The 72,089-nt window shown below is 43.6% G+C and overlaps 1 long non-coding RNA gene across 1 annotated transcript; it reads left to right on the top strand.

Annotated features, from left to right (window-relative positions):
• The first annotated feature begins 45,370 nt into the window (after window positions 1–45,370).
• Window positions 45,371–70,907, top strand: LOC120998303. Its single transcript, XR_005778331.1, has 4 exons — window positions 45,371–45,486; window positions 51,409–51,413; window positions 58,095–58,099; window positions 70,894–70,907. It is a non-coding gene; the product is annotated as an uncharacterized LOC120998303 (long non-coding RNA).
• Window positions 70,908–72,089: the final 1,182 nt, after the last annotated feature.

Here is a 72,089-nt window from a genome sequence, read left to right as displayed (position 1 = left end):
GGAGGAGAGGGGATCAGGGTCACTAGTGGGGTGACAGGAGGAGGGGGAAGCAGGGTCACTAGTGGGGTGACAGGAGGAGAGGGGATCAGAGTCACTAGTGGGGTGACAGGAGGAGAGGGGATCAGGGTCACTAGTGGGGTGACAGGAGGAGAGGGGATCAGGGTCACTAGTGGGGTGACAGGAGGAGGGGGAAGCAGGGTCACTAGTGGGGTGACAGGAGGAGATGGGATCAGGGTCACTAGTGGGGTGACAGGAGGAGAGGGGATCAGGGTCACTAGTGGGGTGACAGGAGGAGAGGGGATCAGGATCACTAGTGGGGTGACAGGAGGAGGGGGAAGCAGGGTAACTAGTGGGGTGACAGGAGGAGAGGGGATCAGGGTCACTAGTGGGGTGACAGGAGGAGAGAGGATCAGAGTCACTAGTGGGGTGACAGGAGGAGAGGGGATCAGGGTCACTAGTGGGGTGACAGGAGGAGGGGGAAGCAGGGTAACTAGTGGGGTGACAGGAGGAGAGGGGATCAGGGTCACTAGTGGGGTGACAGGAGGAGAGGGGATCAGGGTCACTAGTGGGGTGACAGGAGGAGAGGGGATCAGGGTCACTAGTGGGGTGACAGGAGGAGAGGGGATCAGGGTCACTAGTGGGGTGACAGGAGGAGAGGGGATCAGGGTAACTAGTGGGGTGACAGGAGGAGGGGGGAGCAGGATCACTAGTGCGGTGACAGGAGGAGGGGGAAACAGGGTCACTAGTGGGGTGACAGGAGGAGGGGGGATCAGGGTCACTAGTGCGGTGACAGGAGGAGGGGGAAGCAGGGTCACTAGTGGGGTGACAGGAGGAGAGGGGATCAGGGTCACTAGTGGGGTGACAGGAGGAGAGGGGATCAGGGTCACTAGTGGGGTGACAGGAGGAAGGGGGAAGCAGGGTCACTAGTGGGGTGACAGGAGGAGGGGGGAGCAGGATTACTAGTGGGGTGACAGGAGGAGGGGGGAGCAGGGTCACTAGTGGGGTGACATGAGGAAGGGGGAAGCAGGGTCACTAGTGGGATGACAGGAGGAAGGGGGATCAGGGTCACTAGTGGGGTGACAGGAGGAAGGGGGAAGCAAAGTCACTAGTGGTGTGACAGGAGGAGGGGGAGCAGGGTCACTAGTGAGGTGACAGGAGGAGGGGGAAGCAGGGTCACTAGTGGTGTGACAGGAGGAGGGGGGAGCAGGGTCACTAGTGAGGTGAAAGGAGGAGGGGAGCAGGATCACTAGTGGGGTGACAGGAGGAGGGGAAGCAGGGTCACTAGTGGGGTGACAGGCAGAGGGGGAGCAGGGTCACTAGTGGGGTGACAGGAGAAGAGGGAAGCAGGGTCACTAGTGAGGTGAAAGGAGGAGGGGAGCAGGATCACTAGTGGGGTGACAGGAGGAGGGGGGGCAGGGTCACTAGTGGGGTGACAGGAGGAGAGGGAAGCAGGGTCACTAGTAGGGTGACAGGAGGAGAGGGAAGAAGGGTCACTAGTGAGGTGACAGGAGGAAGGGGGAGCAGGATCACTAGTGGGGTGACAGGAGGAGGGGAAGCAGGGTCACTAGTGGGGTGACAGGCAGAGGGGAAGCAGGGTCACTAGTGGGGTGACAGGAGGAAGGGGGAAGCAGGGTCACTAGTGAGGTGAAAGGAGGAGGGGAGCAGGATCACTAGTGGGGTGACAGGAGGAGGGGAAGCAGGGTCACTAGTGGGGTGACAGGAGGAAGGGGGAAGCAGGGTCACTAGTGAGGTGAAAGGAGGAGGGGAGCAGGATCACTAGTGGGGTGACAGGAGGAGGGGAAGCAGGGTCACTAGTGTGGTGACAGGAGGAGGGGGAGCAGGGTCACCAGTGGGGTGACAGGAGAAGAGGTAAGCAGGGTCACTAATAGGGTGACAGGAGGAGAGGGAAGCAGGGTCACTAGTGAGGTGACAGGAGGAAGGGGGAGCAGGGTCACTAGTGGGGTGACAGGAGAAAGGGGGAGCAAGGTCACTAGTGGGGTGACAGGAGAAAGGGGGAGCAGGGTCACTAGTGGGTGACAGGAGGAGGGGGGAGCAGGGTCACTAGTGAGGTGACAGGATGAGGGGGGAGAAGGGTCACTAGTGGGGTGACAGGAGGAGGGGGGAAGCAGGGTCACTAGTGGTGTGACAGGAGAAGAGGGAAGCAGGGTCACTAGTGAGGTGAAAGGAGGAGGGGAGCAGGATCACTAGTGGTGTGACAGGAGGAGGGGGAGCAGGGTCACTAGTGGGGTGACAGGAGGAGAGGGAAGCAGGGTCACTAGTGAGGTGACAGGAGGAAGGGGGAGCAGGATCACTAGTGGGGTGACAGGGGGAGGGGAAGCAGGGTCACTAGTGGGGTGACAGGCAGAGGGGAAGCAGGGTCACTAGTGGGGTGACAGGAGGAAGGGGGAAGCAGGGTCACTAGTGAGGTGAAAGGAGGAGGGGAGCAGGATCACTAGTGGGGTGACAGGAGGAGGGGAAGCAGGGTCACTAGTGAGGTGAAAGGAGGAGGGGAGCAGGATCACTAGTGGGGTGACAGGAGGAGGGGAAGCAGGGTCACTAGTGAGGTGACAGGAGGAAGGGGGAGCAGGGTCACTAGTGGGGTGACAGGAGAAAGGGGGAGCAAGGTCACTAGTGGGGTGACAGGAGAAAGGGGGAGCAGGGTCACTAGTGGGTGACAGGAGGAGGGGGGAGCAGGGTCACTAGTGAGGTGACAGGATGAGGGGGGAGAAGGGTCACTAGTGGGGTGACAGGAGAAAGGGGGAGCAAGGTCACTAGTGGGGTGACAGGAGAAAGGGGGAGCAGGGTCACTAGTGGGTGACAGGAGGAGGGGGGAGCAGGGTCACTAGTGAGGTGACAGGATGAGGGGGGAGAAGGGTCACTAGTGGGGTGACAGGAGGAGGGGGGAAGCAGGGTCACTAGTGGTGTGACAGGAGAAGAGGGAAGCAGGGTCACTAGTGAGGTGAAAGGAGGAGGGGAGCAGGATCACTAGTGGTGTGACAGGAGGAGGGGGAGCAGGGTCACTAGTGGGGTGACAGGAGGAGAGGGAAGCAGGGTCACTAGTGAGGTGACAGGAGGAAGGGGGAGCAGGATCACTAGTGGGGTGACAGGGGGAGGGGAAGCAGGGTCACTAGTGGGGTGACAGGCAGAGGGGAAGCAGGGTCACTAGTGGGGTGACAGGAGGAAGGGGGAAGCAGGGTCACTAGTGAGGTGAAAGGAGGAGGGGAGCAGGATCACTAGTGGGGTGACAGGAGGAGGGGAAGCAGGGTCACTAGTGGGGTGACAGGAGGAAGGGGGAAGCAGGGTCACTAGTGAGGTGAAACGAGGAGGGGAGCAGGATCACTAGTGAGGTGACACAAGGAGGGGAAGCAGGGTCACTAGTGTGGTGACAGGAGGAGGGGGAGCAGGGTCACTAGTGGGGTGACAGGAGAAGAGGGAAGCAGGGTCACTAGTAGGGTGACAGGAGGAGAGGGAAGCAGGGTCACTAGTGAGGTGACAGGAGGAAGGGGGAGCAGGATCAATAGTGGGGTGACAGGAGGAGGGGAAGCAGGGTCACTAGTGGGGTGACAGGCAGAGGGGAAGCAGGGTCACTAGTGGGGTGACAGGAGGAAGGAAGAAGCAGGGTCACTAGTGAGGTGAAAGGAGGAGGGGAGCAGGATCACTAGTGGGGTGACAGGAGGAGGGGAAGCAGGGTCACTAGTGGGGTGACAGGAGGAAGGGGGAAGCAGGGTCACTAGTGAGGTGAAAGGAGGAGGGGAGCAGGATCACTAGTGGGGTGACAGGAGGAGGGGAAGCAGGGTCACTAGTGTGGTGACAGGGGGAGGGGGAGCAGGGTCACTAGTGGGGTGACAGGAGAAGAGGTAAGCAGGGTCACTAGTAGGGTGACAGGAGGAGAGGGAAGCAGGGTCACTAGTGGGGTGACAGGAGAAAGGGGGAGCAGGGTCACTAGTGGGGTGACAGGAGAAAGGGGGAGCAAGGTCACTAGTGGGGTGACAGGAGAAAGGGGGAGCAGGGTCACTAGTGGGTGACAGGAGGAGGGGGGAGCAGGGTCACTAGTGAGGTGACAGGATGAGGGGGGAGAAGGGTCACTAGTGGGGTGACAGGAGGAAGGGGGAAGCAAAGTCACTAGTGGTGTGACAGGAGGAGGGGGGAAGCAGGGTCACTAGTGGTGTGACAGGAGGAGGGGGGAGCAGGGTCACTAGTGAGGTGAAAGGAGGAGGGGAGCAGGATCACTAGTGGGGTGACAGGAGCAGGGGAAGCAGGGTCACTAGTGGGGTGACAGGCAGAGGGGGAGCAGGGTCACTAGTGGGGTGACAGGAGAAGAGGGAAGCAGGGTCACTAGTGAGGTGAAAGGAGGAGGGGAGCAGGATCACTAGTGGTGTGACAGGAGGAGGGGGAGCAGGGTCACTAGTGGGGTGACAGGAGGAGAGGGAAGCAGGGTCACTAGTGAGGTGACAGGAGGAAGGGGGAGCAGGATCACTAGTGGGGTGACAGGGGGAGGGGAAGCAGGGTCACTAGTGGGGTGACAGGCAGAGGGGAAGCAGGGTCACTAGTGGGGTGACAGGAGGAAGGGGGAAGCAGGGTCACTAGTGAGGTGAAAGGAGGAGGGGAGCAGGATCACTAGTGGGGTGACAGGAGGAGGGGAAGCAGGGTCACTAGTGGGGTGACAGGAGGAAGGGGGAAGCAGGGTCACTAGTGAGGTGAAACGAGGAGGGGAGCAGGATCACTAGTGAGGTGACACAAGGAGGGGAAGCAGGGTCACTAGTGTGGTGACAGGAGGAGGGGGAGCAGGGTCACTAGTGGGGTGACAGGAGAAGAGGGAAGCAGGGTCACTAGTAGGGTGACAGGAGGAGAGGGAAGCAGGGTCACTAGTGAGGTGACAGGAGGAAGGGGGAGCAGGATCACTAGTGGGGTGACAGGAGGAGGGGAAGCAGGGTCACTAGTGGGGTGACAGGCAGAGGGGAAGCAGGGTCACTAGTGGGGTGACAGGAGGAAGTAAGAAGCAGGGTCACTAGTGAGGTGAAAGGAGGAGGGGAGCAGGATCACTAGTGGGGTGACAGGAGGAGGGGAAGCAGGGTCACTAGTGGGGTGACAGGAGGAAGGGGGAAGCAGGGTCACTAGTGAGGTGAAAGGAGGAGGGGAGCAGGATCACTAGTGGGGTGACAGGAGGAGGGGAAGCAGGGTCACTAGTGTGGTGACAGGAGGAGGGGGAGCAGGGTCACTAGTGGGGTGACAGGAGAAGAGGTAAGCAGGGTCACTAGTAGGGTGACAGGAGGAGAGGGAAGCAGGGTCACTAGTGGGGTGACAGGAGAAAGGGGGAGCAGGGTCACTAGTGGGGTGACAGGAGAAAGGGGGAGCAAGGTCACTAGTGGGGTGACAGGAGAAAGGGGGAGCAGGGTCACTAGTGGGTGACAGGAGGAGGGGGGAGCAGGGTCACTAGTGAGGTGACAGGATGAGGGGGGAGAAGGGTCACTAGTGGGGTGACAGGAGGAAGGGGGAAGCAAAGTCACTAGTGGTGTGACAGGAGGAGGGGGGAAGCAGGATCACTAGTGGTGTGACAGGAGGAGGGGGGAGCAGGGTCACTAGTGAGGAGAAAGGAGGAGGGGAGCAGGATCACTAGTGGGGTGACAGGAGCAGGGGAAGCAGGGTCACTAGTGGGGTGACAGGCAGAGGGGGAGCAGGGTCACTAGTGGGGTGACAGGAGAAGAGGGAAGCAGGGTCACTAGTGAGGTGAAAGGAGGAGGGGAGCAGGATCACTAGTGGTGTGACAGGAGGAGGGGGAGCAGGGTCACTAGTGGGGTGACAGGAGGAGAGGGAAGCAGGGTCACTAGTGAGGTGACAGGAGGAAGGGGGAGCAGGATCACTAGTGGGGTGACAGGGGGAGGGGAAGCAGGGTCACTAGTGGGGTGACAGGCAGAGGGGAAGCAGGGTCACTAGTGGGGTGACAGGAGGAAGGGGGAAGCAGGGTCACTAGTGAGGTGAAAGGAGGAGGGGAGCAGGATCACTAGTGGGGTGACAGGAGGAGGGGAAGCAGGGTCACTAGTGGGGTGACAGGAGGAAGGGGGAAGCAGGGTCACTAGTGAGGTGAAACGAGGAGGGGAGCAGGATCACTAGTGAGGTGACACAAGGAGGGGAAGCAGGGTCACTAGTGTGGTGACAGGAGGAGGGGGAGCAGGGTCACTAGTGGGGTGACAGGAGAAGAGGGAAGCAGGGTCACTAGTAGGGTGACAGGAGGAGAGGGAAGCAGGGTCACTAGTGAGGTGACAGGAGGAAGGGGGAGCAGGATCACTAGTGGGGTGACAGGAGGAGGGGAAGCAAGGTCACTAGTGGGGTGACAGGCAGAGGGGAAGCAGGGTCACTAGTGGGGTGACAGGAGGAAGTAAGAAGCAGGGTCACTAGTGAGGTGAAAGGAGGAGGGGAGCAGGATCACTAGTGGGGTGACAGGAGGAGGGGAAGCAGGGTCACTAGTGGGGTGACAGGAGGAAGGGGGAAGCAGGGTCACTAGTGAGGTGAAAGGAGGAGGGGAGCAGGATCACTAGTGGGGTGACAGGAGGAGGGGAAGCAGGGTCACTAGTGTGGTGACAGGAGGAGGGGGAGCAGGGTCACTAGTGGGGTGACAGGAGAAGAGGTAAGCAGGGTCACTAGTAGGGTGACAGGAGGAGAGGGAAGCAGGGTCACTAGTGGGGTGACAGGAGAAAGGGGGAGCAGGGTCACTAGTGGGGTGACAGGAGAAAGGGGGAGCAAGGTCACTAGTGGGGTGACAGGAGAAAGGGGGAGCAGGGTCACTAGTGGGTGACAGGAGGAGGGGGGAGCAGGTTCACTAGTGAGGTGACAGGATGAGGGGGGAGAAGGGTCACTAGTGGGGTGACAGGAGGAAGGGGGAAGCAAAGTCACTAGTGGTGTGACAGGAGGAGGGGGGAAGCAGGGTCACTAGTGGTGTGACAGGAGGAGGGGGGAGCAGGGTCACTAGTGAGGTGAAAGGAGGAGGGGAGCAGGATCACTAGTGGGGTGACAGGAGCAGGGGAAGCAGGGTCACTAGTGGGGTGACAGGCAGAGGGGGAGCAGGGTCACTAGTGGGGTGACAGGAGAAGAGGGAAGCAGGGTCACTAGTGAGGTGAAAGGAGGAGGGGAGCAGGATCACTAGTGGTGTGACAGGAGGAGGGGGAGCAGGGTCACTAGTGGGGTGACAGGAGGAGAGGGAAGCAGGGTCACTAGTGAGGTGACAGGAGGAAGGGGGAGCAGGATCACTAGTGGGGTGACAGGGGGAGGGGAAGCAGGGTCACTAGTGGGGTGACAGGCAGAGGGGAAGCAGGGTCACTAGTGGGGTGACAGGTGGAAGGGGGAAGCAGGGTCACTAGTGAGGTGAAAGGAGGAGGGGAGCAGGATCACTAGTGGGGTGACAGGAGGAGGGGAAGCAGGGTCACTAGTGGGGTGACAGGAGGAAGGGGGAAGCAGGGTCACTAGTGAGGTGAAACGAGGAGGGGAGCAGGATCACTAGTGAGGTGACACAAGGAGGGGAAGCAGGGTCACTAGTGTGGTGACAGGAGGAGGGGGAGCAGGGTCACTAGTGGGGTGACAGGAGAAGAGGGAAGCAGGGTCACTAGTAGGGTGACAGGAGGAGAGGGAAGCAGGGTCACTAGTGAGGTGACAGGAGGAAGGGGGGGCAGGATCACTAGTGGGGTGACAGGAGGAGGGGAAGCAGGGTTACTAGTGAGGTGACAGGAGGAAGGGGGAGCAGGGTCACTAGTGGGGTGACAGGAGGAGGGGGAAGCAGGGTCACTAGTTAGGTGACAGGAGGAGGGGTATAACAAAACAATAACAAATACAGGTGCACTCTGCACTAAACTAAACCCTCAAACTGATTTTAAAATTGAGAGATTAGTCAACATGTCCTACGGTGTAGAACATGTCTAAGCCCGGACATCACGCCAAGGTTTCTCAAGTAGCCCGGGACCTAACACTCTCCTACCTGAGCCGTATGGGCGATACCAGGAGCCAGTGGGCAAATTATAGGAGCATAAGGCCGACTCACAAACAGCTCACCAGTTACCTCCAACATGTAGCCAATGCTTGCAATGGGAGGAGGGAGGAGTCTGCGAGTCCCACTCAAGACTGGCTGATATGTCCCAGGCCTCACAGGTGCACCTAAATGTGGCCTGTAGATGGAAAACAGGCACATTTAAATTGGAGTTTATACACCTCCAGAAATCTATATATACAAACTAAGAAGACAGGTTGGCATTAGCAGGAGGTGCTCAAACCCACATGCAGTTGTGCATATATATAGGGGAGCAAATCCTGCACTTGTGGCCCGTTGCTAATGGCAATCCCCAGTAAAATGCATACAGTGGAGGATGCCCGCGGCGAACCACAAGTACCACAATAGACATCCTACACAAGGTAACAAGTGCGGATGTCATAATTAATATAACAATATAACAAAACAATAACAAATACAGGTGCACTCTGCACTAAACTAAACCCTCAAACTGATTTTAAAATTGAGAGATTAGTCAACATGTCCTACGGTGTAGAACATGTCTAAGCCCGGACACCACGCCAAGATTTCTCAAGTAGCCCAGGACCTAACACTCTCCTACCTGAGCCGTATGGGCGATACCAGGAGCCAGTGGGCAAATTACAGGAGCATAAGGCCGACTCACAAACAGCTCACCAGTTACCTCCAACATGTAGATGTTTTCCATCTACAGGCCACATTTAGGTGCACCTGTGAGGCCTGGGACATATCAGCCAGTCTTGAGTGGGACTCGCAGACTCCTCCCTCCTCCCATTGCAAGCATTGGCTACATGTTGGAGGTAACTGGTGAGCTGTTTGTGAGTCGGCCTTATGCTCCTGTAATTTGCCCACTGGCTCGTGGTATCGCCCATACGGCTCAGGTAGGAGAGTGTTAGGTCCCGGGCTACTTGAGAAACCTTGGCGTGGTGTCCGGGCTTAGACATGTTCTACACCGTAGGACATGTTGACTAATCTCTCAATTTTAAAATCAGTTTGAGGGTATAGTTTAGTGCAGAGTGCACCTGTATTTGTTATTGTTTTGTTATATTGTTATATTAATTATGACATCCGCACTTGTTACCTTGTGTAGGATGTCTATTGTGGTACTTGTGGTTCGCCGCGGGCATCCTCCACTGTATGCATTTTGCTGGGGATTGCCATTAGCAACGGGCCACAAGTGCAGGATTTGCTCCCCTATATATATGCACAATTACATGTGGGTTTGAGCACCTCCTGCAAATGCCAACCTGTCTTCTTAGTTTGTATAGACAGGAGGAGGGGGAAGCAGGGTCACTAGTGGGGTGACAGGAGAAGGGGGGAGCAGGGTCACTAGTGAGGTGACAGGAGGAGGGGGGAAGCAGGGTCACTAGTGGGGTGACAGGAGGAGGGGGGAGCAGGGTCACTAGTGAGGTGAAAGGAGGAGGGGAGCAGGATCACTAGTGGGGTGACAGGAGAAGAGGGGATCAGGGTCACTAGTGAGGTGAAAGGAGGAGGGGAGCAGGATCACTAGTGGGGTGACAGGAGGAGGGGGAGCAGGGTCACTAGTGGGGTGACAGGAGGAGAGGAAAGCAGGGTCACTAGTAGGGTGACAGGAGGAGAGGGAAGCAGGGTCACTAGTGAGGTGACAGGAGGAAGGGGGAGCAGGATCACTAGTGGGGTGACAGGAGGAGGGGAAGCAGGGTCACTAGTGGGGTGACAGGAGGAGGGGAAGCAGGGTCACTAGTGGGGTGAGAGGAGGAAGGGGGAAGCAGGGTCACTAGTGAGGTGAAAGGAGGAGGGGAGCAGGATCACTAGTGGGGTGACAGGAGGAGGGGAAGCAGGGTCACTAGTGGGGTGACAGGAGGAAGGGGGAAGCAGGGTCACTAGTGAGGTGAAAGGAGGAGGGGAGCAGGATCACTAGTGGGGTGACAGGAGGAGGGGAAGCAGGGTCACTAGTGTGGTGACAGGAGGAGGGGGAGCAGGGTCACTAGTGGGGTGACAGGAGAAGAGGGAAGCAGAGTCACTAGTAGGGTGACAGGAGGAGAGGGAAGCAGGGTCACTATTGAGGTGACAGGAGGAAGGGGGAGCAGGATCACTAGTGGGGTGACAGGAGGAGGGGAAGCAGGGTCACTAGTGAGGTGACAGGAGGAAGGGGGAGCAGGATCACTAGTGGGGTGACAGGAGGAGGGGGAAGCAGGGTCACTAGTGAGGTGACAGTAGGAAGGGGAGCAGGGTCACTAGTGGGGTGACAGGAGGAGGGGGAAGCAGGGTCACTAGTGAGGTGACAGGAGGAGAGAAAAGCAGGGTTACTAGTGGGGTGACAGGAGGAGGGGGAAGCAGGGTCACTAGTGGGGTGACAGGAGGAGAGGGGATCAGGGTCACTAGTGGGGTGACAGGAGGAGGGGGGATCAGGGTCACTAGTGAGGTGACAGGAGGAGGGGGAAGCAGGGTCACTAGTGGGGTGACAGGAGGAGGGGGAGCAGGGTCACTAGTGGTGTGACAGAAGGAGGGGGAAGCAGGGTCACTAGTGGGGTGACAGGAGGAGGGGAAAGCATGGTCACTAGTAGGGTGACAGGAGGAGGGGGGAGCAGGGTCACTAGTGGGGTGATAGTAGGAGAGGGGAGGTCACCGGGGACCAGTCACATGAGTCCACGCTCCTTACCTCTCCAGCGGCCATGTCATGTTGCCCAAGGTCCTTGGGCAGCGTGCTCCGCTCTCCTTACTACAGCCACCACGGGAGCCGGCCCCTCCTCCTTCCAGCTCCCGCCGGCTTCCCCTGCCTGACCTGACTTGTATTGCTCTGGTGCCCTCATACCAACCAATAACAAAGCTCCTTGCTGTAAGGAGCTTTGTATTTGGTTATTTCAGGCCCAGCCAGCATTGCTGCGCTGCCTATGATGTCCACAGCGCTCACTGCACTGATGACTTTTTCCAGGGAGTCGCACGGGCCGCATGACACAGCAGTAGGTTGAGATTGAGGCACTCAGACCATTCAGTTTTGTATTTAAGAAAGGATTTTTTTATTCTGACATTAGTTTCATAATCCAGTTGCCCAATTTTCACATCAAAATTAAAGAAAAAATTAAAGAAAAATGACCGGACGTTTCAGTGTCATTAGACCTTCCTCAGCGGTCAGATTTTATCTGTAGAGCATGTGTGATGGCTGGCAGGGTGTTGGATGTGCGCATTGAGACCGAAACGTCCGGTCATTTTTCTTAAATTTTTCTTTCATTTTGATGTGAAAATTGGGAAACTGATGTCTGAATAAAAAAATCCTTTCTTAAATGCAAAACTGAATGGTCTGAGTGCCTTAATCTCTACTATATGTAACGTGGCTATTTCAGCCCTTGTTGGCACCAGAAAACCCTCAGAGCGCGGTTCTCCATCCCTCCACTACACCCGTAGGTTGGGCATCACTGATATAGAGCTAGCAAGCAAGAAATCAGAGCCAGAAAAACTCTAAAGTACAGAGAATGAGTCTAGAGCCAGAACAAATCAGGAATCACAATGCATTGAAAGACATACAGTAGTCAACAAAGTGAGACATGATGGGAGATGGTGAGTCCTTGCCTACAACAGATATACCAAGAACTTATGTTGCGTGATTAAATGCAGGAATTCTTTAGACAGAAAGGAGACACTAAGATTTTACCAACATAACTGAGTACTTCTTTAACCCCTTAGTACCATTTTCATTTTTGCATTTTCATTTTATTCCTCCCCATGTTCCAGTAGCCATTACTTTTTACTTTTTTCATTCACATAGCCATATGTGAGCTTACTTTTTTTTTTTTTTAATCCACAATTCCAACAAGGTTTTGGGGAATTAATATTATGGTGTTCATTGCACACTAAAAATGACATGACATCCTTATTCTACAGCTCAATATAATTGCAGCAATACTAAATGTGTAAAGTTTTTTTCTTTGTTTTATTACATTTAAAAAACCTTTGAAAAAAAATCGAAATTGTCTTTGTATTGCGATTTTCTAATAAGCATGACTTTTTTATACTTTCATCCACAGAGCTGTATGAGGGCTTGTTTTTTGCAAGACAAACTTTCATTTTTATTAGTACATTTTTTATAACATTTTGTTATTCACTTTCATTCAATTTGTTTGGGGGTGACCAAAAAATGGCAAATCACATTTTTTTTCTTTACGGTGTACACTAAGCAGGAAAAATATTTTTATATTTAAATAGTTGAGACATTTTTGGTTGTGGCAATCTCTTATGTCTATTTTTTATTGTTTATATATTTTTATATGTAAAATTGGGAAAGGGGTGAATTAAACTATTAATTTAGTTTTTTTTCCCCGTTTTTATTAAACCTTTTTTACAAAAACTTTTAGGCCCCTCAGTGAGCTAGAACCTGGAATCTTTTGATTCTTTGTCCCATTCACCCTAATAGAGACCTATTAGGGTGAATGTGATTCCAAAGCATTCCCTGCTGAGGTGTGCCTGGTTTCAGCAGCTCCCAGGCTGTCATGGTAACCAGTCGCAGTCCAGCGATTTCACTGCGGGGGCTCAGACCGGAAGGCAGAGGGAGCCGCATCGCTCTGCCTAACCTCACAGATGCTGCGATCGCTGTTGAATGTGGCATCTGAGCGGTTAAATGATGGGGTTCGGTGTGATCGCTGTTCCCTGTCATTGTGGCTCAGTGCCTGATGTATCATACAGCCAGCATGTGCCGTGTATGGAGTGGGCTCACCACAGCAGCCCGCTCCATAGAAGCCCTCAGCCACTGTGACGTATGGGTACGTCACAATAGGTGAAGGGGTAAAAGTACATTTAAGTAAATTTATCCACATAATTTTGTCCATAAAAATGTGTAAAAACAAAAACAAACACAATGCTACATACTCGGCAAACACAAATAATAAAGAAAATACAATAGTGCCCTACTCAGACCCTGCATATTCAAAGTCACAGATCCCTTGATAAAGGTCGATACTGACCGAAACGTTGGGGTTGTACTGCTTAACTAACTATATTGCTCAAATAATTGCTCTGGATGGAACAAAAAATTGATGTAAAAACTACTATGAATTAAAAACGATTAATTGATGAAATGCATTTGGTGTGCCGTGGATTTCTCATGTGAATCTACTGACGTCTGTCCTCTACGAGCACCCACCATCTAGGGTGTGCAGATCTCATATATTTCTAGAGTCACAGAAAGAGTCACAGAATGCTATCAATCACTGATAATAGCCAAATGGACCATCTTGAGCATAGAAAAAGGAGAAATTTAGATGTATAAATTACAAGTTTTAATGAAACTTTTCCACAAAACTATATGGCAATCTGCTCAACTTCCGTTGCTCTATAACCCACTGCCTGAAAATTGTACTACATTTCATGACGACAGGTTCTTTTTAAATGTAATTTTAAAACAAATCTGAAAGCATAAACAAGTGGACAAAATTGTCAATACCCTTCTGTTAAAGAAAGAAAAACCCACAATCGTTATTGAAATAAATTGAAACTGACAAAACTAATAATAAATAAAAATGTACTAAAAATCAGCTAAAGAAAATCAGACATTGCTTTTGAATTGTGGTTCAACAGAATAATAATAAAAAAATAAATAATGAGACCTACCTGAAAATGATTTTACCCCTAGAAAAAATTTAATCATAGGGATGTCTTCAAATTCAGTCATTCTGCCTGAATAAAGAGTGAAAAAGTAGTCACAGCGCTTTTTGGTATAGTGGTGTGTACAACAGTGAACATGCACCAAAGAAAGCTAAAGAGAATGATGTCAAAGGAGATTAGAAAGAAAATTATAGACAACAGCTTGATATTCCTGTTACTACAGTTGCATATATTATTCAGAAGTTTAAGGTTTACAGGACTGTAGCCAACCTCCCTGGACGTGGCCGCAAGAGGAAAACTGATGACAAATAGAAAAGACTGATAATACAAATGGTAACCAAGGAGCCCAGAACAACTTCCAAAGAGATTAGAGGTGAACTCCAAGGTCAAGTTATATCAGTGTAAGATTGCGCCATCTATCACTGTCTTAGCCAAAGTGGGCTTAATGGAAGATGACCTAGAAAGAAACCACTGTTAAAAGCAAATCATAAAAAAGCAAGACTGAAATTTGCCTAAATCCATATTGACACAGATGCAAAAATGAAGCATACAAAGAAACAAACATTGTACCTACTGTGAAACATGGTGGAGGTTCGGTTATGTTTTGGAGCTGCTTTTCTCCATATGGCACAGTGTGTCTTGAATCTGTGCAGGGTACATTTAAATCTCAAAACTATCAGGGCATGCTGGAGCAAAATGTGCTGTCCAGTTTCAGAAAGCTTGGTCTCAGTTATAGGTCATGGGTCCTTCAACAGGATGATGATCCAAAACACACGACTAAAAACATACAAGAATGGCTACAAGCAAAGCATTGGACTATTCTGAAGTGGCTTTTTTATAAGCCCTGAACTAAATCTTATTGAACATTTGTGAAAGGAGCTGAAACATGCAATCTTGAGAAGGCACCCTTCAAACCTGAGACTTCTGGAGCAGTTTGCTCATGAGGAGTGGGCCAATATAGGTGCAGAAGTCTCGTTGAGAGTTACAGACACTGATTGCAGTGATTGCCTCAAAATGTTGTGCAATAAAATGTTAAGGGTACCATGATTTTTGGCAAGGCTAATTTCAGTAGTTTGTTTTATAAATTATTCTGTTGAACCGCAATTCAAAAGCAATGTCTGATTTTCATTAGTTGGTTTTCAGTAAATGTTTTTCAGAATTACTTCTGTCAGTTTCCAGTTATTTCAGTGACCATTGTGGGTTTTCCTTTCTTTAAAGGGAGGGTACCAACAATTGTGTCCATGTGTGTATACAGTACATGAGTACATGTTCCAACCCCATAACTTGCTTATTTAAAGGGGCTATCCCAAGAATTTAAAACTGATCGTTACTCATATCTGGAGGACTTGCTTGCCTTTCTGTGAGTGGGCAGTTGTCATGCCCTGCTCGGACAGTGTGCAGAGGTCTGTCAGATTGGCAGCACGTGTCTAACCTTTTGTTTGTTTTGGAATCATGCTGGATCCGCCTTCCTTCAAGTGCTCTGGGTGGGGTCATTGGCTTAAATTGCCTTCAATCCCAGAGGGCCGTGTGGGTTATAGAATTCAGTCTGGCCTTGGATTCAAGGAAGGAAGGATTGTCTGTTCCAGCTCAGATAAGTTTGGTTTCTGTTTGTGTTGTTTGCGGTCTAGGCTATTTGTATGTCTTCTGCCCCTTCTCCCCTTTCACCATCTCAGGGATTCTAGGGTGTTTGCAGTCCAGGCACGAGGACACATAATTCCTACCATCAAGTCTGAATGTGGGCTTAGCAGCATAGGGAGAGAAGTCAGGGATGTGCTAGGAGGTGACCTTTCCCCTGCATCTAGCCTAGACACTTGTGTATTTGGTTGTCTGTGTATCTGAGATCCTGTCCGCCGTGACATTATAACCCGCCATACTGTGACTGCCATTACTCAGCGGTTTTGTGATGGCGTCAATTGATGCACTGGTTGACCGCATGCAGGGATTATCCCTAGAGGTTACGGATCTGCCGAGTTCCTCGGGGAAAACAGTAATTTTGGTGGTAGTTGATCGTTTTAGCAAGATGACTCATTTTATATTGTTAACTAGTCTGCCTAATGCCAAGACTCTTGCGCAAATTTTTGTTGACAATATCGTGAGATTGCATGATATTCCTTCAGATGTGGTTTCTGATAGGGGCACGCAGTTTGTCTCCAGGTTCTGGAGGGCGTTCTGCTCTCGGCTTGGCATTCAACTTTCGTTCTCTTCGGCTTTCCATCCGCAGTCGAATGGACAGACGGAGCGCACTAATCAGAACCTGGAGACCTACTTGAGGTGCTTTGTGGCGGAGAATCAGGAGGACTGGTCCTCATTCCTGCCCTTAGCGGAGTTTGCTTTGAATAACCGTAGACAGGAATCCACGGGTAAGTAGCCATTTTTTGGCGCATATGGTTATCATCCTCAGTTTGGTACCTTTTCTGGGACTAGTTCCTCTGGGATGCCAGAGGAGGAAAGGTTTTCTTCTACCTTATCCTCTATCTGGCGGAGGATACAAGTGAATTTGGAGACGATGGGTGAGAGATATAAGCGAATGGCTGACAGGAGACGTGTGACTGGTCCGGACCTGTGTGTGGGTAATCTGGTGTGGTTGTCCACTAAAAATATTAAATTGAGAGTGCCATCTTGGAAACTGGGTCCAAAATTTATCGGCCCGTACAAAATATCTGCGCTGATCAATCCAGTAGCGTTTCGACTGGATCTTCCGCAGACTTGGAGGATCCATGATGTGTTCCATAGATCTTTATTGAAAAAATATGTGAGACCAGTGGAACCATTGCCATTGCCCCCTCCTCCTGTTCTGGTCAATGGGAATTTAGAGTTCGAGATCTCCAGGATTCTTGACTCTAGAGTTCTTCGGGGTTCCCTTCAGTACCTGGTACACTGGAGGGGATACGGCCCCGAGGAGAGGATGTGGGTTCCGGCACTGGAGGTCAATGCCAGCCGACTGGTTTATGGCTTTTCACAGAGCCCATCCGGATAAGGTTGGTCCGGGGTGCCCGGAGGTCACCCGTAGAAGGGGGGGGTACTGTCATGCCCTGCTCGGACGGTGTGCGGAGGTCTGTCAGATTGGCAGCACGTGTCTAACCTTTTGTTTGTTTTGGAATCATGCTGGATCCGCCTTCCTTCAGGTGCTCTGGGTGGGGTCATTGGCTTAAATTTTCTTCAATCCCAGAGGGCCGTGTGGGTTATAGAATTCAGTCTGGCCTTGGATTCAAGGAAGGAAGGATTGTCTGTTCCAGCTCAAATAAGTTTGGTTTCTGTTTGTGTTGTTTGCGGTCTAGGCTATTTGTGTGTCTTCTGCCCCTTCTCCCCTTTCACCATCTCAGGGATTCTAGGGTGTTTGCAGTCCAGGCACGAGGACACATAATTCCTACCATCAAGGTCTGAATGTGGGCTTAGCAGCATAGGGAGAGAAGTCAGGGATGTGCTAGGAGGTGACCTTTCCCCTGCATCTAGCCTAGACACTTGTGTATTTGGTTGTCTGTGTATCTGAGATCCTGTCCGCCGTGACAGCGGTAGCTCATCAAGCAGCTGCATCTCCCAAGATGAAGTCAATTATTGCCATCCTCCCCAGCATAGAAAATCGCACACAAACACAATTTGTTTCTACACTGTCTAGAGAGAGATATAGCTATATATTTCTAAGTAGGGATCAATGAATGAATATTTCTCTATGAGATCACTATGACAATGCTCAGGATTAGGGGAAGGGAGCAAGAAAGCTACTAAGCATGTCAGTCCAATGACTATGGATGATGGAAGGAAGGCCAAAGGTGAACCATCACTACTCAGACTTAAGGTATAGTAAGTGATAACTATGGATGATGGAAGTGGACGTTACTGTTTGCATTCCTGCTGTTACATCACTGCATTATCTCCTGTGTCACACAGTACATGGTGACCTTTTTGTATTTGTTGTCTGATATTATATCATATTCACAGGATGGAGTGGCTCTACCAATCAGTAGGAAAGGATGGTGCTCAATATCTATGTGTTAACTTCAAAACACCAGAAGGTTATTTTATAATGGTAATAGTAAAGATATGGCACTCGTATAACTGGAGGACTTTAATCGCCGCTCCTTCAGCGTCCCACGTGCTCTAATCCTCACTAGCTCCGATCGAGCTGGGAATGGAACTGTATTACTCCAGGAAGTTAACGAGCACAGGTTTCTGTATAGGACGGATCAGTCACTTAGAAGGAAAGTGGTGGTAGTGTGGGGTCCAGGTTCCTCCCAGACGCGTTTCAAAGTCCCCAAAGGTACTGACTTCTTCCTCAGTGGTAACCTGTCTCCCACTAAACCACCTTTTTATATCCTCTTTCCTAATTGGATCCAGATGGTACAGATTCCAGTCTCAGATCAGGATTCGGATCTCATAGCAACAAAGATCCGGCCCGGATTATAATAGTGCAATAAAATCGATAATAAAATGAAATTAGTTAAAATTATAGCACCTCTCCTTGTTCAATAGGTCTCATATATGTGTATTATATCAAAATCTTACTTCTAATGGAAAAAACGCAAGTGCGGTAGTGATGCGGTTTTCATGCGTTTTTTTGTCTACCGATGCGTTTTTTTCACAGATGCTGCTGAAAGTTTACCCTTAATCTTTTGGATAAAGGGTTTAGTATTAATTGCATTCTTTGTTAAGTTATATCCTCATTTTCACTTAACTCCCACTGATACAAGTTATACCAGTAGAATTAAGATACATATAGACTAAAATGTATAAATGAATATAAAAAATTATCCATAAAAAGTTAAAATCATTACAATGGGACATTTATATACACAATCAACGATCAATAGTAAAAGAAGGGGGACTTGTGTCGGATCTGATGAATATGAGATTGTGGTTGAATAAGAGTGGGTGCCCTCCACTAAGGTACGGTCGGACGTACGTAACTAATGTACCATCCGACCATACATCAGTGGAAGGCAACCACCCCAGAGCGTTCGTAATCTATAAAAAGCCAAAAATTTCGAGTTCGGCATTTAGGCCGTGTGGGATAAGGGTGTTCAGTTCAAAAATCCATCTTGATTCTATTCTGGACATTTTTTCCACATGGTTCCCTCCTCTCCAGTCCATTTCAACCTTCTCTATCGCTACAAAGCTCAAATTCTTTGTTTGTTGGTCATGGTATTCCTTAAAATGTTTTGAGAGTGGGTTATCCATATGTCCTTTTCTGATGTTGTTGAGGTGTTCCGCAATCCTTTTCTTTAGCATCCGTTTTGTCCTTCCCACATAAATTTTATTACATGGGCAGCTTATTATATAGATAACGCTCATAGTGTTACAGGTAAGATATTATTTTATTTTATGTCTAAATTGATTTACCGGGGATACTATTTCATGTGTCTTCCGTGGAAAACATGTTGATCGGCAATTGATACAAGTGCAGCACCTAAAAAAGCCTTTTATATCTAACATTGTTTGTATCGTAGGTTTGTTAGTTTTCTTTCTCTTTGTTGTCGGGGCTATCTTTTTTTCCATTAGAAGTAAGATTTTGATATAATACACATATATGAGACCTATTGAACAAGGAGAGGTGCTATAATTTTAATTAATTTAATTTTATTATCGATTTTATTGCACTATTATAATCCGGGCCGGATCTTTGTTGCAATGAGATCCGAATCCTGATCTGAGACTGGAATCTGTACCATCTGGATCCAATTAGGAAAGAGGATATAAAAAGGTGGTTTAGTGGGAGACAGGTTACCACTGAGGAAGAAGTCAGTACCTTTGGGGACTTCGAAATGCGTCTGGGAGGAACCTGGACCCCACACTACCACCACTTTGGCGTACGCAAGAAAATCTTCACTTTTCCCTCCTTATTAATAACCTTCTAAGTGACTGATCCTTCCTATACAGAAACCTGTGCTCGTTAACTTCCTGGAGTAATACAGTTCCATTCCCAGCTCGATCGGAGCTAGTGAGGATTAGAGCATTATAATCCGGGCCGGATCTTTGTTGCAATGAGATCCGAATCCTGATCTGAGACTGGAATCTGTACCATCTGGATCCAATTAGGAAAGAGGATATAAAAAGGTGGTTTAGTGGGAGACAGGTTACCACTGAGGAAGAAGTCAGTACCTTTGGGGACTTCGAAACGCGTCTGGGAGGAACCTGGACCCCACACTACCACCACTTTGGCGTACGCAAAAACATCTTCACTTTTCCCTCCTTATTAATAACCTTCTAAGTGACTGATCCTTCCTATACAGAAACCTGTGCTCGTTAACTTCCTGGAGTAATACAGTTCCATTCCCAGCTCGATCGGAGCTAGTGAGGATTAGAGCACGTGGGACGCTGAAGGAGCGGCGATTAAACGAACAAGCCGCACTCAGAGGTTGGAGGTAAGGGAATTAAATAGCTCGATAATAGGTGGGACGCCACCTAGAGCTAAAAACTCCTGAATTTCTCAAAATTTCGATAAGCATATGAACTGTTATATAAGAACTATTTTGACTCTTTCAATTGTCCGAACCAAGAACTAACAATTAAATCGAAAAGTATATGAGTGCAAAATCAAAAAATATATGAGTGCATTATAGTACCAAGAATCGACGATTATACTAACCAAAGATTTGGTGACTATTTAATCGAGAGCTTCAGTGAATTATCGATAATTGGATCTTCTTGTGGTATACTTATTAAGCACCTATATGCTAGCTGACTTATGTGAAGTTAAATCCATACCTCAAGTGATTTTTTACCCATACCGTCATTTGTGATGTTTTATCCATTTGTTTCTTAATTTCTGTACAATTTACGTATCTTGTATGACCTTTTAATATTGTGACTTTTTAATATTGCGAATATCAATAGTTGAACTTAAATAAAGTAATTTGTTTTGAGCAGTCCTCCAGTTATACGAGTGCCATATCTTTACTATTACCATGATATTATATCATGGTTTGCACTTTCCCTGTACTGTGACATCATTGTGTGCGTTATCCCATTATTGTGACATCACTGTGTGCATAATGCCACTATTATGACAGCATTGTATGAATTACCTCTGTTCATTCTGGAAACTAAAATAATCAGAAGCTTTACATGTTCTGAACTTTCTGCAAAAGTTGGTTGTAGGTGGCTCGTTCTAAGTTTTGCTCCGGTGCTGTTGCTATGGTTACTTGCTATGTCTCTACACCAGTCTGTGTAAAAGGACCCTTAGATATTTGAACCCGCACACTCCAATCATTGTAATTTTTTTTTTTTTTTTTTTTAGGAAAATGAAACACATAATGGCAAATCAGATAGCTGAACATGCCTAGTTACCATGAGGCATACACAAATCTCATAGGGCCCCATATCAAGATTTGGCTCCCCCTGCCCCACGCAGTTTGCCATTATGTGTGAGACAAACACTCTCAAGGCAATGCAGAACACAAAGATCCCCAGATTTTGGATGCATTTAAAAAAAATTATGTATTGAGCGGAATAAATTTTAATAAAAAAACAATGGTAATAAAAAGGAGTCACCCTCCACTCACTTTATCCAGCTTCTATGTCAAAAAAGTGGAACTGGTGCTTCAAAAACATTGTGCCCATTCTGAACAGCATATTTGTCAATGTATTTACACCAATTTCCATAAATGCATTGATAACTCTCCATCCCATACAGCTCTACTGCTTATCTTCACATAATATATTACAAAATAGGCTGCCTGCAGCTCATTGTATAGGAATGTATAAAAACACGATAATAATTTTCTTGCACTAAGGTCCCCCCCCAGTAGCGGTGTTTCATGTCAGGAATAGAAGAAGTTTAGTACAGGGCCCCTCTTCCCCCCAGGCCCCATAGCAATCACAAAGTCTCCCTCCATTAAAGGTATGCCAATGCTGCTTACAACCCTTTTTCTCATTATCTACAGTTACTGTTATAAAATACATAACTGTAGGCATTCAGATGGTGTGTAAGCATTCACCTGTCTGATTTGCCATTGTGAGTTGATTTCATAGAATAGTGCTCGTACTAAAGCATCCCGCCTCCCGATGCTCAAAATTGCCTGCCAGCAAAGGAATAAAAGTACAATTTTATCAACAACTGTGGTGCAGACAGCGAGGAAGGTTTTATTTTAAACTGCAGGATCACTGCTACCGGGCTATGTGCCTGGTTTACTAGGCGTGATCTGGTGACAGAGCTGCTTTAAAACGTTGGTCTTGATAATTGTCCCCCATATTCTTTATATATATATCTATATCGCATAAGAGCATTGCTACTCATATCTAGATATTGAAGACACTAATACTGAGATACTGATATGATACAGTATCCCGTTCTCCTCTTTCTTCTCTGTCGTCTTTTGGAGGCTAAAGGACTCGCGATCATAGGACATGATGACATCAAAGGTCCTTTAGCCTAACATTATTATTTCTCAGTTCTTCATACACTGGTATGTACACCTATGATAGGCACGGGCCCCCAAGGCACTGCCCATCATTCCATAAAACTCCAGGCCCAAAAATAGGACTTATCAAAGTGCTTATTTAGCTCTAGAGCCTAGTACACACATGAGAGGAATCTTGGGTAAATATAATAATCCCCGGTCACTTTTATATAAATATAATTTATAAGTATCATACATTTGTTCTTTTTCACTGTCATCACTTACTGTTAATGTATAGTACTGGAGAACATTATAGATTAATAATAATGCACATTTAATACAATATGTAATTACTGTTTGTACGGTATTTTATAGGCATATTGGGTATCAAACACATGAACATCTGTCACCAAAGTGAATCTACATTAATAGACTGTCTGATATACTATAATGAGCTAACAGCATGGCACTTAACCCCGACCAAACTGTATTTGGAAAAGCATAATGTGCTCTATATTCTTCATAATGCCCATTATACATTTCCTCTTGTAGCCATTCATACACAGACAATCTTGCCTACAGGAGGTTTCATGGCACAGCAGAAAGTTATGTTTCTTGACTTACGCTGACATTAGAAAAAGTGTCCCTGGCTGCTAACTTTTGTAGCAATTCTAGGAAGAATAGCCTGTAGCAAATGTTATACTTATAACTTTACAATAACATAAATGCCTTCACAGGAGGGGAAACATCTAAAATGTAATGATTTTCCTTTATACACAGATCGTAGGAATCGAATAGAAAGTAAATGCAAGCTTTAGATTGCATTTCACTTCATATAGAGCACTTTCTACCATTGTGTTACTGTACTATTTCCCCCCCCCAAAAAAAATAGGTTTCAAATATTCATGTAAGTCTACATTCTACCAAGCTGAAATGATTTGTATTGTTTTAAGGGAACTGTCATGTTGAACATGGTGTCTGAGCTGCAGTATCATATTACCGAGTAATCCATAGAATGCAATCCATAAATATAACATCCCAATATCTGCATATGGGCCGCAGGGCTCCCAATACCTTGTGACAGCCCTATGGCCACCAATATACTGTGAGAACAAAAGGACTCCCTAATAACACAGACTGTATCCCCAACCCTATACAGGTGAAACTCGAAAAATTTGAATATCGTGAAAAAGTCAATTTATTTAGGAAGAGTTAAAAATTCCAAACTCTGCAGCAGGTAAAGCTGTTTTGCTTTTTTCTTTATAGGGGGATCATCAAATCAAATTGCAGTTTATGTGGCAACACCATATTGCCCATACAAACAATGCCTTGAAGGGATAATATTGTTTGTAGTATAACATACGATGATGCTTGCCATGATTTTATTTTTCACTCACAAAATGGACAATTTCACACAAGCGTTTTCATTCCATGTGAGAGCAGTATTTTTCTGGCTGAACACTGCTCCTACGACACAAACTCACAACATTATAATGGTTTATAATGCTGTGTGTTCCTGCCCGACCTTGAATCTACTGAACTGTACTCACATAATGCCCTCAGTACAAGGCTACATTCACACGAAAACGAAAAATAACGGCCATTAAAAACGAGTACACTCTCAGTTTTTCATGACCATTTTGCATAAGTGAGTGCATCCATTTTCTAGCCATTCATCAGTTTTTAACCTCTTACGGACACAGGGCGTACAGATACGCCCTGATGTCCCGATACTTAAGGACACAGGGCGTACCTGTACCTGGGGTTTGTGTTTGAGAGTGCCCATCGAGTCTCCGTGCTGCTTTGGCGGGGACTCGATGTCTCAGAAGGTAGCCCGATGCCGTGCAGAGGCTGCCCAATGCAAGGCATCGGAAAGTGCCTTCTACAGGAGCTGAGGAGATCCAGCCTCTGTGTAATAGACTAACAGGCAATGCATTACAATACAGATGTATTGTAATGCATTGCAGAGAGGATCAGACCCCCAAAAGTAAACATCAGAAATAAAGTAAAGAAAAAAAAGTAGAATTTTTTTTTTTTTAAATAAAATTTATAAAGTAATAAAATTAATAAAGTAAAAAAAGAAAAAAAAACACACATATTAGGTATCACCGCGTCCATAATGACTGGCTCTATAAATATATCACATGATCCACCCTGTCCGATAAACACCATAATTTTTTTTAAATAAAAACGGTGTAATAAAAAAGCCATTTTTGTCACCTTACATCACAAAAAGTGCAACACCAAGTGATCAAAAAGGCGTATACCCCCCAAAATAGTGCCAATCTAACCATCACCTCATCCTTCAAAAAATGAGCCCCTACCTAAACCAATCACCCAAAAAATAAAAAACTTTTGGCTCAGAATATGGAGACACTAAAACATAATTTTTTTAGTTTAAAAAATGCTGGTATTGTGTAAAACTTAAGTAAATAAAAAAAGTATACATATTAGGCATCGCCGCGTCCGTAAGAACCTGCTCTATAAAAATATCACATGACCTAACCCCTCAGGTTAATACCGTAAAAAAAACACAAAATAAACGGTGTAAAAAAAGCCATTTTTTGTCACCTTACATAACAAAAAGTGTAATAGCAAGCGATCAAAAAGTCATACGCACCACAAAATAGTGCCAATCAAACCATCGTCTCATCTCACAAAAATCATACCCTACCCAAGATAATCTCCCGAAAACTTACAAAAACTATGGCTCTCAGACTATGGAGACACTAAAACTTTATTTGTTTCAAAAATGAAATCATTGTGTAAAACTTACATAAATAAAAGAAAAGTAAACATATTAGGTATCGCCGCATCTGTAATAACCTGCTCTATAAAAATATCACATGACCTAACCCCTCAGGTGAATACCGTAAAAAAAACGGTGTAAAAAAAGCCATCACAAAAAGTGTAATAGCAAGCAATCAAAAAGTCATATGCACCCCAAAATACTGCCAATCAAACCGTCATCTCATCCCGAAGAAAATGAGCCCCAGCACAAGACAGTTGCCAAAAAAATAAATAAAACTATGGCTTTCAGAATGTGGAGACACTAAAGAATCATTTTTTATTTATTTTTTTAAATGCTTTGGTATGTAAAACTGAAACAAATGACCAAAAAAAGTTGTCATATTTGGTATTGTCGTATCCGTGATAATCTGCTCTATAAAAATACCACATGATCTAACCTGTCAGATGAATGTTGTAAATAACAAAAAAAAACAACGGTGCCAAAACAGCTATTTCTTGTTACCTTGCCTCACAAAAAGTGTAATAAAGAGCAACCAAAAATCTGATGTACCCTAAAATAGTACCATAAAAACTGCCACCCTATCCCGTAGTTTCCAAAATGGGGTCACTTTTTGGGAGTTTCTACTCTAGGGGTGCATCAAGGGGGCTTCTCAAATAGGACATGGTGTAAAAAAAACAGTCCAGCAAAATCTGCCTTCCAAAAACCGTATGGCATTCCTTCCCTTCTGCGCCCTGCCGTGTGCCCATACAGCAGTTTACGACCATATATGGGGTGTTTCTGTAAACTACAGAATCAGGGCCATAAATATTGAGCTTTGTTTGGCTATTAACCCTTGCTTTGTAACTGGAAAAAATGGATTAAAATGGAAAATCTGCCAAAAAAGTGAAATTTTGAAATGTTATCTCTATTCTCCATTAATTCTTGTGGAACACCTAAAGGGTTAACAAAGTTTGTAAAATCAGTTTTTAATACCTTGAGGGGTGTAGTTTGTAAAATGTGGTCATTTTTGGGCTGTTTCTATTATGTAAGCCTCATAAAGTGACTTCAGATCTGAACTGGTCCTGAAAAAGTGGGTTTTAGAAATTTTCTGAAAAATTTCAAGATTTGCTTCTAAACTTCTAAGCCCAAAAATAAAATGGCATTACCAAAATGATCCAAACATGAAGTAGACATATGGGGAATGTAAAATAATAACTATTTTTGGAGGTATAACTATCTATTATAAAATTAGAGAAATTGAAAAAAAAATATTTAAAATTTGGCATTTTTTTATAAATAAAAATGAATTGTTTTGACTCCATTTTACCAGTGTCATGAAGTACAATATGTGAGAAAAAAACTATCTCAGAATGGCCTGGATAAGTAAAAGCGTTATTCACACATAAAGTCACACTGGTCAGATTTGCAAAAAATGGCCTGGTCGTTAAGGTAAAATATGGCCGTGTCCTTAAGGGGTTAACTGCTGTTAAAACCAGCCATTAAAAATAGATGAATTTCATATTTTTTTTTTATTTTTTATCCCAACCCTGCAGTGCTCTCAAGTATATGTTATGCCACCCACAGTGCCCTTAATATATATAATGCCCCTCTGTAGTGCCCCCTGGACATATAATGCCCCCCTTAGTGCCCCCAGTATCTATAATGGCCCCAATAGTGACCCAGTACATAAAATGGCTCCATAATAACCCCTGTATATATATATATATATATATCCCCATAGTGCCCCCTGTATATATATCATTGTAGTTCCTCCAGTATATATGTCCTTATAGTTTTCCCTGTATATATCTTCATAGTGGCACATATTAATGCCCCCCATTAATGCCCAATAATGTGAATAATACCCGACACCACTCCCACTTCTTTAATGCTAACAAACAAAAAATAAATAAGGCCAAAACGTTGCCTCACTGTACCACATGGGTGAATAAACCATTGTTTTTTCTACTGGATGTGCTGTTCGTTTTTTGGGATTATATATATATATATATATATATATATATATCAAAGAAAAATGGCGGCACTGGCAAATATTAAAAATATCGGGTGCACGCTCCAAGGGAATAGACTTCTTACCCCAATGAATAATCCAGAAAATGAACGGCACTCCAGTAGATTAAGAACAAATTACTCCTTTAAACACCCGTGCGGTGCAACGTTTCGAGCCTTTTTCAAGCAGAGAACTCATACAAATGGTGGCAAATACAGTGGGATGCGAAAGTTTGGGCAACCTTGTTAAGGCTCCATTCACACGTCCACAAAATGGGTCCGCATCCAATCCGCAATTTTGCGGAACGGGTGCGGACCCATTCATTCTCTATGGGGACGGAATGGATGCAGACAGCACACAGTGTGCTGTCCGCATTTGCAGTGCGCGGCCCCGATCTTTGGGTCCGCAGCTCCGCAAAAAGATAGAGCATGTCCTATTCTTGTCCGCAGCTTGTGGACAAGAATAGGCATTTCAATGGGGGTGCCGGGCTGGTGTGTTGCGGTCCGCAACACACCACGGACGTGTGAATGCAGCCTTATAATCGTCATGATTTTCCTGTATAAATCGTTGGTTGTTACGATAAAAAATGTCAGTTAAATATATCATATAGGAGACACACACAGTGATATTTGAGAAGTGAAATGAAGTTTATTGGATTTACAGAAAGTGTGCTATAATTGTTTAAACAAAATTAGGCAGGTGCATAAATTTGGGCACCACAAAAAAGAAATGAAATCAATATTTAGTAGATCCTCCTTTTTCAGAAAATTACAGCCTCTAAACGCTTCCTGTAGGTTCCAATGAGAGTCTGGATTCTGGTTGAAGGTATTTTGGACCATTCCTCTTTACAAAACATCTTTAGTTCATTCAGGTTTGATGGCTTCCGAGCATGGACAGCTCTCTTTAAGTCACACAACAGATTTTCAATTATATTCAGGTCTGGGGACTGAGATGGCCATTCCAGAACGTTGTACTTGTTCCTCTGCATAAATGCCTTAGGGTACTTTCACACTTGCGTTGTTTGATTCCGGCAGGCAGTTCCGTTGCCTGAACTGCCTGCCTGATCAGGCAAACTGTATGCAAACGCATGTAATTTTTTCTAACTGAACAGGCATTTTTCAGACTGATTAGGATCCTGATCAGTCTGAAAAATGCCTGATCAGTCAGAAAAATGCATTGCAATACCGGATCCGTTTTTTCAGTGTCATCAGGCAAAACGGATCAGGTATTTATTTTTTTCAAATTATTAAAGGTCTGCGCATGCGCATGCGCAGACCGGAAGGACTGATCCGGCATTCCGGTATTTTAAATGCCGGTTCCGGCACTAATGCATTCCTATGGGAAAAAAATGCCAGATCCGGCATTCAGGCAAGCCTTCCGTTTTTTTCGCCGGAGATAAAACCGTACCATGCTACGGTTTTCTCTTTTGCCTGATCAGTCAAAATGACTGAACTGAAGACATCCTGATGCATCCTGAACGGATTACTCTCCATTCAGAATGCATGGGGATATGCCTGATCAGTTATTTTCCGGTATAGAGCCCCTATGACGGAACTCTATGCCGGAAAAGAAAAACGCTAATGTGAAAGTACCCTTAGTGGATTTTGAGCAGTGTTTAGGGTCGTTGTCTTGTTGAAAGATCCAGCCCCGGCGCAGCTTCAGCTTTGTCACTGATTCCTGGACATTGGTCTCCAGAATCTGCTGATACTGAGTGGAATCCATGCGTCCCTCAACTTTGACAAGATTCCCAGTCCCTGGACTGGCCACACAGCCCCACAGCATGATGGAACTACCACCATATTTTACTGTAGGTAGCAGGTGTTTTTCTTGGAATGCTGTGTTCTTTTTCCTCCATGCATAACGCCCCTTGTTATGGCCAAATAACTCAATTTTAGTTTCATCAGTCCACAGCAACTTATTCCAAAATGAAGCTGGCTTGTCCAAATGTGCTTTAGCCCACCTCAAGCGGCACTTTTTGTGCTGTGGGCGGAGAAAAGGCTTCCTCTGCATCACTCCCCCATACAGCATCTCCTTGTGTAAAGTGCGCCGAATGGTTGAACGATGCACAGTGACTCCATCTGCAGCAAGATGATGTTGTAGGTCTTTGGTGCTGGTCTGTGGGTTGACTCTGACTGTTCTCACCATTTGTCGCTTCTGTCTATCCGAGATTTTTCTTGGTCTGCCACTTCGAGCCTTAACTTGAACTGAGCCTGTGGTCTTCCATTTCCTCAATATGTTCCTAACTGTGGAAACAGACAGCTGAAATGTCTGAGACAGCTTTCTGTATCCTTCCCCTAAACTATGATGGTGAACAATCTTTGTCTTCAGGTCATTTGAGAGTTATTTTGAGACACCCATGTTGCTACTCTTCAGAGAAAATTAAAAGAGGAGGGAAACTTACAATTGACCCCCTTAAATACTCTTTCTCATAATTGGATTCACCTGTGTATGTAGGTCAGGGGTCACTGAGTTTACCAAGCCAATTTGAGTTCCAATAATTAGTTCTAAAGGTTTTGGAATCAATAAAATGACAACAGTGCCCACATTTATGCACCTGCCTAATTTTGTTTAAACAATTATAGCACACTTTCTGTAAATCCAATAAACTTCATTTCACTTCTCAAATATCACTGTGTGTGTCTCCTTTATGATATATTTAACTGACATTTTTTATCGTAACAACCAACGATTTATACAAGAAAATCATGACTATTAACAAGGTTGCCCAAACTTTCGCATCCCACTGTATATAGGTGAAACAATGAAGGTACAAATCATGTGACCACAATCCACCCTGTGGGTGTGTTACAAAGTAAAACAATGAAAAAAATGCAGTGAAGAAAATACAATGTAGAAAATACAATGTAAAGTAAGGACATGATCATACATGTCACATACTGTACTAATCTTGTGACAAAAACCTGCGAGATCAGCTGGTTAAGGCTGATATTGGTTCCAAGGGTGCCTCTAGACAGACCACGATGGCGCAGCCTGGGCTGGGTTGTTTTCCTTGTCTGTGTTGCGTCAACTGTAGGTATATTCGTAAAGGGAAGAAATTTGTGCATCCCATCACAGGTATGACTTACGATATCATGTTTCATTTAACCTGCGACTCAAGTTTCGTTATATATGTGTTGTCTTGCTTATGCAATTTACTTTACATGGTTGAGACATCTACTGAGTTAAAAACCCGCCTTAACAATCACCAGTATAGTATCCGAAAAAAACGTCTTGACTTGCCGGTATCCAAACATTTTGCTGAGGCTGGACACAGGGAGTGTGATCTGAGGTGCTGGATCCTTGATCACATACCTCAATCTAGACGTGGTGGTAATAGATCCAGGTTACTTAATTATAAGGAGCTACAGTGGATACATAGGTTGGGTAGTTTGAGACCCAATGGATTGAATGTGGAATACAACTTTGGGGATATTTTATGAAGTGTGGTTTGCCTCCATGGGCACGTGGTTTGCATCTCGGTGTCCGGTGTGTACATAAGGAGAATTTAAATATCAAACTATTTCTTGCCTTATTAATAATTTTTCTTCTTTTTCTCTTTCTTTTTCTTGTTCTAGATCATCTGCACTATTGTAACAGGAGGGATGGAGTACAGGGGTCAAGTTGGACGCAGCACATCCTTCAGAAAGGAGGCATTCCTACATGCAGTGTCCATTATAGCATGCACTGTCCTGCTCGGGGAGCGCCATGGGACATATGTCATATTGTCAAATTAGCTTCTATGGTGTTGTTCTTTGTTTTTTATTGTTTTGTTTTCTTATAAGCTGTTGCCCCCTGCGTCACCTGCGTATCGGCCGAAGGAGAACCCTCATGAGTGTAATTATGTCCGCACGACATCCTGGACAATGCCCCTTGGATAGCCGTGGGTTCCGTGGTGGTCGTTGGGATTTGTTCGGAGTGTGCGAGCCCTTTGATGGGGATTATCCCTACCTGTCAGCGGCTTAGTACTCAGCAATAGAGCTGGTTTTAGTGATTGACAGTGTGGATTCGCAGATTAAGGGCGGTTTTCCATTAGCTAAGTTGTCGCGTCTGTGCCTGACCCATAATGGGCATTGGCGGAATATTTAATACACCGAGGCAGCTTAGTGGTGCGGCGGCTGGAGAACGTGTATGCGTCGGCAAGTGCCTGTGATGCATGACGTCCGCGGCTGCAGGAGCTTCCCTATTGGCGCTGCTCGGAGCAGGCGCAGAGTGATGTATACAACGCCGTGATGCCGCATGGAATGTGTTTCCTACCTGATTAGTATGTCTGCGCTATCATTCCTTTGCTCCTCCCCCTGTATTTTAGATCATCACTTATTATATGACATGGTCAGTTTTTGCATATGAATAACAGGTTTTTGTCACAAGATTAGTACAGTATGTACAGTATGTATCACGATTGACATGTATGATCATGTCCTTACTTTACATTGTATTTTCTACATTGTTTTTTCTTCACTGCATTTTTTTCATTGTTTTACTTTGTAACACACCCGCAGGGTGGATTGTGGTCACATGATTTGTACCTTGATTGTTTCACCTATATATTTGCCACCATTTGTATGAGTTCTCTGCTTGGAAAAGGCTCTAGTACTGAGCCGAAACGTTGCACCGCACGGGTGAATAAAGGAGTGATTTGTTCTTAATCTACTGGAGTGCCGTTCATTTTCTGGATTATATACAGTACAGACCAAAAGTTTGGACACACCTTCTCATTCAAAGAGTTTTCTTTATTTTCATGACTATGAAAATTGTAGATTCACACTGAAGGCATCAAAACTATGAATTAACACATGTGGAATTATATATATAACAAACAAGTGTGAAACAACTGAAAATATGTCATATTCTAGGTTCTTCAAAGTAGCCACCTTTTGCTTTGATTACTGCTTTGCACACTCTTGGCATTCTCTTGATGAGCTTCAAGAGGTAGTCCCCTGAAATGGTTTTCACTTCACAAGTGTGCCCTGTCAGGTTTAATAAGTGGGATTTCTTGCCTTATAAATGGGGTTGGGACCATCAGTTGCGTTGAGGAGAAGTCAGGTGGATACACAGCTGATAGTCCTACTGAATAGACTGTTAGAATTTGTATTATGGCAAGAAAAAAGCAGCTAAGTAAAGAAAAACGAGTGGCCATCATTACTTTAAGAAATGAAGGTCAGTCAGCCAAAAAATTGGGAAAACTTTGAAAGAAAGGGCTATTTGACCATGAAGGAGAGTGATGGGGTGCTGCGCCAGATGACCTGGCCTCCACAGTCACCTGACCTGAACCCAATCGAGATGGTTTGGGGTGAGCTGGACCGCAGAGTGAAGGCAAAAGGGCCAACAAGTGCTAAGCATCTCTGGGAACTCCTTCAAGACTGTTGGAAGACCATTTCAGGGGACTACCTCTTGAAGCTCATCAAGAGAATGCCAAGAGTGTGCAAAGCAGTAATCAAAGCGAAAGGTGGCTACTTTGAAGTACTTAGAATATGACATATTTTCAGTTGTTTCACACTTGTTTGTTATGTATATAATTCCACATGTGTTAATTCATAGTTTTGATGCCTTCATAGTCATGAAAATAAAGAAAACTCTTTGAATGAGAAGGTGTGTCCAAACTTTTGGTCTGTACTGTATATACTGTATATATATATATGTACTATATATATATATATATACTCACCTCATCCACTTGCACAAGCTTACTCCTCACTGGAGGCAGCAGGATCTGAAGCACACAAAATGTTACAACAATGTTCCTGAAAGCCAGAGTATGAGGTATGTTTTTTTCTACCTCTGAGCGGCCCTTTTCTCACATAGTGTACCCTTTTTTAATGGCTATTTTTCATTGTCATGTGAATAAGCCCCAATTTGGAACAGCCCCGGCCAGATTGGAATTCAAAGAGGTATAAATCACAAGTCACAGGATTAGTGTTCATCCAGGGAAATGCTGCTTTCACAGTGTTTCCCAGACTGAATATGCTCAGGTGAAATTGCCCTTTCTCACAGGATCCACACGAATGCATGTCTGTGTGAAGATCAGGGGCATAGCTAAAGGGGGTGCAGAGGTAGCAGTCGCTACCGGGCCCAGGAGCCTGAGGGGGCCCAAAGACCCTTGGGCCACATAAGAAGACACTGGTATAATAGAAAGTGCATGCTGGTCAGGTTACACCTCTGGCTGGAGGGAAGGGGCTAGGTCAAGAATTTGGTATGAGGCGGAAGGCTGGGGGTGCCATTTCAATTTTTGCCTCAGGCAGCATGAAGACTATGGGCCAGATTTATCATTACACTTACATCTTACTCCACTTTTACATATGTCCAAAGTCACTTTTGGCTAAGTCAGATTTAATAATGGTCGTTTAATACTGTGATAAATGTGGTTTGACAGTGGCAGTTTATCCTTCAGTAAGCAACTTTACAAATAAGATAAGCATGGTCCTCACTGGAGTGAAATTGCGCCTTTTTAAATTGTCGCAATCGTAAATCTGTCTAGAGATTCATTTACATAAAAAAACATGCCCACTTTCAGAAAACTGGCAAGCATAGCGCAGAGCCAATAAAAGTCGCAAATTGCAAAAATTTGCAACTTTTTCACTCCATTATTTTGACTTGAGCTAATGATAAATCTGACCCTATGTCCTTCCCTGCCCCTGGCCACAAAGCGCCGAGGGAAAAGGGGCTCAAACTGAATTCGGGCCAGGGCCCATGAGCCTTTAGGTACCTCCCTGGGGAAAATCACAGATGCGCAGAGATTCAGCATGACCTTTAGATTAATGCATGGAGGTTGTACTGTATGTTCTGTCCATGTTTGTATGGGTTTCCTCCCACTCTCCAAAGACATACTAAAAGGTTAATTTAAAATTTAGATAGTAGGCCCCGATGTAAGTAAAGACAATCTCTGTGCAGCACTGTGCAATATGTTGGTGCTATACATATGAATAAAATAAATCATATTTTCTGTCGCATATTTGAGATCTGTACAACATGAATCGCGAATCCATTTGTGTGCATGAGGCCTTAAGTTGACAATTTACCATCTACCTAATGATCAGTTCGCATCTTCTCCTGCTGCTCTGCACACCGCCATGATTTCACTTTATCAAAAGAGCTCTAGGAGTTTTAAAAAGCCGATGTTTGCTTGGATTCAAGACTGACAATGCAGTTCTCATTTGCACCATTTAATTTTCTGCTCCGGCATTAAAATTCATTGAAGCGTTTGTTATTCCTGTGGTGCTGTTTCTTCGATCAATGTCTTATTTCATTTGTATCAGATTACTTTACTACAATTCCCTACTTTTTAAGGGGTCCATTAAGTCTGCAGTACAGCAGTTTAATGAGATATTTAAGAGTATAAAGAAATAGTATACGATATAAAAAGGATGATAATGATAATTACAATAATAGATGGAGAAAAGAGAAAGCCATGTATTTAAATACTATAGTATCACATCATCGTTAAGGGCTGAGTATCTCCCATGAGATCCAGAATCTCTTACCCTATTTTAACATGATGCCACCAACACAGTTGGCATTTTAGTTATATGATACGAAAAGTACAGTGTGCCCTCTAGAATAGAAAAAAGTGCTATTTTATGTGAGATCTCTTGGCAGTAATTGATTTTCTAAAGAAGTACAGTAAATGGAAAATGCAAAATGTACAGTTATTAGCCTACAGATATAGAAAACGCCAACATCAGTGGGTTAATGTGTTAGGCCTGATGCACATGACCGTTGTTTTGGTCCGCATCCGAGCCGCCGTTTTTGCGGCTCGGATGCAGACCCATTCCCTTCAATGGGGCTGCAAAAGATGCGGACAGCACTCCGTGTGCTGTCCGCATCCGCTGCTCCGTTCCGTAGCCCCACAAAAAAAATATAACATGTCCTATTCTTGTCCGTTTTGTGGACAAGAATAGGCATTTCTACAATGGGCCGCCCGTTCCGTTCCGCATATTGTGGAAGGCACACGGGCAGCTTCCGTTTTTTGCGGATCGGCGGTTTGCGGACCGCAAAAAACAGAACGGTTGTGTGCATGAGGCCTCATCCCAACAATGTAACTGTATAGCAACTTTAAGCTTTAGAAGCTTTGCAGATTGTTAAACTAAGCCACCACAATAAGCTTGTGTGCTAATGCACCAGGAATTACTTTAACATCTGTTTTATATTTTATTTAACTCTTTTTATATACATAAAACTTAAATGCGACTTTGAAATACCAAGGTGTCATTTCTTAACCTTACTTTTGGTTTGAGATATTCAGAGATGAATGGGAAGAGAACACTGTTCCTATGACACAAACTCACATTATAATGGTTTATAATGCTGTGTGTTCCTGTCCGACCATTGATCTACTGAACTATACTTACATAATGCCCTCAGTACAAGGCTACATTTCACATGTGAAAAGTAACAGGCATTAAAAATGAGTACACTGTCAGTTTTTCATGACCATTTTGCATCAGTGATTGCATCCATTTTATGGCCATCTATCAGTTTTTAAGCTGTAGGAAAGTCTATATTTGAGTACTATTAGGATTATATATAGGTTTTTAGTCCCTGGACTTAAAAATAGCTCCACTCACTGACTGCCAATAGAGATCTTGAAATAGTGAGGATTTGCGATGAAGATTTCTTCATTATATTTAAATATTTTATTGGACAACCTCCTTAATTTGCTGTTGGTAGATGGTCTATAGATGAACATAAATATATGTAAAATGATATGGCCCAAGACACTTTCAAATCCTAGCTCTTTTTGCACCCAAATCAAACATACCTAATGTGTTCCCTCTATAACAGTCACTGAACATCCATACTGTGAACAGCCAGTTATCCAAAATGTCTTGGAGTGTTGAAGAATTAAGATGTCCCTTCACTTAATCTAAGGTGCCTAGGCCAACCCCTGAAAGACAACCTCATAGCATTATCCCTCTTCCACTAAATTTTACAGTTGGCACAATGAAGTCAGGCAGGTAACGTCCTCCTGGCATTACCCAAATCCATACTCATCCATCAGACTGCCAAATGGAGAAACATGATTTGTGACCCCACAGAACATGTGTCTAGTGCTCCATAGTCTATTGGCATCATGCTTTACACCACTTCATCTGGTGGCATTGTACCTGGTGATGTAAGGCTTGCATGCAGCTGCTTGGCCACAGAAACCCATGCCATAAAGCTCTCAGCACACAGTTTTTGTGCTGATGTTAAGCGTCCATTCAGAAGTCCGTTGAATGGGTCCGGATCCGTTCCGCAATTATGCGAAATGGGCGCAGACCCATTCATTTTCAATGGGACTGGAAAACATGCGGACAGCACACAGTGTGCTGTCCGCATCTGCATTTCCAGTCCGCGGCCCCGAAAAAAAATAGAGCATGTCCTATTCTTGTCCGCAGCTGCGGACAAAAATAGGAATCCTCTATTAAGTGACGGCGATGTGCGGGGTCAGTGTTTTGCAGTCCGCAATACACTATGGACATCTGAATGGACCCTAATAGTAGGGGAGATTTGGAACTGTTTGTGGCAGTTATTGAGTCAGCAGAGCATTGGTGACGTTCATGCACTATGCGCCTCAGCACTCAGTGACCTCGCTCTTTAAATATACATGGTCCACTTCCACTTTGCCATAACACCCCTCACAGTTTATCATGGAACATCTAACTATAACAGTACCATGACAGAATTAGTGATCCTTTCTTTCACAAACGTTTGTAAAGGCAGACTTCTGGATTTTATACATCTGTAGCAATAGGACTAAATGAAACACCTGAATTCAGTGATTAAGAGGTGTGCCCCAATACTTTTGTCCATATAGTGTATATTGACCTGAATCCATACATAGGGAATTTTATCTGATCATAGGAATAAAGATCATTCTCTAGGGGAAACCACAGTGGACATGACAGTAAAACACAAGCATTGCCTTTCTACAATGATGCCTGGGTGCATGTGATACTCACAAGGGCACGCTGACCTTCCTCTTTGATTCAGGCTTTGATCACATCACCTTGTCACAGAAAATTGATCAAGACACAGTAAGTTCTTTACTTTATCCTTATCATACTGTATAATTACTCAGAAATAAAGTCCAGTATTGTGCTGCTTCTCCTCAGTTATCATCCCATGAGATAAGAATCTGTCTATTTATAATTTGCATCAAAGTAAAACAGTCAACTAGTTAACTAGAGACTAGTGCAGATGAGTTACTGGAGACTGGTATAGTCAAGTTTATGAAGACTGGTGTATCCTAGTTGTCCTGTTGACCAGTGTGTTGAGGCAGCATCCTGCTGCCTAAGGTGGGTTTAAGTAATCTGGACAGATGATCATCAGTGAACCATGAGTTTCTGCGGAAAACCTCAAAACAGAGAAGAGGCTAAACCAGCTGGAGTCAGTGAGCGAGGCAGCACAGGGTGCTGGATCTCGAACAGATGAGTAACATAGCTGCTGACACATTTATAGGGAGAAACCTATCAATCTGCAGCCAGTGGACAATAGACTTGCATATTATGCATATCATTTCACTCCTTCATGTCAGTAGACAGGGGCACATTTATTAAGACCGGTGTTTTAGACGCTGGTCTTAATAAGCCCCTGCCCTGCCGGTGGATCACCAAGCTTATGTAGAGGCGCAGGTAGGCCCATATCATTCATCATTTTCTATTCCTGGTTTAGGCATAGAAAATTGTCTAAATTTACGCCAGTAAGGGAGCTGTCTTACATTTAGAGGCCTACATAGCTTTGCGTATCCAACACCGATTCTAAATGTAAGACAGCTCCCTTGCTGGCGTAAATTTAGACCATTTTCTACGTCTAAACCAAGAATCGAAAATGATGAATGAGACGGGCCTACTGGCCTGTCCCCTGCACCGCCTGCGCAACGCCTACTTTTTAAAATCTGTCATTAGTGGGAAAAAAGTTGCAGATTCTGCTGCAACAGAATCTGCTCCAGATATAGTCCATAAAAGTGGCATATATCTGTTCGCAAATGACACCCTTAGTTGGTTGTGTGCTGTGACACTTAACATGTAAGTTCTTAAAAATGGGTGCACACACTAACACATCACTGACATATCGTGTTCACAGGGTATGTCATTGTTTTATACTGCTCTCAGTAATGGCAGCATAAAGTTCTTTTTAACGTATAATAAAAATAATTGATATTTTATTATTTTGCAGTTCTATTATCCATAGAATCTATAAATACATAAAGGCATCCAATATTTTTCCAAATGCAGCGCATCTACAATGCGAGACATTCCAGTGTAACAGCATGTACACTTTCCGTTACAATTATGACTTTTCTCTCAATATTTTGTCAGATTTCCCTACTGTTGAAACAAAAAATGAGTGTAAATCACCAAGGAAGGAGATTTGTCACAAAGTTAGGCCTCATGCACACAACAGTATTTTTTCACGGTCCGCAAAACGGGGTTCCGTTGTTCTGTGCCGTGATCCGTTTCTGTTTCCGTGTGTCTTCCTTGATTTTTGGAGGATCACCAGACATGAAAAGTGAAAAAAAAAATCTAAGTCAAGTTTGCCTTGCAAATGATAGGAAAAAAACGTACACGGATCACGGACGTGGATGCCAATCTTGTGTGCCTCCGTGTTTTTTCACTGACCCATTGACTTGAATGGGTCCGCGAACCGTTGTCCGTGAAAAAAATAGGACAGGTCATATTTTTTGGACGGACTGGAAACACCGATCACGGACGCGGATGACAAACGGTGCATTATCCGAGTTTTCAACGGACCCATTGAAAGTCAATGGGTCCGCAGAAAATCACGGAAAACAGAACAATGGACACGGAACACAACAACGGTTGTGTGCATGAGGCCTAAGTAATATAATTAGCACATAATACAGTTGTGTATTTTCTTTAGTTGCGTTTTCTCTGGCCACCCATCTTTAACCCCCTTAACGACCTATGACGTACTACTACGTCATGGAAACCACTGCGTTCCCGCAATTTGACGTAATAGTACGTCATAGTGATTGCGCGGGCACCGGAGCGGTGCGCATGCGATCACTGCAGGGGCCTGGCAATCCGTGGTAGCCGGGCCCCTGCTGTATCCGCCGGCATCGCTGTAAAAGCCAATGCCGACGGATTAACCCCTTCTATCCCGCGGTCCGCGCTGACCGCGACATAGAAGAGGTTAGTGTCGGGTGCGCGATCGCATCAAGTCCCCGCGCTGCTGTGGCGGGGACCTGATGCGACACAAGGCAGCCCGATGCCGTGCAGAGGCTGCCCAATGTCTCAGGGTCTCCTAGGCAACCTGTTAGTGTATGACTCAGTGTCATACACTAACAGGCAATGCATTACAATACAGATGTATTGTAATGCATTGCAGAGGGGATCAGACCCCCAAAAGTGAACATCAGAAATAAAGTAAAGAAAAAAAAGTAAAAAGTGTTTTTAATAAAAAAAAAAACCTTTCCCCTTATTTTATGATAAAAAACTGAAAAAACTAACAAAACCCACACATATTAGGTATCACCGCATCCGTAATGACCAGCTCTATAAATAAATCACATGATCCACTGTCTGATAAACACCATAAAAAATAAAAGTCAAAACGGTGTAAAAAAAAAGCCATTTTTGTCACCTTACATCACAAAAAATGCAACATCAAGTGATCAAAAAGGCGTATGTCCCACAAAATGGTATCAATAAAACCGTCACCTCATCCCACAAAAAATGAGCCCCTACAATCGGCCAAAAAATAAAAAAATATAGCTCTCAGAACATGGAGACACTAAAACATCATTTTTTTGGTTTCAAAACTGCTATTATTGTGCTAAAGTGAAATACATTCAAAAATATATACATATTAGGTATCTGTCATCGCCAGTTCTGTGAGAAAGTCTGGCAGACGTTCTTCTGTACCTCTTGTATGATGTTCTTTGTTTTGGTTTCACTTTCTCATCTCCTTTCCTTCTGCCAGGTGTCACTCATTTAGACTAATCGTCTTCCTTTATATTCCCTCCCATACTGTCTCACTTTGCGGTTTATACTACTTCCTGGATGATGTGTTCACTGCTGGAGGCTGCTTCTGCTGTTTGCTCAGATAAGTCCTTTACTTTATTGTGTTTCCTTGCTGGCTTGATTCGAGGTGACCCTGACTCCGTCCGTATTAAGTGCAGGGAGCCGGTGGTCGTATCCCCTCACTATTATAGGGTTTTCAGGTGTCACACAGGCTTAGGTACGTGGGCATGCAATCGTCTACCATCGAGACCCTTGCATGTACATAGCAGTCAGGGAGAGCTCTTAGGGTTTTATAGGGCTCACCTATAAGCTCCTTAGTTTGGGATCAAGCCAATCGCTCCTTTATTCATAAGTTCCAGCTATCTGCAAACTTCACCCGTGATAGTATTGCCACGACTGTAACAACCAGCTCTATAAAAATATCACATTACATCACAAAAATTGCAACAGCAAGTGATCAAAAAGGCGTATGCCCCCCAAAATATTACCAATCAGACCGTCACCTCATCCCGAAAAAAATGAGTTCCTCCCTTAGAGAATCGGTCAAAAAATAAAAAAGCTATGGCTCTCAGACTATGGAGACACTAAAATATCATTATTTCGGTTTCAAAAATGCTATTATTGTGTAAAACTTAAATAAATAAGAAAAAGTAGACATATTAGGTATTGCCACGTGCATAACGATCTGCTCTTTAAAAAAGTCACATGACCTAATCCCTCAGGTAAACGCTGTAAAAATAAAAAATAAAAACGGGGCCAAAACATCCATTTTTTGGTTACCTTGCCTCACACAAAACATAATATAGAGCAATTAAAAATCATATGTACCCCAAAATAGTACCAATGAAACTGGCACCTTATCCTGTAGTTTCCAAAATGTGGTTACTTTTTTTAGTTTCTACTGTAGGGGTGCATCAGGAGGCTTCAAATGGGACATGGCATCTAAAAATTAGTTCAGCTAAATTTGCCTTCCAAAAAACATATGGAGTTCCTTTCCTTCTGCGCAATTCTGTGTGCCCGTACAGCAGTTTCCGATCACATGTGGGGTGTTTCTGTAAACCGCAGAATCAGGGTAATAAATATTGAGTTTTATGTTGCTGTTAACCCTTGCTTTGCTACTGGAAAAAATGGATTAAAATTAGGGGTGCACCGAAATGAAAATTCTGGTCCGAAACCGAAAATTCAGGATGCCCTTGACCGAAACCCGAAACCGAAACCGAAACTGCCTTTTTGCCCAAATACTTTTAAAATACTTTTTTTTTTATGATTTTATTAATAATTCTTTTTCATGAATTTAATAAATCATATTATATAACATGGTGCTTCCTCATACACAAGTGATTGTACAAAACAACAGTGCAAGAAACAGTTGTAAAACCAACCTCCAAACTGTAAACAGACGTAGCCTCAGGTCAAGAACAAATTTTTGCTGGGCTACACAATTTTTTTTAAATGTAAATAAAATAACTACACACAACTTGGACTGCTTTCTATTTAAGTAAAAGTGGCAGGTTTATTTTCAAGAACAAAAGTTGCTCAGCTTTCTCGCATATTATGGGGGGGATCTGTGGATGACGGACACTGTTATGGGGGGGATCTGTGGATGACGGACACTGTTATGGGGGGGATCTGTGGATGACGGACACTGTTATGGGGGGGATCTGTGGATGATGGACACTGTTATGGGGGGAATCTGTGGATGACGGACACTGTTATGGGGGGATCTGTGGATGACGGACACTGTTATGGGGGGGATCTGTGGATGACGGACACTGTTATGGGGGATCTGTGGATGACGGACACTGTTATGGGGGATCTGTGGATGACGGACACTGTTATGGGGGGGATCTGTGGATGACGGACACTGTTACAGGGGGATCTGTGGCTGGCACTGTTACAGGGGGGGGATCTGTGGCTGGCACTGTTACAGGAGGGGATCTGCGGATGGCACTGTTATGGGCTGGGGGGATCTGTGGGTGGCACTGTTATATATGTGCCATCCACAGACCCCCCAGCCCATAACAGTGCCATCCACAGACCCCCCCAGCCCATAACAGTGACATCCACAGACCCCCCCCAGCCCATAACAGTGACATCCACAGACCCCCCCAGCCCATAACTGTGCCATCCACAGACCCCCCCCCCCAGCCCATAACAGTGACATCCACAGACCCCCCCAGCCCATAACTGTGCCATCCACAGATCGCCCCCGCCTCCCCCCCCCCCCCCCCGCTGCCGCCAGTATACAAATATAAGATGTTATATTCATTTATTGGTTATTAAACATGCCCCCTCAGTCCTATTACTACCTTACATCCTAATCGCTTCTGTAGAATTCAGGCAGCCCAAGCCGGGCGGCCGGCGCGTCTCTCACTGACGTCACTTGCCTGCGCCGCCGGCTTCATTCAGGCACATGACAAGAGTTACGCTGCCGCCCGCCTGGCCTGCCTGAATTCTACAGATGCGATTAGGATGTAAGGTAGTAATAGGACTGAGAGGACATGTTTAATAACCAATAAATGAATATGACATCTTATATTAGTATACCGGAGCGGCGGGGCGGGGCTATCATATTTTCTGCCGATATGTACCAATATCGGCCGAAATGGATTAGGCCCATTTTCGGCCAATATTTTCGGCCTCCGGAATTTCGGTGCACCCCTAATTAAAATGTAAAATCTGAAAAGTAAAATTCTGAACTTTCATCTCCATTTTCCATTAATTCTTGTGGAACACCTAAAGGGTTAACAAAGTTTTGTATACCTTGAGGGGTGTAGTTTCTAAAATGGGGTAATTTTTGGGTGGTTTCTATTATGTAAGCCTCACAAAGTGACTTCAGACCTGAACTGGTCCTTAAAAAGTGGGTTTTGGAAATTTTCCGAAAAATTTCTAGATTTGCTTCCAAACTTTTAAGCCTTCTAACGTCCCCCCCAAAAAAATGTCATTTTCAAAATAATCCAAACATGAAGTAGACATATGGGGAATGTAAAGTAATTACTATTTTTGGAGGTATTACTATCTATTATAAAAGTAAAGAAATTTAAATTAGGACATTTGCAAATGTTTCCAAATTTTGGGTAAATTTTGAATTTTCTATAAATAAAAATTAACTTTTTTGACTAAATTTTACCACTGTCATGAAGTACAATATGTGACGAGAAAACAATCTTAGAATGGCCTGTATAAAAAAAAGCGTTTTGAAGTTATCACCACATAAAGTGACATGTCATATTTGCAAAAAATGGCCTGGGCAGGAAGATGAAAACTGGCCCGGGGTTGAAGGGGTTAACAGGTTAAACTATTTGGGTGTGTATAGAAACTAACTAGAATTTTCACAAGCTGTACATTGCAAGAGGAAATGCACAGTAGAACATCTGTATGCAGTGCAAAGAATCGAAAGTAACAGGTGTCTGGATGTTCCTCTCAATAAGAAGCTATCTATAAATCAGTAACATGTAAGGCTACTTTCACACTGGCTTTTCTGGGTCCGCTTGTGAGATCCATTTCAGGACTCTAACAAGCGGCCCAAAACGGATCAGTTCAGCCCCAATGCATTCTGAATGGATAAGGATCCGTTCAGAATGCATCAATTTGGCTGCGTCTGTTCTCTGTTACGTTTTTTAGACGGTCACTAAACCGCAGCTTGCAGCGTTTTGGTGTCCGACTGATGATGCGGAGCCAAATGGATGGATCCATCCGGACTTACAATGTCAATCGGGACGGATCCGTTTTTCACTGACACAATATGGTGCATTCGAAAACGGATCCGTCCCCCATTAACTTTCAATGTAAGTCAAGACGGATCCGTTTTGACTTAGACTTTTTTTTTAATGAATAATGCAAACGGATCCGTTATTAACGAATACAAGCATTTGCATTATTGGTGCGGATCCATCTGTGCAGATACAAGACGGATCCGCACCAAACGTGAGTGTGAAGGTTGCCTAAGCCTTTAGGCCCCTTTCACACGGGCGAGTATTCCGCGCGTGAGGTGAACGCATTGCACCCGCACTTAATACCGACCCATTCATTTCTATGGGGTGATTTTCACGCATCACTTGTGCGTTGCGTGAAAATCGCAGCATGCTCTATATTCAGCGTTTTTCACGCAACGCAGGCCCCATAGAAGTGAATGGGGTTGTGTGAAAATCGCAAGCATCCGCAAGCAAGTGCGGATGCAGTGCGATTTTCACGCATGGTTGCTAGGTGACAGTCTGTAAACTGTATTATTTTCCCTTATAACATGGTTATAAGGGAAAATAATAGCATTCTGAATACAGAATGCATAGTAGGTGATCAATTGAGGGTTAAAAAAAATAATAATAATTAACTCACCTTCTCCTCTTGTTCGCGTAGCTCCCGGTCTATTCTTTACTTCTCAAAAGATGAACTATCGGCTAAAGGACCTTTGGTGACGTCAGATCACATGCTCCAATCACATGGTACATCACCGTGGTGATGGACCATGTGATTGGAGCATGTGATCTGACATCACCACAGGTCCTAGCCGATAGTTCATCTTTTGAGAAGTAAAGAATAGACCGGGAGCTACGCGAACAAGAGGAGAAGGTGAGTTTATTTTTTTATTTTTTTTTAACCCTCAATTGATCACCTACTATGCATTCTGTATTCAGAATGCTATTATTTTCCCTTATAACCATGTTATAAGGGAAAATAATAAAATCTACACAACACCGAACCCAAGCCCGAACTTCTGTGAAGAAGTTCGGGTTTGGGTACCAAACATGCGTGATTTTTCTCACGCGAGTGCAAAACGCATTACAATGTTTTGCACTCGCGCGGAAAAATCGCGGGTGTTCCCGCGACGCTCCCGCACATTTTCCCGCAACGCCCGTGTGAAAGAGGCCTTAGGGTTGTGTTTTTTTGCAGCCAGCTCAAGTGGCGCAGATATTTATGTCCATACAATACCCACAAAACACTTGAAAATATTGAGTGATGGTATACAGTTAACCCATCTAGTTCTCTCTTTGTACATATTTTACACCTCAATAATTCTTGTGCAGAGAGCAGTGATAAATCTGTATAACATCAGAAACACATCATTCTCCGTTAAGTGTGACAACTTGCAAATTGAAAAAAAAGTTAATTATTTTGTAGTAATTGACTATTGTATGGTTTCAACACATGGTCTTCCTTCTACACTTCTAATCTTATTACTATGTGTCAGTTCCCTCTATGTGGTATGTTCTGGAAAGAGGAGGGTTAAAACCGCATTGCAATGAGGTCACAGAGCACACCAGGATTTGGAAATTTACCAGTGTGCACAGGTTATTTGGGAATAATTATATAATTGTCTGAATATCGTAAAAGTAGCTACAATATTGGAAGTTGCAAGTTGCAAGTGGACTCCTACTTCTAGCAAGCCTGTAGATCCCTGATGCTATGTTAAGGGAACAAAGTCACTGTTTGACCACCAATATTTGCACTATGGACACATTCTGGTAGAAGCCTGAAGTAATTGGGTGTGGTATTTTTTAGTTATGATGATATTGTGGTTAAAGAATATGGATATGACGTACATAATATTATACACGTGTGGACAAAATTGTTAGTACCCTTCCATTAAAGAAATATCCACAATGGTCACTGAAATAACTTGAAACTGACAAAAGTAGTAATAAAAAAAAAATACTGAAAATCAGCTAATGTAAATCAGACATTGCTTTTGAATTGGATTTCAACTAAATAATTGAAAAAAGCAAACTAATGAAACTTCTCTGGACAAAAAATGATGGTACCCCTAGAAAAGATTGGAAATAATGTGACCACAGGGACATATTAAACTAAGGTGTGTCCTGTAATTAGCATCACAGGTGTCTTCAAACTTGTAATCAGTCTGCGCCATTTTTAAGGGCTCATGCACACGAACGTATTTTCTGTCCGTGTTCATTCTGTTTTTTTGCAGACTGTATGCGGAATCATTCATTTCAATGAGTCCGCAAAAAAACTGAATTTACTCAGTGTGCATTCCGTTTCCGTATGTCCGTATTTCCGTTCCGCCAAAAAATAGAACATGTCCTATTATTGTCCACATTACGGACAAGGATAGTACTGTTCTATTTTCCGTTCCGCAAAATATGGAATGCACACGGACGTCATCTGTATTTTCTGCCGATCCGTTTTTTGCGGACCGCAAAATACATATGGTCGTGTGCATGAGCCCTAAGGGTGAGAGTAATCACTGTGCTGTTTAGTGTCATGGTGTGTACCAAACTGAACATGTACCATACAAAGCTAAGGAGAGAGTTGTCTCAGAAGATTACAAAGAAAATTATAAACAAACATGTTAAAGGTAAAGGCTATAAGACCCTCTTCAAACAGCTTCATGTTCCTGTTCCTACAGTTGCACACATTATTCAGAAGTTTAAGGTCTACGAACTGTAGCCAACCTCTCTGGAGAAGAAACATTTATGACAAATGGAAGAGACAAATAATACAAATGGTAACCAAAGAGCCCAGAACAACTTCAAAAGATATTACAGGTGAACTCCAAGGTCAAGGTACATCAATGTCAGATTGCAACATCCATCACTGTCCTAGCCAAAGTGAACTTAATGGAAGATGACCGAGGAAGAAACCAATGTTGAAAGCAAATTATAAAAAGTGAGACTGGAACTTCCCAGAAGGCATAATGACAAGCCACAAAGCTTCTGAGAGAATGTATTTTAGACAGATAGGACAAAGCTGGAGCTTTTTGACAAGTCACATCAGCTCGATGTTCACAGAAGCAAAAATTAAGCATAACAAGAAAAGAATATAGTACCTAATGTGAAACATGGTGGAGACAATAATATATTAGGGCTGCATTGCTGCATCTCCCATAGGATGTCTCAAATATGTGCAGGGTACAACGAAATCTATCAAGGCATTCTGGAGTGAAATGTGCTGCCCAGTGTCAGATCGCAGTTCATGGGTCCTCGAACAGGATAATGCCCCAAAACACACAGCTATGGATGGCCAAGGATGGCTAAGAGACCTGATCTAAATCCTACTGAACATATGTGAAAGGAGCTGAAACATGCCCTGAGATAGATGGAGCTGTTTGCTCATAAGGAGGCAGTAGTCTCATTGAGAGATACAGAAATCACTCCATTCAAGTGATTGACTCAAATGGTTGAGCAACAAAATATTAAGTTAAAGGTACTATCATTTTTGGCCAGGCTAGTTTCATTAGTTTATTTTATAAATTATTCTGTAAACCCACAATTAAAAAGCAATGTCTGATTTTCATTAGTTGATTTTCAGTAATTTTTGTGCTATTACTTTGGTCAGTTTAAAGTTATTTCAGTCACCATTGTGGGTTTCCTTTCTTTAATGGAAGGGTACCAACAATTTTATTGATGTGTGTATGTAGAGATGAGCAAATTTCTTGACATTCATTTCATGTCAGATTCTAATGAATCAGTCAGAAGATTAGATTCAGATATGAATAAATTTGACCCAAACCGAAGGTACTCCAAATGGCCTGAAAATTTGTATATGACACTCCAAGGGCTCTTATTTTTTCTTTTCTCTTATTCTCTATTTTTTTTATACATTTCACTATCTTTTTCCACCCCCTTTCAAGTTCTTTACAAAGACAGCATTAGTAATGTAAGTGTGACACTGACATATAGAGCTGTTGGTAACTGCATGGTTGACAGTGTTAGCAAACACCCTTTTCAATAATACACTACATTGTCAGATTTTTATGCTTTTAAAAATAGTTTATACACACACAAGGTAGTATAGGAAACAAAGATTAGCTTGTTTTGAACAATCAGTCCAAAAATTAAGCCTTAACATTTGCAGATGCCTGACAGTTGTGAGATAGTGACAGATCTCACAGAGGTGAGAGGCAAGAAAGGGGTGGATAGTGCAGTCCACACCCCTATCCCACCACAGGTGAAACCAGCTGAAGGTGCTGGGGCAGGCATAAAGCACCTCCCAGGGTGTCAGTCTTGGGGAAGGAGATTCGTTGTGCAACAGAGTCCTGCTGGAGGCTCTGGAAGAGTGGTCTCAGCCGGGCTGGCTGAGGGGCCACGGGGCTAGGTGCTATCCGGTACATTGGGGGACGCCGTGATGTCTGGGCGCAAGGGTCACAAGGCCAGAGTCAGGAGGACTACTGGGCCACACTCCCCCATAAAGGTACTGGACTTGAGACCGTGTGTGAACGGTGCTCTGTACAGCCAGAAGGCTGATGGACAGCCGCATGTTATGATGTGTGTGAACGGTGCTTTAGGTGAGTCAGGTTATGTTATGTTTAGTTAGAGCCCAGCCGGGCAGGTGTTTATTTTGTATGATTTATGTTTGTTTTGCTGAGGTGCCAAATAAAGTGATGTTTGGACCTTAAACTTGGTGTCTGGTGAAGAAACTTGTGTGAATGACCCCCGGAGAAGAGCTAACCCCCCCACACAGTGTTTATATACACAGAGTAGTATACAGCAAGTTTTTGGAGAAAAAGGGCACATTATCTGCAGCCAAAATATATGCTGCTGGTGATTTTGGAAATCACAATTATTGTGTACGGTGAGGTTAAAGAGGACCTTTCACCTGGAAAAACATTGTGAACTAAGTATGCTGACATGGAGAGCGGCGCCCAGGGATCTCACTGCACTTACTATTATCCCTGGGCGCCGCTCCGTTCTCCCGTTATGCCCTCCGGTATCTTCGCTCAGTAAGTTATAGTAGGCGGTGTCTGCCCTTGTCCTGTGGGCGTCTCCTTCTCCTAGGCTGTAGTGCTGGCCAATTGCAGCGCACAGCTCACAGCCTGGGAGAAAAAAAACTCCCAGGCTGTGAGCTGTGCGCTGCAATTGGCCAGCGCTACAGCCTAGGAGGGGGAGACGCCTACAGGACAAGAGAAGACCCGCCTACTATAACTTACTGAGCGAAGATACCGGAGGGCATAACGGGAGAATGGAGCGGCGCCCGGGGATAATAGTAGGTGCAGTGAGATCCCTGGGCGCCGCTCTCCATGTCAGCATACTTAGTTCACAATGTTTTTCCAGGTGAAAGGTCCTCTTTAAATGAAGTAAAAGGGTCAAGGTCAGTAACTTTGGGGTCTAGTGTAGAGGGATTTAATAGTTTTGTTCAGCGTCTGTTAATTCTAGTGTGTCATCTTGTGATCATTAAAACAGCAGTGGCATATGTTGTCACATGATAGGAGTATCAACATCACCATAAACATCACAAGTAAGGCTACTTTCACACTCGTGTTTTGTGCGTATCCGTCATGGACGGATCCGTTCAAATAATACAACCATCTGCATTAGTTCAGAACGGATCAGTTTGTATTATCTTTAACATAGCCAAGACAAATCCGTCTTGAACACCACTGAAAATCAATGGAGGACGGATCCGTTTTCTATTGTGCCAGATTGTGTCAGTGAAAACGGATTGTGTCAGTACGGATCCGTTTGGCTCAGTTTCATCAGGCGGACACCAAAACGTTGCAAGCATCGTTTTGGTGTCCGTCTCCAAAGCTGAATGGAGACTGAACTGATGCATTCTGAGCAGATCCTTTTCCATTCAGAATGCATTAGAATGCAAACTGATCCGTTTTGGACCGCTTGGGAGAGCCCTGAACGGATCTCACAAACGGAAAGCCAAAACGTGAGTGTGAAAGTAGCCTAACATTTAAAGTACAATACAGTACCCACTGTGTAGTCCTCTCCTTCTTACTGGACTGACTTCTGCCACTGCTGGCATCTTCAAAGGTCATTTAGCTACAATAAGCAAGAGCTTTCATGTATTTCCCTGCTGCCTGGGGACCTTCAAAATGGGGGGGGGGGGGGGCTGTGTTTCTCACAGCCCTCTCCATAAGCTGAATGATCTTTCGCCATCCTCTCCTGACTGATTACATGGATCGATGTCGGGCAGGGAGAGACAGAAGTGTGCAGATGCACAGCTCTCTCACTGATCCTGCAAAGCCCTACATAAGCATTTTGCGGGATCATTAAGAAAGCAGCCAAGAAGATCTGGCACCTCTGAAACACCCTAAGTGTGGACTATAAGATACAGGTACATTTAAGCAAGATTTTATTTCCTGCTAAAAACTGAGTCTTATAGTAAAAAAAATACTGTATCCTATCACTACTGCTAAAACATGTCTTTCTATCAAATAATTCAGAATGGCGTCTCTGCTTGGGACCTTACATGCTTTACCTGCCTAGTAGATGAGTCAATATTATCCCTCCTGATTGGAAGTCATTATGGGCAAGCCCAGGCTCATGCGGTCCTCCATCTTTATCTTCCCTGCCCTGTTTCCATTACTAGTGCACGGAATTTGATATTGGCAGGTACAATTTTGTACAATGCATCCAAATCAAACTGCCAAAACTTTGGCTCAGTTTGGAGGTAACATTTTTTGGGAAATCTATAATTATGTTATTGAATACTCAAATATTTATCTTAATCTGTATTTAAATAAAATTAAAGTCCTATGTCATTTTTAGGAAAGCCAATAGTATCAGAAGTTACAAGGAGTAGGTAGGTATAAATGTTAATAATCATGCTTAGTGCCAATTAAAGCATATTTCTAATCGCATTTCTTCTTTATTTCAACCTGAGGTTTATATGGAACAAGTTAGAATCTAATAAATTACTGCTTTTCTGTAATGTTGCATCATGTACTGTACTAAATGATTGTTCCTTCCTTATTGTATGCCACAACCTACTAGTTTTGTTCCATTTATTGTATTTTCTTTTATACGGTATGTGGAGCTGGGTCTCTACTTATGTCAGATGTATAGTATATTTTTTATACATTTTTATAATAAAAGGAATAAAACAATTACCTATTGCTGTGCTTATCATTAATATTTAACCACATGTATAGTGCATACTACAAAGGGGCATCTATACATTTTAAACTAGGTCAATCTTAAGGGAGAATTGGCACTAGCAAATTCATTGTTAAACCAGGCACGATGCATTGTAGGTGTAGATCTGCTGAATGTAATGATACCTTTCACTTAGCGATCCACTGCTTCATCCTGTAGAGAAACTACTTTTAATCCATATGCAAATGATCAGTTAAGTGCACCAAGGATGGGACCAAGCCACTCTGTGCACACTTGCTCCTCCTGCTTCCTCTGCCAGCCCCACCTTCTCCTTCTTGATTTGCAGGGCCAGCTTCCTACATAGTCATCTCACCTAGTCCTATCAATCAAGAAAGAGAGGGAGGAGCTGGCAGAGGTAGTAGAAGGCTCAATGGTGCACAGAGGGGCTTGGGCCCATCCTCAGGGCACTTAACAGCTCTTTTGCATATGAATTAAAAGTACTTTTTCTCCTAATTGAAAAGTGTCATTACATTCAACAAAGCTAGCCCTACTATGCATAGTACCTGACTTATCAGTGAATTTCATAGTAACAGATTGTTTTAAATTTATCACGACAACACAAATAAGATCATACCAGAGAAGCCAGGGCCCATCAGTAGACAACAGTGTGTCAGGGTTTTTGCCTCTCATCAGTACAGAGCAGTGTAATGGTTGCTTTGCTGTGATTTATGACTGATTTGCGTAAAGTACTTTCTCACAATCATCTAGGTTCCTTCTGAAGATTATAACCAGGGCAACTGCTGGCACTCTAGAGTAGCAGTCTTACAGCATGTTTTAAAGGGGTTCCGCAGTTTGTTTAAAGTGATGATCTATCCTCTGGATAGATCATCAGCATCTGATCGGCGGGGGTCCGACACCCGGGACCCCTGCCAATCAGCTGTTTGAGAAGGCAGCAATGCTCCAGGAGCGCCGCGGCCTTCTCACTGTTTACCGCAGGCCAAGTGACGTCACGACTAGCATCAACTGGCCTGGGCGCGGCTAAGCTCTGTTCACTTGAATGGAGCATAGCCGCGCCCAGGCCAGTTGATACTAGTCGTGACGTCACTTGGCCAGCGGTAAACAGTCAGAAGGCCGCGGTGCTGCTGGTGCACCGCTGCCTTCTCAAACAGCTGATCGGCGGGGGTCCCGGGTGTCTGACCCCCGCCGATCAGATGCTGATGATCTATCCAGAGGATAGATCATCAGTTTAAACAAACTGCAGAACCCCTTTAATGACAGGGGAGTAAAGACTATCATGCAAATGTGACTGAAACAACAACTGGCACTCTAGAATAATACTTTGACTAGCTTATCACAGATGAATCAATGTCCTCAGGGTCAGCAACAAAGACAGGCAAAGGACAGGAATGCACAAGTCCGGAAAATATTGGTAGATTACGCCAACTTAGAAGCAAGGCTTAAATTAAATAAAATTTTATTTAGCATGTTTTAATTAGTAAGTTTGCTATTTTGCATATATGTTTCTGTGTCTCAAATATGTCTGGAAACAAGAACACTAAAAATCTTGTTTTAATAGAGGCTTGTGGGTGTGAATAGTTTTTTGTTTAGAATACAGGTCATGCTGAATGTGACAGCATAATGACCTCGAAAATTCTATAGCTTTTTCTTTAATTAAGACCTTTTTGTGTCACTTTTACATACCCTTTAGTATTCCAGACCTTTGTACATTTGAATGTGTGACATAGACGAGTGTTGGCTTGAAAGAAGTCTAGAGGCTGATCTTTCTAAAAGACACTGTACAGGAACACAGTAATTCACAATGCGTAAATCAAGCCATAATGTCTGCACTATACTGGCAAGTAAATGATTCTTGGCTGCCAACAACCACTGTGAAGCATATGCAATATAAGAATTTCTCCATTCAGCTATACAGACATTGACCAGGCTTCTGCCTCATCAGTCAAGCTTATTGACCTCTGTCTCCACATAGTATTGGCCCAGAAATCTGCCAACTCAAAGAGAGCGTCATGTCAATAGGAGAGTTACTGTAGCAAGAATTGTGAAATTTCTGTCAGAATAGTAGTGTTCTCTTGACTACCTGTCAAGTGCTTACATGAAGAGCGCTTTCTAATAGAACCAACAATACAAGTCATTTAATGACTTTTGTGAAGAAAAGACAGAAAGGTCTTACAAGGGTCATGACTAAATATTGGTTTCATATTTTCTTTAGGTGTTAACCGTCAAGAAATATTTTTCTCTATTAAGAAATGGAAAATGTTATATCTTGAAATATCCAGTATCCACTTTCTAGAACTTCAGCAATCTAAGTTATTTTGAAATTATAATTATGCGTACAGGACAAAGCTAGTTGCAAATATGTAAAGTTAATAATTTGATCTGATTGCCAATTAATTCTAATTGGAGTGTGTCTTTGTACCAACTTTAGGGAAAGTGTCCCATAGGAAAATCAAAATGGGGTTGAATTGAGATGGTTTCAACATGCTCTACCTGTTCAAACCATGCAGATGAAAACCGCATTGCAAAACAGCAGCAACTTGCTCTATATATATATATATATATATATATATATATATTTATATACCGTATTTTTCGCTTTATAAGATGCACCTGATGATAAGATGCACCCAGGTTTTTGTGGAGGAAATTAAGAAAATAAAATGGTGTGCTTTTGGTGGGTTTTGAACTAATGGGAGGTCTGTGGATACGTACTGTTATGGGGGATCTGTGGATAACACTTTTATGAGGATCTGTGGATGACACTGTTAAGGAGATCTGTGGAGGACACTTATAGGGGAATCTGTGGAGGACACTTATAGGGGGATCTGTGGAGGACACTTATAGGGGGATCTGTGGAGGACACTTATAGGGGGATCTGTGGAGGACAGTGTTATGGGGATCTGTGGAGGACAGTGTTATGGGGATCTGTGGAGGACAGTGTTATGGGGATCTGTGGAGGACAGTGTTATGGGGATCTGTGGAGGACAGTGTTATGGGGATCTGTGGAGGACAGTGTTATAGGGGGATCTGTGGAATATATATATTTGTTAAAAAAAAAAAATCAAATCACTAGTTAGACCACACAGTACAATTCTGGGCTCCTGTGCACAAGACATACATAGCAGAGCTGGAGAGGGTTCAGAATAGGGCAACTAAAGTAATAATTGGAATGGGTGGACTACAGTACCCAGAAACATTATCAAAATTGCAGTTATTTAGTTTAGGTGGAAAAGGGGCTAGAATAGCCATTAGTGGAGAGCTGGAAAATCACTTAAGCACATTTAACCCAGTGAGGTTCTCTTCATTCCCTCTCCATCCTACCTTAAAATGGCATCACTGAACTCCCTCCTGGAGCAGCTGCATGAACCACCAGCTCCCAAGGAGATGAAAAGCTACAGGAGCAGATTGTTGCTGTTCTCAATGGTACAATGCTGTTGTCTGCTCCTGACTGGCGAGCTCTCAGAGCTCTCTCTGCTGAACGCTTGAGACCACAGTTGGCACCTCAGCCCCAGTGGCGGACAAGGAGTCTAAGTAGGGTCTATCCAGGAGAGTCTTTGTGATCCTTGGCTACAGGCTGCAGATCATGGTCTTACAGGAATTCTGTTGGGCATCCAGTTTTATGGAGGATAGCTGGCTTCACTCTCACCATGTGGTGGGGCCTGCAATGGACTGCTCCTCTGTGGCAGGTCCCTGTGGTAATTATTATGGTTAGTGGACCTTCCTGCCAAACTGCTCATGGCCTGGACTGCCCTCCTTGATGTCTGGACAAGTAGATGGTGGGCATCAGCCCTCCTTCCAGCTTAGATCCCACAGCAGCATCAGGAATTTTCACTCTCCATACAAGGGGCTGTCTATCTTGCTGCAGCCATGATGGCGAAGCAGAATCTGATGGAGACAGTGTGGTCCAGAAAAGCAACAACAAACAACTGGATGCAGGATTTCCATTTGGCAGGGCTACAGCTCCTCCACAGTCTGGTGAGTATATGTCTATGTCTTGTCCATTCACCCTATTTATGTGTTAGAAATGTGAGCAGGCAGGATTCAGGCCCTCTAGCGTTCTGAGTTATTAGGGTGTAGCTCCCTGGGTCTCCGATGAGGGGAACTGTTAGGGGGTATATGGACACATAGGAACACTGTATTACATTTAGAATTGGCGGTGGATACGCCTCTACATGACTTCGGCAATTCACCTCCAGCACAGGGGCTTATTAAGACGGGTGTCTAAAATGTCGGTCTTAATAAATGTGCCCCAAAATATTTATATTTCTGTCAAATAAGAAGGTTTGGCCACCAGTATACAAAAAGAAAAGAAACTATGGAACTCCCAGTAACTAGATTTTCGATCCATTTAATAATTAGGTTGCTTGACATTTCTGTTAGCAATCAGTTTATTGGAGATGCAATAAAATTCTGGATACAAACTCTCCACATGGTTTGTAACAATTGCTTGGCATTTGTAATTGATTCAGGCATTTCTTCTGATTTCCTTAATTTAAGTGGAAATACACTTTTCATTACTCAAATTGTACCAATCGGCAACTAGAAATAGGGTGGAGTTTGTTTTTTACCTTCCTGTGGATCAGCTCTGCTGGATAAAGATTTGATATGGATAAATGTTTCACTTTTTCCAACCTTGCTAACTATATAACTTAGAACATGCAGAAATGCTCAACTTGCATGTTTTTTTTACTTCATTAATGTTATCTATGCAGAATTATTTAACCCATTAAGGTCCAATCTGTTTTGGACCTTAAAAAGGGTTTCTAGGAGAAACATTTATGTAAAAACATGGTAGGATAGGGTTAAAAAACAAACAATCATTACTCCCCTTAGCGACCCCTACTCCTCTCCATTTCCTGGGCTCAGGCTCGACATGCTAGAAATGGCTTAGACTGCCCACTCAGCCAAGTAATGACTCAGGGATCTTTCACACGAGCATGTGCAGTCCGGAAATCACAGTACGTGTGTGACCGTGATCCTCCATTTTGGAAACTGATCTTTTCTCTGGAGCATAAGGCATTATACTGATTTATACTGTTTTGTACCTATGCACTGCAATTTTTTACTAGCATTGATTAGCTTACTTTTTTTTTATTAATGCATAACAAATCAGCCATTCTGCTATAGTTTATTTAGCATTTTAGGATGTTTGTCATGCGACAAAGATGACTTTTGTCAACAAGGTGACAGTGTCAAACATCTATGAGTTTATTTATGTTTTTCTACTTTTGTACAATTTTTTTTTTTTATGGACAACAAAGTCGGTTTTGGGACACCACTTTGGTGAGAGCCATACATTTTTAATTTTTCCACTGACATAGTTGTATGAGGGCTTGTTTCTTTTTGTGAGGTACATACAGTGGAAAAATGTATTTTATATCTTATATCTTTGCTGTGATGCCCTGTATTTATGCAATAACTTTTTTATTTTTCCGTCTATATAGCTTTATGAGGGCTTGTTTTTTGCCGGACAAGTTGTAGTTTTTAATAGAGCCATTTTGGGGTACACATAACTTTCTGATTAACTTTTATTAACTCTTTCTGGGAGGGAGATGGGAAAAACAGCAATACTGCCACTGCATTTTTAAGATATAAATTTTATGGCGTTCATTTTTTTATATAAATAGCATAATATCTTTATTCTCTGGGTCACTACGATTACAGTGATATCAAATACATATATTATTTTTTTTCTGTTTTACTACTTTTTTGCAATAAAACCCCTTTTTTTTAAAGAAAAAAATGTTTTTGCATTGCGGCTTCCCAATACCCATAACTTTTTTTATTTTTCTTTCTATGGAGTTGTATAACGGCTTGAATTTTGCGGGGCGAACTATAATTTTGGAGTAAATGGCGCTTTTTGATCACTTGTTATTACGTTTTCTGTGGCAACTAAGAATAAATTAGGGATGGAGGAGTTAAAATAAATATATTAAACTCACCTAATCCATGTGATGAACCATGTAATGAGCGCAGTGACGTTACCAAAGGTCATTTTCTCCCAGGTCCTCAAAGAAGAAGAAAGAAGACAAGCTGGGCTGCGCGAACAAGTGGATGAGGTGAGTTTAATTTTTAATTTTTTTAACCCCTCCATCCCTAATTTACTTAGCATTCTGTATCAAGAATGCTATTATTTTCCCTTATAACCATGTTATAAGGGAAAATAATAAAGATCGGGTCCCCATCCCGATCATCACCTAGCAACCATGCGTGAAAATCGCACCGCATCCGCACTTGCTTGCGGATGCTTGAGATTTTCACGCAGCCCCATTCACTTCTATGGGGCCTGCTTTTGCGTGAAAAACACACAATATAGAGTATGCTGCGATTTTCACACAACGCACAAGTGATGCGTGAAAATCACCGCTCATGTGCACAGCCCCCTAGAAATTAATGGGTCCGGATTCAGTGCGGGTGCAATGTGTTCACCTCACACATTGCACCCGCGCAGAAAACTCGCCCGTGTGAAAGGGGCCTAATAGTTCCACAAAGGGACTATAACAGACAACATTCTGATTGATTTTAAAATGCAATGCATTATCATCATAGGGGATAATTTTACGTGATATTTATGTAGTCCGGGTTGTTACGGATGTGGCAATACCAAACATATGGGGGAGATATTTTATTTTTTGCTTCTTTTTTTTTTTTATTGAAAAGTGTACTTTCAATGGAAAAAAAACAAAATTTTTGAATGGGATTTTTTTATTGAATATTTTTTATTGTTTTACCACTTAATAGTTCCACAGGAGGACTATAACAGACAACATTCTGATTGATTTTAAAATGCAATACATATCCCTATAGTGCATTGCATTTTAATATCAGTGTTATTCTGATATTGACCAGCAGGCTGCGTCCGAGAGAGGCGCAGGCTGCGTCAGAGAGGCGCAGCCTGCTGGAAATGACTGAAGGCTGGTCTGGGGCCTACACGAGACCCTAGCCAGCCTATACACACATTGGCACCACGCAATCGCATTTGCGGGGTGTAGATGGGCTACAGAGGGAGTCCACTCCCTCTATCAGCACTTTACATGTGTCGGGCACCATTGCCCACAGCATGTAAAGTGTTAAACAGCCCAGATCGGCACTCCTGAGAGTCCTGGCTGTAAGAGCAGGGCGTGGCTCTCATGTGAGAGCCGGGCCCCTGCTTCCTGCTGCACGGGGGACCCGTGCAGTGCTTAGACTGGGCCGCCGTAAAAAGCGGTCACAATGTGTCACATTACATCCAATATTATTTCAAGGCATAGCATGCGATTATGTACAGTTGTCCCAACGTTTCGGTCACTAATGACCTTTATCAGGGGATCTGTAATCCATGCGCCCAGGAGGAAAGGGATGTTAAACAAGATGGCTGCTTTATTATTTATTTATTGGGAAGTTGTTTTTTTTTCTAAAACTTTGTTAAATTTTATTCCATTTTTTATGTCCCACTAGGGGACTTGAAGCTGCGATTTTCTGATCACAAGCTTAGTATTCTAAAGTATTACAATCTATCTGTGATATACTGACAGGAAACATATCAGACTATGGGCCAGATTTTTCATTAGCTCAAGTCAGAATAATGGAGTGAAAAAGTCTCAAAAAAATGCGCAAACACTAAAACTGCGCACAAATTTGCGACTTTTTTCTGCTCTGCACTATGCTCGCCAGTTTTCTGAAAGTGGGCGTGCTTTCTTATGTAAATGAATCTCTAGACAGATTTACTATTGGGACTATTTAAAAAGTCGCTAAAAAATCACAAAAAAATGCGCAATTTCACTCCAGTGAGGACCATGCTTATCTTCTGAGACTTTTTAATAGAACATGCGACTTTTTTGTAAGGACGTGCGACTTTTGTAAAGCTGCTTACTGACAGATAAACTGCTACCGTCAAACCACATTTATTACAGTCTTAAAGGGCCGATCATAAATCTGACTTGGCTAAAATTGACTTTAGCCATATGTGAAAGTGGAGTGAGCTGTCAGAGTAATGATAAATCTGGCCCTATGTCTCTAGCATGGCCTAGTAGGTGGATCTTTATGGCAGACCTGTGGGCCCATGTTAGGCTCCTGTTTGTCGTGATAATGCGTTGTCACCACACAATTTTCAAGCAGGAAAGATGGGTAGAGAAAGGGGGCTCGGTCTCTCTATCAAGCTATATTGATTCTACTATTGATCACATTGTACAAGGGCTAGAAAGGCTGGGATCAGAAATTTGCCAATCCCAGCAACCACAGTAGGAGCCTGGCTATCAGTTGTTGATCGTGTGGGAACAGCTTCTTTGACCCCATAATCATCATCATGTACCTGTACATCATGGTGCCTTAATGCATAGCAAACTATAAGATACAGATATGTTATGTTGAGTTAAGGGGATAATCAGAATTATGTTTTTACACATGCCATAACTACTATATAAGCATCTATGACAGTAGCATATAATTTAAAAGTTCTAACTCTGGGCTCTCCACCAATCAAAAAAAATGGGTCAGCCAAGCAGTGGTGTCTCTAGCTTTCAAATTTTGGGGGGGCACACTGGGGGCCAGGACAAAAGTAGGGGGGGCAGCTATTACAAAGATACATTTACACAAGTACGCTTAGAAATACTGCGATACTTTACCCAATACCTAAAACCGCAACAGTGAAGAAAAATCCTGCTGTCTGTGGTTTTAAAAAAAAAAAAACAATCACTCAGATTTCAACATGTCCTAGTTGCCTGTGGATGACACTTTTATAGGGAGGGGGATCTGTGGATGACACTGCTAAGGGGGGGATCTGTGGATGACACATACCGTATATAGCATCTTATGCTATATGTGTCATCCACAGATCCACCCCATGACAGTGTCCTCCCCATTTCCCCCTCCATAACAGTGTCATCCACAGATCCCCCTCCCTATAACAGTGTCATCCACAGATCCCCCTCCCTATAACAGTGTCATCCACAGATCCCCCTCCCTATAACAGTGTCATCCACAGATCCCCCTCCCTATAACAGTGTCATCCACAGATCCCCCTCCCTATAACAGTGTCATCCACAGATCCCCCTCCCTATAACAGTGTCATCCACAGATCCCCCTCCTTATAACAGTGTCATTCACAGATCTCCCTCCCCACCACTCACAGGAGTGTACATTTGACATTTCTAAACTGTAATCCATATCCTGCAGTAACTTTAACTTTAAATCAGGATTCAGCGGCCGCTCATCTCTACTAGTACCTTAACCTTACACCACTCGGCTAGCTTCGGTAACAGAGCCAGGCTTCAGCCTACAGGCACTGCCTGTTAGTTGTTACCTGATTTCTGCAGGTCAGAGGCTACGGATTACAGTTTAGAAGAAATGTACACTCCTGTGAGCGGTCCAGACCAGTGGCTGATCCAGAGCCTGGTCTCGGGAGGGGCACTTCCAGATTATTTTCTGTCCGCCGCCACAGAACAAGGGTGCTTATAGAACAGACTACACAGTGTAGAGGTATACTGTACATTGCGTGGCACAGTGTGGAGGTATACTGTACATTGTGTGGCACAGTGTAGAGGTATACTGTACATTGTGTGGCACAGTGTAGAGGTATACTGTACATTGTGTGGCACAGTGTATGCTATATGTGTATAACATAAACAAATTTCACATGAAAACTTACAATTACTTGGCTTGGCCCTTGGGGATCTCGGACGCCACTTCACCACTTTGGCCGGGGGCTCGGCGGAGCTGATGTGTTTTATCCTATTGAGAAAGATTTCATAATAAGGATTTGGAGAAGGGGCAGAGGGATAGCAGAGCAGGGAGAGAGATTGGTTGCTATGACGCCGTGCACTCCTGCTCTGAACAGGAATCCAGCCCAGCATACCACGGACCGCTCTCGGCCACGGAACACGGCCGTGTGCATCTGGCCTTATATTGTGACAATGCAAAAAATACCCCCTTGTAATGCCCCCAGTTGAGCTAATGTCCCCCATAATGTGCCAGTATGAAATACCCCTATATAGTGCCCCCAGTAAATTCCCCCATAGTGCTCCTCTCCCCCTTCCTCCTAGTGCCCCCCATAATGTACCAGTATAAAATGCCCCAGTAGATGCCCTCAGTGTCCCCCATAATTTGCAAGTATAAAATACCCCTTCTTAGTGCCCCCTGTAGATGACTCCTTAGTACTCCTCTCCCACCTTCCCCAGAGTACCCACCATAATGTGTCCCAGTATAAAATGCTACTGTACAGAGCCCCCCATATAAAATACCCCTTCTTTGTGGCCTCAGTAGATGCCCCTATAGTGCCCACCAATAATGTGCCAGTAATAAGTGCCCCCAATAATGTGCCAATAATAAGTGCCCCCAATAACGTGCCAGTAATAAGTGCCCCATCACGTGCCAGTAACAAGAGCCCCCAATGTGCCAGTAATAAGAGCCCAGCCCCCATCACGTGCCAGTAATAAGCCCCCCATTTTAGTTGGGGGGGCACATGGGGGGCACATCGTGATGTAGGGGGGCCGTGGCCCCCTCTGGCCCCCCCCCCCCTGGTGACACCACTGCAGCCAAGTGAGGTGGCCAGATGCAGCAGAAGATGCAATGCACATCTCTTTTCATTTAATTATATGAATAAAAACAGGTAAGCTTGGCTGTTTGTTTAGCTTCTGTAAACTGGAAATTTGAGCTGCACACATTAGACCCCTATTCGCCCATTCTACCAAACCAGTGGATATTGAGGGTCCTTGCTGGAAAATGGAGGGATGAGTTGCACCATTGACTTCTGTGGGTCCATGTGCAGTCTGTTGCACACACAATATACCACACAGACAAAAAATATGTCTGGTTGAATCAGGCCTTACAGCAGAAGAAAACAGTTTAAAAACTGAATTGTCATTGAGACAGATGCAAAGTTTGCTCTTGTTTTTAAATAGTACATTTTAATAGTCAATAAATGCCCATTATTTATTGTACTTATTTAAATTAGTGTTCAGTTTTTGTTACAATTACATATTCACAAATGATTTTTCATAGCACAATTAGTGTTCTAGAAACATTTAACAAACAGTCATTCTTAATATGTCTCATTAAGACCAATTATATTAGTTTAAAATGCTCTCCATGGTAAATAATCATGTCATTTCACATAGTTTATGATCTGTGAATAAATAAGCATTCATATACACAGATATAAACAAAAATAATAATATAATAATGCATACTTATTTTTCATTCAAAATTTTTACGTGGGTAGAAAAGACTGTAGAATATGTTAAAAATAAATTAGCTGGCAAAATTGTGTGATAATACACTCCACATTTCAGAAAATTGCACCTAGTAATTTTGTCATATCAGGTGTTTTCAGAAATTCTGTTTTTAAAATGGAAATCAGGGTAATTTTTAGTAGTGCAAAGCAGTAGAATATAGCTAATGGGGTCATATCACATACCAGGGCAGCTAAAATGGTATTCTAGCAAAAAAAAATTCTTCCACTGGGCTGTGCATGCTGTCTCGACACACACTATGAATGCTGATCAGCCAATCAATGACTACAGCAATGAACTTCCTCAGCCAATCATAAGTTGAGTGTCAATTCCAGTCATTTCCTGCCGAGTCAAGGTAGGAGCAGGAAGTGGAGCGCAGCAGGGACCCCAGCACTACCAGTATATTATCGGGGGGAAGGGCGAGGTGAGTATACAGTAAGTTCTGTTATTTTTTTACAGTATGTGCAGCCCAGTGGAAAGCTTTTTTTTGTGATAGAACATCCCTTTAATTCCATCATTCTAATCCCTTAAATTCTCAGGGTGCTTTGCACACTATAGCCCTCATTTACCAATATATTTGTATTCCCTGGTACACTGTAATCCAAAAAGTATGACTTATCTTCTGAGGGTCACATCTATTAATCATTTGCGCCAGAAATTAGGGGCATTTTCCCCATTAATGTCAGCGCTGCCATAGATTCATGACTTCATTTGCACCACCAAAAAACTGGCTATGCACCCTTTAAGAAATGTGGCGAAGTCGGCATAAAAATTGGGAGATTTGACTATTTTTTAAAAGATCAAAGTTGCTATACTATGTGTTTGGGACTTTTTAACGCAATGTTTCAGGCACAGGAGAGATTCTCCCCCTGTGACTAACAATATGCCACACAAGTTACATTTCTCTATTGGACACAGTGATCATGTGATCACTGGTTCTCAGGGAGAGCAGTGTAAAATGTGTAAAATGCTCCACACATGGGGCTGTTTTCCCCTGCAACTGGGACTCTTTTGGATGCCCTAGTTACGGTAGACAAGTGCAAAATTAAAAAAAAGTTTACATACAGGGGCTTACTCAGATCTTACATGGCCCCGCCCAGTTTCCTAATATACCCGTGTCAATTACTCCCAGGATATGCAAGTCACAATGCCCCATTTTCTATTTTCCATTCACACAACCATGTCTATTTTGCAGACAGGTAACCACATATTCTCAAAACATTATCAAAGTATTTCATTCCTCTCCCCACAACACAGATCCTACGTGTCTAGTCGACACCTGGGGTTCCATTGGCAATCGAGAATTCAGTGATGACATCACTTTCCTGACTGTACACTTGCCATCATAACTGCATGAACCCCAAATCTGGTGACCTATTTAAACAATCAAGGGTCCCATGAACCTTTTCTGGGTATCAGTAGCCTAGACACTGCCTAAAGCCTACAACTGATTTCTTCGGCCTACCAGTGATTGACCCAGTGATTGATATTTGGACATCGCATCTGTTTCTCTCCTTGGATTTGTTACTTCTCTCCATCTCTACTTTACTACTTTGCTTTTGCATGCACACACCATGGTCAACCAGAAACATCCCTTAAAACGGAATATTCTTCAAAATGTAATGTACAGCACTTGACTTCAGGCCTTCTGCACTGTTTAGTAGATTGTGTTTTTGTTTTTATATTGTAGTCTTTTAATACGCCTAAAAAAACTCAATACAATTTATTGATAAAGAAACAGAAAAACAGCAGAGATTTATCTAATTGCAGGAATAAGTTGTTTTCCACACATCAGAACAGCAAGACAGAATCCTACTTTGCTAAGCCATTTTAGTAGAACTTTTACATTTAATATCTTGATCACTATTAGTACATTAGGAAAAAGAAATATGGGATGTGCTGCTATTTGACTTTTAGAATGTAGATCGGGTCATCTAAAATACAGCACTTAATCAGTAGACTGATAGGTTACAAATAGTGATGGACGAACATCGTCCGGGACGATTCGCGAAACGCGCGTTCGCGATAAAATGTTTGCATTTGCATCGCGCCCATTGACTTTAATAGCAGGCGAACCTGGAAAACCTTTAGGTCATATTTGCAGCCACCAAATACAAACTATGAGTGCACAAATAGTCCCACAACATGGACAGTGACATACCAGAGGGGGATCATTGGCAAAAATTCCCACAAAAAATATGTATTTTAATCAGGGGCCATTTTTATGCGTCTTAAAGGGAAACTCTAAAAAATGTGCCCTGCTGAAACCTAGGAAAATTGTATTTCCTTTCAGTTTGATGTATGCAAATGTGCAGCTATCTCCGTTCATTCTTTTTTTTTCAATGCAAAAATCGCCTAGTTAAATTTTGTATAATGTGCATGCGCAAAAAGGGCGTGGCCTAGTCTAGCAACTGGTTTGAACTACCCGAAGTTTGATGCAATTAGAAAAGATGGTTGGAAGCAAATTTCACGACAGTGAGGAAGAACTCCTGATCACTGTAAGTAATTTCACATTACACCAGTGTATTTGATTACATTTCACATGCATGTCAGACCAATCGCTGTATATCAGTTGTTAGTTGAAGCAGGTATATCACCCTCAAGCAGTAATTTTGTGGACGCAGGTATATGGAAAACCTCTGCCACTATTTTCTGGAAGCTGATAGATCGCAACCCCTTAATCAGTATTTTCTGGAAGCATACAAATGCACTATAATATACTTTCTATGTTAGAAAGTATATTATAAGTATATCACACCCCTCAGTATATCACACCTATCGATAGCACAACATTACCAGTCCTTAACCCCTTCCCGACCAGCGCCGTAATAGTACAGCGCTGGCCGGCCTTTAAAGATGTCGCCCGCTTCTGCCCGCTGCGGGCGCCATAGCCGCGGATGGCCGCCTGCTTCTTTTAGCAGACATCCGCGGCTCATGTCCGCAACTGGCAGTAATGCTGATCTCGGACATTTAACCCCTCAGATGCCGCGGTCAATCCTGACCACAGCATCTGAGCTCGCTGAAAACAGAAAGCTTTAGCTTTCGGTTGTGCTGTGCTCCGGCTCCCCATGTGGCAATCGGAGGAGCCGGAGCATGTGTGCAGCAGCCCCTGTCTTTGTGAATGACAGGAGGCTGCTGCATAGTATTTCCTATGGAGCCCTTGCCTGTAATAGGACTCCATAGGAAAGTACTAAAATCATCATAGATTCCAATGCAAGTGCATTGGAGTCTATGATAATAGCAATCAGATGATTGATTGTTATAGTTCCCTATTAGAACAATAAAAAAGTGTAAAAAAAGTAAAAAAATAAATAAAAAATAAAAAATTCAAATCACCCCCCTTTTCCCAAAATAAAAATAAAAGAGCTAAAAAATAAATAAAATACATATCATGGGTGTCGCAATGTGCGAAAAAATCCCCAGAGTATAAAATACTAAAAATATATTCCCCATACGGCAAACAGCAAAACAGAAAAAAGCGTCCAAATGGCCGATTCGCCATTTTTGGTCGCTTCATTTTCTACAAATAATTAAATAAAAAGTGATCAAAAAGTCATACACACTTCAAAATGGTATCAATGAAAAGTTCAGGTCGCCCCTCAAAAATTGAGCCCCCATACAGCTCCGCTCACATAATTACAAAAAAGTTATAGGGGTCAAAATATAGCTGGTAAAAAATAAAACAGATTTTTTTCCCACTTTTAATTTTTTTTATCACTATCAAAACGCAAGAAAAACTATACATATAAGGTATCGCCGGATTTGTACTGACCTGTAGAATAAAATTAACTGGTCAGTTTTATCATACATTGAACGTCATAAATAAAAAACCCGTAAAACTGTGGTGAATTGCTTTTTTTGCAAATTTACCCCATTTGGAATTTTTCCCCCGCTTCCCACTACATCATATGCAATATTAAATGGTGGCGTTGGAAAGTACAACTTGTCCTGCAGAAATCAAGCCCTCATATGGCTATGTGAACAGACAAATACAAAAGTTATGGCTCTGGGAAGGCAGGGAGCGCAAAATGGAAACGCAAGAATAAAAACACCTCCGGGGTGAAAGGGTTAAAAGGACTTTTGTGGCCCTATTAGCTAGCGTTTGGTGTCCCTAAGTTCCTAACAGCCTGTCCCTGCTCCAAAATGCGACCCTTTCCCTACACTGGCAAAACACATAATGTAAAATGGCTGCCAGACCGGGTTCTGTTATAGGGTTGGGGGGGGTGTCCATGTGCTGAAACGTCTCAATTGGCTGTCTTGATGGATGTGTCATGGGTCAAAGTTCGGCACAATGCAAAAGAATATGGCGGATACGAATATCGCCATATGTTCGCATATTCGCAAAGTTCGCCGTGAAACGACATTTTGTCTCCTACACTTTGTCATCTCTAGTGACAACGTGTAGGGGAGAAAATGTGACTTAAAGGGGTTATAAAAGGGTTGGGACATACCCATATTTTCAGCCAGGCTGAATCGCATAGGGCAAAGGCATTTCCAGGAGATAAAAAAGCCCTTGCCTCCAAGGCACTTATAGGCACTTGCAGATATTGAAAGAATCTATATGCGTATGTTTGTCCTGCCCTCACCGGCCTCTAAACAGCATTGTCAGCTGTTTTACACAAAAAGACCATCTCTTTTTAAATAGTATGTTATCCATACAATGCTAGATTAAGTGTATACTAATCTAACATGGTTACCATCAGGATTCGATATACAGTGCCTTGCAAAAGTATTCACCGCCCTTGACTTTTTTCGTATTTTGGTGCCTCACAACCGGGAATTGTCATGGACTGTTTGAGGATTTGCATCATTTAATTTACAGAACATGCCCACAACTTTGAAGATTTTTATAATTTTTTTTTTATTGTGAAGCAAACAACAAATAGAACAAAATAAGAGAAAAAGGTCAATGTGCATAACTATTCACCCCCTAAAGTCAATACTTTGTAGAGCCACCTTATGCTGCAATCACAGCTCCAAGTTGCTTTGGATAAGTCTCTATGAGCTTGACACCTCTTACCACTGGGATTTTTGCCCATTCCTCCTCGCAAAACTGTTCCAGCTCCTTCAGGTTGGATGGTTTGCACTTGTAAACAGCAATCTTTAAGTCTGACCACAGATTTTCTATTGGATTGAGATCTGGGTTTTGACGAGACCATTCCAACACATTTACATGTTTCCCCTTAAACCACTCAAGTGTTGCTTTAGCAGTGTTTTTGGGGTCATTGTCCTGCTGGAAGGTGAACCTCCATCCTAGCCTCAAATCACGCAGAGAGTGGTACAGGTTTTGCTCAAGAATATCCCTGTATTTAGCACCATCCATCTTTCCCTCAACTCTGACCAGTTTCTCAGTCCCAGCTGCTGAAAAACATCCCCCAGCATGATGCTGCCACCACCATGTTTCACTGTGGGGATGGTGTTCTTTGGGTGATGTGTTGGATTTTCACCAGACATAGCGTTTTCTTTGATGGCCGAAAAGTTCAATTTTTAGTCTCATCAGACCAGAGCACCTTCCTCCATACATTTCGGGAGTCTCCCACATGCCTTTTTGCAAACTCACAACGTGCCTTTTTTGTTTTTTGCTGAAAGTAATGGCTTTCTTCTGGCAACTCTGCCATTATGCCCAACTCTATGGAGCGTACAGCTTATTGTCTTCCTATGTACAGATACTCCACTCTCTGCTGTGGTACTCTGCAGCTCCTCCAGGGTTACCTTAGGTATCTGTGCTGCCTCTCAGATTAATGTGCTCCTTGCCCGGTCCATGAGTTTTGGTGGGCGGCCGTCTCTTGGCAGGTTTGCTGTTGTGCCATGTTCTTTCTATTTGGTTATGATAGATTTGATGGTGCTCCTGGCGATCATCAAAGATTTGGATATTTTTTTATAACCTAACCCTGACTTGTACTTCTCAACAACATTGTCCCTTACTTGTTTGGAGAGTTCTTTGGTCTTCATGACAGTATTTGGTTAGTGATACCTCTTGCTTAGGTGTTGCAGCCTCTGGGGCTTTTTAAAAGAGGTGTGTATATGTAATGAATGACAGATCACGTGACACTTAGATTGCACACAGGTGGACATCATTTCACTAATTATGTGACTTCTGAAGGTAATTGGTTGCAACAGAGCTTTTTTGGGGGCTTCCTAACAAAGGGGGTGAATACATACGCACATGCCAATTTTCTGTTTTCTATTTCTAAACAATAGTTTTATTTATATATTTTTCTCATTTCACTTCACCAACTTAACTATTGTGTTCGGATCCATCACATAAAATTCAGATTAACAAAACATTGAACTTAAGGCTGTAACAAAATATGAAAAAAGTCAAGGGGGGTGAATACTTTTGCAAGGCACTGTACATGTATTTTCAGTTGTGTATATAAAATGCATATTTTCTATGGACAGTGCTGGGTGATTTACTTTTGTTGCGCAGTACTTTTCCTAAAACCTCTCTCTCTCTCTCTCTCTCTCTCTCTCTCTCTGCAGCAGTGTGAGCTGAGGCTGTAGTCCTCTCCATGCACAGTATAGGAATAAAGCTGTCAGTCATTCTTCACATCCTCTGATTTTATGAAAAGTTCTAGAACTTGAATGGGAGCTAAGCTCAGCCTACGGCTCTGTGCATTTTTGTGTTTTCAGTGCCAGCGGCTGCCACAAAGGCCCCTTTCACACGGGCGTTGCGGGAAAATGTGCGGGTGCCTTGCGGGAACACCCGCGATTTTTCTGCACGAGTGCAAAACATTGTAATGCGTTTTGCACTCGCGTGAGAAAAATCGCGCGTGTTTGGTACCCTGTAGATTGTATTATTTTCCCTTATAACATGGTTATAAGGGGAAATAATATCATTCTGAATACAGAATGCATAGTACAATAGCGCTGGAGGGGTAAAAAAATTATGAAAAATAATTTAACTCACCTTAGTCCACTTGATCGCGATGCCCGGCATCTCCTTCTGTCTTCATCTGATCTCTGTGCAGCAACAGGACCTTTGGTGACGTCATTCCAGTCATCACATGATCCATCACCATGGTAAAGATCACGTGATGGATCATGTGATGACCGGAATGACGTCACCAAAGGTCCTGTTGCTGCACAGAGATCAGATGAAGACAGAAGAGATGCCGGCTACGCGATCAAGTGGATTAAGGTGAGTTAAATTATTATTATTATTTTTTTAACCCCTCCAGCGATGTTTTACTATGCATTCTGTATTCAGAATGCTATTATTTTCCCTTATAACCATGTTATAAGGGAAAATAATAATGATCGGGTCTCCATCCCGATCGTATCCTAGCAACCATTCGTGAAAATCGCACCGCATCCGCACTTGCTTGCGGATGCTTGCGATTTTCACGCAACCCCATTCATTTCTATGGGGCCTGCGTTACGTGAAAAACGCACAAAGAGAAGCATGCTGCGATTTTCACGCAACGCACAAGTGATGCGTAAAAAACACTGCTCATGTGAACAGCTCCATAGAAATGAATGGGTCCGTATTCAGTGCGGGTGCAATGCGTTCACCTCCCGCATCGCATTCGCGCGGAATACTCGCTCGTGTGAAAGTGGACAAACAGTTGATTGGTGGGGGTGGGGGTGTCAGACCCCCACTGACCTGATATTGATGACCTATGAGGAAGATATGCTTAGTCATTCAGATTTAGCTATCAGTCACTCAGTAGGGCTAGTCACACAATGTACATATATAAAAAGAACCAAGGTTTAATGAATTAATTTAGCAAAAAAATATATATATAAATCTGCTCAGCTCCTCCTGCTCTATAACATGATAAACTACACTGCATTTTTATTGAAACGGGATTCCTTTAAATATAACTGAAATTTAGTTTTCCTCATGTAGGAAACCAACCTTTATAGGCACACGCTGCATTGTTAAAAATACACAATGTACAGTTATACATACATGATTATTCCTGTTTATTAGCAAAACATCAATGTTTTTACTATGCTTACTGTGAGAAGCTGCAACAATGTATCCACTCTGCCAAAATAATTGTATTATCTTTGCACCCAGAGGAAGGGAGTTCACTTAGCATTTGCAATCTCACGGACTAGTTGTAGGTCAGGAAGTTTAACATTTCTCTGAAGGGTGTGAGAACATATTGGGTACATTCCAAAATTGTGGTTTCATTAACATTGAGGAATTGCAAAAAGAGGAGAAATATGCTTGTTTTTGTATGAAAAGCAAAGATTATGTAAGTCCAAAAATAACACAGTTTATGACTAGGAAACAACTGGCAGGCTTAAAAACTCTGATTTGTGAAATGGGGAATGGCCGAATGGGCAAACATTATGTGTATACTAAGAGGGATAGTCTGGCACGGTAATATTAATGGCTCAGCTTCGGAATTTGACTTCAGTCAACCATGACAGTCAGCTGAATGAAGATGCTACAACACTCCTGCAAGTGTCATGTCTCCTTCATTGTTTAGCCATGAACAGCACTATGTGTACATTTGTGGCAGGTAATGTACAGTAGATTAGTAAAATTAACTGCTGGAAGCTGTAGTAGCCAGCTCAGCCACAACCAAATCTACAGTGTGGTGCCAGGATAAGCATTTTAGGGGAAGGTGGTGCTCCTGGCTGGTGTTCAGCAGTCCCTTCATTTAGCTGGTGAGGAGTTGGGCACCTACCAATCAGATATTGCTAGCCTACCCTAAGGATAGACCATTTATGGTTATCTCATGAAAATAATTTGTCACTCATTGACAGGATAGGTGTAAATATCATATCATATGGAATGCATATGTTGGTTCACTGCTCCATTCAATTCTATGGGACTGACAGAGCACCTTCTATGTCAGCTCCATCTAAGTGAATGGAGCAGTGGACTGGCATGTGCACTACAGCTCCATTCAGAGAGGGCACCCCTCATTTTCAGGATCAATTAGTCAGAATAGCGTTTAACTGGGTTTTGCGACTTGGCATAATGAGATGGTAAATCTCCCCCTTTGTGTTTCAATTCCTTACCATTTGCAGTATATTTAGTTCCTGACAGTAAATGAGAACATTCTGGTTTACAAGTACAACACATACGTAGTCCTCCTTTCAGCTGAGAAACTGATACAATTATAAGTGGTGTAGGCAATATTCTCTGAGCTACCGTATATACTGTACATCAGCAGCAAAAGTGTCTCCGATAGCATGCTACAATGCATCAGTGTAGAGTACATGCTATTTAACTCACAAAGCCTTGCCTAGAGTGGATACATCTACATGCACTTGCCAGCTAGAGCACCACTAGCTATATATTTTGCTGCTTGTGTACATGAAAAAAAATTGTTGTGAAATAAACAAAATCTTGCAAATAGTGAATTAACTGAAACAAAGTATTTTACTGAATTGTATAATGTTTCATGAATACAGTGATTTAATTGGTTGGCACATCTGGGACTTTAATGGCATATCGCTACCATATCACATCAATGTCAGATAGATATGGGTCCCACCTCGGTTCTATTTGCAGAGCAGGGCCACTGAAGGGAACAGAGATCAGTTATGCATGCACAGCTACCCTTGTTTAACTGCTATGGGAGTTCAGAAAAAAACCTAAGCTATTTCAGGCAGTCCCGTGTTGAAGGGAGAGTTGGCCATGCTTGTGTGGCGTGCCCTCCATTCGTTGCTACTGGAGTTTCGAAAACAGTCATGGTCTCTCTGCTATTTTTGGAACTCCCACAGTGATGACTAGAGAGCACACAGTGCATGAGTGTGCTCTGCTTCACTTCTGGGCCCCATCCTGGAGAAATGAACAGGTCCACAGAGATGGAACCCACACCTATATGATATTGATGGCATATCCTAGCGATATTCCATAAATGTCCCAGATGGGCCAACCTCTTCAACCCCTTCTACCCCAGGCCATTTTTTGCAAATCTGACATGTGTCACTTTATGTGGTAATAACTTTAAGGCCTCATGCACACGACCGTTGTGTGCATCCGCGGCCGTTGTTCCGTTTTCCGTGTTTTTCTGCGGACCCATTGACTTTTAATGGGTCAGTGGAAAATTCGGAAAATGCACCGTTTTTCATCCGCGGCCGTGATCCATGTTTCCTGTCCGTGAAAAAAATATGACCTGTCCTATTTTTTTCACAGACAACGGTTCACGGACCCATTCAAGTCAATGGGTCTGTGAAAAACCACGGATGCACACAAGATTGTCATCCGTGTCCGTGATCCGTGTCCGTTTTTTTTCAATCATTTTAAAGGCAAACTTGACTTAGAATTTATTTTCTCTTTTCATGTCCGTGGATCCTCCAAAAATCAAGGAAGACCCACAGAAGAAAAAACGGACATGGATTACGGAACTACGGAACCCGTTTTTGCGGACCGCAAAAAAAATCGGTCGTGTGTATGAGGCCTAAAAAACACTTTCATTTATCCAAGCCATTCTGAGATTGTTTTCTTGACACATTGTACTTCATGACAGTCAAAAATTTGAG

The sequence above is a fragment of the Bufo bufo genome, chromosome 4 (assembly GCF_905171765.1).
Source record: "Bufo bufo chromosome 4, aBufBuf1.1, whole genome shotgun sequence".
In the NCBI taxonomy this organism is placed as follows: domain Eukaryota; kingdom Metazoa; phylum Chordata; class Amphibia; order Anura; family Bufonidae; genus Bufo; species Bufo bufo.
The sequence above is the reverse complement of the archived record's forward strand: the minus strand, read 5'-3'. Positions and strand labels throughout refer to the sequence as shown.